The 54,993-nt window shown below is 53.0% G+C and overlaps 3 protein-coding genes and 1 long non-coding RNA gene across 4 annotated transcripts; 2 read left to right on the plus strand and 2 right to left on the minus strand.

Annotated features, from left to right (window-relative positions):
• Positions 1 to 376: 376 nt before the first annotated feature.
• Positions 377 to 1,303, minus strand: LOC117436523 (olfactory receptor 1440-like). The gene has a single exon (XM_034064887.1). It carries the CDS (start codon positions 1,301 to 1,303, stop codon positions 377 to 379), a length of 927 nt encoding a protein of 308 aa, XP_033920778.1.
• A 4,794-nt stretch (positions 1,304 to 6,097) lies between these two features.
• LOC117436431 (olfactory receptor 1020-like) lies at positions 6,098 to 7,057 on the minus strand. Its single transcript, XM_034064485.1, has one exon. It carries the CDS (start codon positions 7,055 to 7,057, stop codon positions 6,098 to 6,100), a length of 960 nt encoding a protein of 319 aa, XP_033920376.1.
• Positions 7,058 to 35,511: 28,454 nt separating this feature from the next.
• LOC117436524 (uncharacterized) lies at positions 35,512 to 39,772 on the plus strand. Its single transcript, XR_004549860.1, has 3 exons — positions 35,512 to 35,538; positions 38,530 to 38,629; positions 39,711 to 39,772. It is a non-coding gene; the product is annotated as an uncharacterized lncRNA (long non-coding RNA).
• A 9,579-nt stretch (positions 39,773 to 49,351) lies between these two features.
• LOC117436432 (hydrocephalus-inducing protein-like) lies at positions 49,352 to 54,336 on the plus strand. The gene is made up of 7 exons (XM_034064486.1): positions 49,352 to 49,458; positions 50,155 to 50,367; positions 51,704 to 51,867; positions 52,125 to 52,275; positions 52,522 to 52,752; positions 53,367 to 53,591; positions 54,052 to 54,336. Exons 2-7 carry the CDS (start codon positions 50,341 to 50,343, stop codon positions 54,334 to 54,336), a joined length of 1,083 nt encoding a protein of 360 aa, XP_033920377.1. The 5' UTR covers positions 49,352 to 49,458; positions 50,155 to 50,340.
• Positions 54,337 to 54,993: the final 657 nt, after the last annotated feature.

Below are 54,993 nucleotides of genomic sequence, written 5' to 3' on the forward strand. Positions count from 1 at the left end.
CACATTATTTGTTGTTCTCTCCATTTATTTTGCTATTAATGTTGGTGTATTTATATTATGGCCCAAATGACTTCACATCAAGTCTAAAAATGGAGTTTGGTTTATTGGAACAGTAGAATTCACTCTCTGTTTATTCTGATTTGCCAAGAAAAAGGAAAGGAACACACACCAAAGCCCATACCATGTTTCAAGGGAATTGTAAAAGCTTTTGAAATGTTCTTATTTGTATATTCAGTTGGTGATATCAAGTAAGCCATCACGTAAGTTCAGGTGCAGAACACTCTCAACATGTTGTCCATCTAAGGCACTTCACAAACAGCTGAGCAGCTCCCCCACATCTCCATTCTGTCTGGCCCTATTTTTGGAGAATTCAAGATCATTTCATTTTCAAGAGTCTCCTCAAAGCCTCCTTCACCTCCTTGTTCCTCAGGCTGTAGATCAAGGGGTTCAGCATGGGAGTCACCACGGTGTAGAGAACCACAGCCCATTTATCTGCTCCTCTTGAGCTGTGTGAGCTGGGGAATAAATACATAAAGAAGGATGCCCCATAGAAGATACTGACAGTGGTGAGGTGGGAGGTGCAGGTGGAGAAGGCTTTGCGCTTGCCCTCGGCTGAATTGATGCTCAGGATGGTGGGGATGATGGCCACATAGGAGAGCAGGACAACCAGGCTGCTGGACACACCAAGGAGAGATGCTGCAGTGGTCAGGATGATGTGGCTGAGGGTGGTGTTGGATGTGGAGAGGGAGATGAGAGGGGGAATGTCACAGAAGAAGAGGTCGATGGTGCTGGAGTTGCAGAAGGACAGGGTGGACATGCTGATGGTCTGTCCCACACCATTGGTCAGCCCCATGAGGTATGAGCCAGTCACCAGCTGGAAACAGCACTTTGGGGACATGACAAGGGGGTAGAGCAGGGGATGGCAAATGGCCACATAACGGTCATAGGCCATTGCAGCCAGCAGGAAGCATTCAGTAATCCCAGAAAGTTGAAAGAGGAAGACCTGAGCCACACACCCAGCATAAGCAATGCTCTTCTTCTCCAACATCAAGTCAACCAACATCTTGGGGGTGACAATGGTGGAGAAACAGAAGTCTACAAAGGCCAGGTTGCCCAGGAAATAATACATGGGGGAGTGGAGGTGCGGGCTGGCCCTGATCAAGATGATGATGCCCAGGTTGCCCACGATGGTGACAAGGTAGGTGAGCAGGAAGAGCAGGAACAAGTTGCCCTGAGTCACCAGCTCCTCTGTGAACCCCACCAGGCTGAACTGGGTCACTTGGGTGCAGTTGCTTTGTGCCATGGGCTGGATGGTGCTTTGTGTGTGAGCTGCTGGCTGGAGGTTTCTTGTCCAGCAGGCAGGGATGTGCCAGGTGCAAAAGCCTCTGTGTGCTGGGAGCTGCTCAGAGACAGTCCTGCAGGATGTAAAGGGAGAGTTGAGGCACAGATCAATGAGGAACAGGTTGGGGAAAGTCCTGTCCCAGCACAGGGAGAACAAAGGGGTGCTCAAGCACTTCAACACCATGGCACAAGGTGGTGCCTGCTCCTCTGGCTCACCTGCAGATGCTGAGCAATGAGCCCTGTGGAAAGCAGTGGGGAGGTTGCACACCCGAGCAGCTTTACCTTAGTGCTGCACTTCATTGCCTGCGTTAGTGCTGAGCCTGGGGCTTGCAGACCATGCGGCTGCACCTGGAACACAGAGAAACGTGTTGCTTTCACAGTGCACAGTTGATCCTTCATGCTTTTGAGGGCATTTCCCACCCACCTGCTCCTTCCTTCTCTGCTTGGGCTTCTTCGTTACTGGAATGGATTCCTGAGGTATAGAAAGTGCAGGTTAGCCACAGCCTGCTCTAGTGGATGGAGGGGGTGGGAACTGACTGAGCTTTAAGGTCCCTTCCAATCCAAGCTATGATCTTATGCAAGTTTACACAGAGGTTTGTATTGGTTTCCCCTCCCTCCTGTGTGTTCTCCATGAGGCTGATCTCCAAACCTGCCTTCTCAGCAGCTGCATGGGGAGGACACAGCACAAGCAGCTCCCTGGGAAGCCCAGAGCATCCTCAAGAAGCCCAGGAGCCTGCAGGAGGGCAGGAGATGAAGACAGGAGCTGCTGCTTGTTGCCAAGAGAGAAGCACCGGAGAATGATGGGCTGAAAGATGCTGCCCCTCACTTACACCTCAGCTCTGTCTCTGCTGCCCTCCTGATGCTCTCGCAGATGGATGTGAAGATGAAGGTGGCTGGAGCTGTGCAGGGAGCCTGGCAATGAACCAGCATCAGCAAAGCCCCTTCCTATTTGATGGGATGTGGGGATGTGGGGACTGTGAATGTCTTTGGGCCCCAGGAGGTGACAAAGCCCACAGCAGGTCATTATCTCTTCTCTGTGCTGATTAGTGTGGGGATGAAGTGTACCCAGAGGAGATGACCTCAGCTAGAGCAAGCAACAGGGCTTTGGGCTCCCTTAGAGCAAACCACAGAACAACCCCACCTTTCACATCCACTTTTGGAGCATTTCTGAGGCAGTTACAGCTGCACAAGGGCCATGGTTGGCATTATCATGGCAGGGAGGTGATGGGAACCTTGCTGATGGGAGGTGGTACCAGGGTCCATCAGCAATGTCAGGCACCACAGTCAGGAGTGAGTTTACAGGAAGATGGTAACAAGGGGCAATGGTGAGAATAGAAATGGTTGCAGGAACTCTTCTTTGCATGGCTGAAATCCTCTTTAAGTAGCATTGGAAAAGCCAGTTTAAAAAGTTATGGGAATAATCAGTGGTGAATTAGGTAGACAGTCACTTGCCAGCACTGCCTCCACTCAGTGTGGAAGAAGGGGAAAGACATGTCCCCAAATCCACATATTTACAGCAAATTGTTCCTGGGGTTTATTAGTGCACCTGGAGATGAAGAGAATGATGCTTCCTGTGGATTTTGGTTGTTGTCAGGCAAAGGGTGTGAAATCACCTCTGAAAGGCATTGGGGTGCTTGCGCATCTGAGAGACATGGCATGGATGAGCCATGCCTGAGCACAGCTGCACAGCTGCAATGATGAGAATCTCATAGGATGCTTCTGACATACTTGTGGACTATGCAAGGAATTTAGTCTGACCTTGGCAACAGAATGAGAATGGGTTTTAGGGACATTTCAGATCTTGTAGAGGGCCCCAAACGGGACATGAAGCACAAGTGACTCCATCTTTGGAGCTGCTGTTTTCCCTCTGTGCACACTTGACAGCCCAGTTTTCCATCCCCAGTGGGATTATCCACATGCAGTGCCTGGATGTCCAGCACCTGAGCTGGTGCCTCTGGGCTTCCACTGTACTCAAGGGTGAGAAATGGGCATTTCCAGGCAATGATGTTTTGTCCCAGGGTGAACTAATAGGCCTTTATCCCCCTGAGCAGCCTCAGCTGGGGCTCCGTCCCCACCCTCTGCCCAATTGCCCCCATCTCTATTTAAGCTCACTCCAGGGAGGTTGGGTTTTATTAGAGGCATTGTGGTTCCCAGTTTAGAACGAGTTGTGTCCACTTATGAAATCCTTTGATGGTGACCTTGGTTTGCTACTGGATTTCCCTAACTGCTGCTGGACCTGATGCTGACCAGGGGATTTACTTCATCTGGGTCTTGTTTTTACTCTTGGACCTGCCTCATCATCACCAGATTTCCTGATGCTCTGGAGTCTTGGCTGAACTTGGCCCATGTCTCTGTTCCTGCCATATTTCTGTAGTTCAGGTATTGTGGGATGGTCCCTGCTCACTGTGGTGTCCCCTTTGGCTCTGTTTAAAGAGATGAATGATGCAAACCCCTGTGGTGGCCCCCAGGCTCCTGCAGAGCAGAGCTATCATCCTTCATAGACAACAGTGCTCACTGCTCTGACTGTCCCTCTCTATTTGGAACATGTCCCTGCATGGGCAAAATAGGAGCTAGTGTTCTCAGTGAGGGCAATAGGGTAAAGAACTGAACATTATATACAAGTGTCATTCTCTGGTCCATAGTGCTTTCTTCTCTCCCAAGTATAATATTAGACTTTGATTGAGATGAAATCTGGTATATATTTGGTGTGTGCATTTTGTGTCTCCAGCAGGAGTTTCTGCATTGTGTAGACCCTTTCCTCTGCAATGCCTGAAGCAGAATCATGCAATGATGCTCTCAGTATAAAATGTACTCCAAAACCTCAGACCTCTTTCTTATATTGCTGGAATTGACAATTGTGCCTCCCTGCACATTAGACTGAGCTTCCTCTTGGACATTCACAGAGTTGAATCCACTCTGTACAAGACTATGGAAATCCAGAGCTCTCTTGGGAGCATAGCACCAAGTCTGGATAAATGTTTGAGTATTTCTGTATCTCTGCTTTGAGAACTTTATTAAAGCCAAGAGGAAATAAAGACACCAGAGTGGGGTAATGAACCCTACAGATGACACTTCTCTTCTAGGTCCCTTTTCCACAAAAGCTTGGGTCAGATGAATTTTGAGGCCAAACTTGGGCTTTTTGTGGCTCTAAGATTTTATATGTATGGTCTGAGCAGCAAGATCCAACAAAACAGAGGAAGAAAACAAGGTGTGGTGAAGTTTCTATAGGAAGTATTGTGTTATGATCTCTTAGCAGCCTTCCAGTATGTGAAGGGGAGGCTATAGGGATGCTGGGGATGGACTCTTCCTGAGGGACTGTAGGGACAGGACAAGGGGTAATGGGTTAAAATTGAAACAGGGGAAGTTTAGATTGGATCTAAGGAAGAAATTCTTTCCTGTGAGGGTGCTGAGGCACTGGAATGGGTTGCCCAGGGAGGTTGTGAATGCTCCATCCCTGGCGGTGTTTATGGCCAGGTTGGACCATGGGTGTCATGGCTTAGTGTGAAGTGTCCCTGCCCATGGCAGGGGGGCTGGAAATGGATGATTTTAAGGTCCTTTCTAACCATTCTATGATTCTAATGATATCAAAGGTCTCTGTCCTGCCAAGCTCTTTAGCATCTGATTACATCAGTTCTGCCTCCTTCACTGAGTACAGGCTGAAGCCACTTTCCCGCAGACAAAAGAGAACATCTCATCTCTTGCTGCTGTTTGCCAGAGCACACAAAAGAGACTGTTCACCATCCATATTCTGTTCAAAGCATCAGTTAATTCCCACTCACAGCAGGTAAAGATATTTTCCCCCATCAGTGTGTTTTGGCTTCTCTGAGACCCAGACAGCTCTCAGTTAGGATCGATTCTGTGTTCAGGATTGTCTTTCATCTATGGAAATGAGCCACTATCTTAACTCCTATATGAAACAAACCATTTGGTATTTCCTGGTGTGCATTAGCAAGAGTTCAGCATGGGCATGGACTGTGGGTTCTTGTGCTGGAATTCTATGGATTGCACCATTTAAGTGAATGGCACTTCAGATGAATGTAAAACATCCCTTAAAATGAGTGGGATGAAGCCTTAATATGCCCAAATTGTCCTTAACACTGGGTAGCCTCAGCACCATTCATCATCCTGTATTATGAATGATACTGTCTACAGTTTCTCACTTAAAGTGAAATCTACTTTGAAGTTGCAGCCTGGGGAGGGATACCTCTTGATATACTAAAGTGCAGCCTGAGACCTTGATTCCCACCAACTTCTGCTCTTTGAAAGGCACAAACAAATGCAATGAATCTTTTGAAGCCTTTTCTTTGACTCTTTCTCAGCCAGCAAATGTAAAACTGCACTTCCTGTTCCCTCCCACCCCAGCAGCTTTAATAAAGAGCTCACAGGTAAGAGTGAGGAATTTTATTGGAGCTGAGGGACAAGGTCAAGAATCCTGCAAGAAAAATAAGTATTTATCAGTGACAAAAGTTATAACTGAGTGAAGCTGATTGGTGCTTTCTGTGAGGAAAAGAGGCCTGGGATAATTGGGGGTAATTTCTTCCTACAGACAGGTGACTGTGATATAAATTGAAGATTGAGTCTCCTTCTCCTCTTGATCTCTTCCATGGAAGAAGTGATGGTCGGGTCCATTTCTCATGCAATACTGTCAGTGACTTTTTGTTCAGGAATTCTTTTAGAACCTACATAAAATCATGAGGGGTAGTGGGAAATCCCAGTGCTTTAGTGCCTCATAGGCTTTCCACTTGGCATGTAATCCTCATGTCCTGGATGACACAAGTCTTGCATGTTGCCAGTGCCTGAAAAGCATTCTCCCAGACTTCAGCAGAGCCCCCTTCACCTCCTTGTTCCTCAGGCTGTAGATGAATGGGTTGAGCATGGGAGTGACCATGGCATAGAAGATGGAGGCCACCTTATCCAGGCTCCTGTGGCTAGATGGGGGTTGTAGGTACATGAAGAATGCTGGCCCAAAGTACATGGAAACAGCCATTAAATGTGAGGCACAGGTGTGGAAGGCTCTGGCCCTGCTGTGTGCTGAGCACATCCTCAGCACAGTCCGGAGAATAGAGATGTAGGAGAGCAAAATGACCACGCTTGCACCCACCGCATTGATGGTCAGAAAGGCAAAGATGACCATCTCACTGCTGTGGGTGTCAGAGCACACGAGCTTTAGCACAGGGGATACGTCACAGAAGAAGTGGTCAATGTGGTTGGGACCACAGAAGGAACCTCCAAACACGCTCCATGTATAGATTATGGCACTGAGGAAGGCGAATAGGTAGGATGATGCTACCAGCTGCCAGCAGACACGGCTGGAGATGATGGTCACATAGAGCAGGGGCTGGCAGATGGCAACGTGCCAGTCGTAGGCCATCATGGCCAGCAGGTGACACTCACTAATACCAAAGAAAGCAAAGGTGAAGAACTGCATCATGCAGGCAGTGAAAGAAATGGTTTTGTCCTCTGATAAGAGGTCTGCCAGCATCCTGGGGGAGATGGCAGTGGAATAGCAGATGTCCATGAAGGCAAATTGGGTGAGGAAGAAGTACATGGGGGTGTGGAGGCTGGGAGACACCCGAACCAATGTGATAATGCCAACGTTCCCCACCAAAGAGACAATGTAAGTCAATAGAAACAACACGAACAGAGGGGTCTGCGCACGAGGGCTGTCTGTAATTCCCAACAGGATGAGTTTAATCTGGGTTTGATTTCCTCCCATCACCTGGCGTTACCTGCTGAGGCAAAAGGAAGAGAAACAGAACACGTTTTAAAAGTGGACATTCACTTTTGGACCATATATAACAACTATCAGTCACTATTTTAACTGCCACATTTTGGTTAAATTCACATATTCTGCTGTAGTTTTAACCCAAAATTATATGTTTTTTGGTTTTCAGTGAAGGTATTTCTAAAAGAACAGAAGCACACTGAAGCAACAAATGTCTTTTTTGGTTTTCTACGCTGGAACACTTTAAAACGATGGATTTATTTAGGCACTTTTGGACCATAGTTTAATCCAAACACTGGCCAGTTTAACTGTCAAATTACTGTATATTCTACTGTATTTTTAACCCAAATTACATATATTTTGTGTCATACAGTTGAGGTAACCTGAAAAGAACAAGGAGCACGTTGAAGGAACAAATGGCATTTTCAGTGCTAGGACTCTTAAAACTATCAGTTCATTCAAGCACATGTGTTTTCAGATTAAAGAAAAGAATCAGATCTTTCTTCACTTTCACTTTTCAGTTTTCAGAGCTAATTTGTTCAGAAGACACATGAAAACCTCATAGTAACACATGTAAACCAGGAGGATAGAAAGTCCCAGTCCCAGTGAAATCCAGCTTACACATGAATGAACTGCACCCATTTTCACTTGGCTTTTAGTTATCATTCCAATCAACAAACCACATTTATCAAACTGTTTGAGATCATTCCTAACAGATAACATTCACATGATTTATAGTTTTCTGAGCTCCAGCACATTGAAGCATCCTAAATCTATGAGCATTCAGCTGCTTGCATTAAAAACATGTTGATGTTACAATGTGCTGATTTGTTAGTGACTACATTCTGCTGACAATCTGGAATGTTGCATTTCTTTAGAACAAAATAAGATTCATCCTCATTAACTCTTGAGTAATTCAGTGCATCTTGCGTTAGCTGCCTATGGGAAAGAAAACAACCTGCAGAAACAATTGCTCCCTCTTCTTCTAAAGAAAACCCACACAGGTAAGGCTGATTTCTGATGCAGCTTTACTAAAGAGGAAAAGAGGACATGCAGAAGCCTCAGTGCAGGTGAGGCTCTGCTTTGTGTTGGTGTTACCTCCTGTACCTTCCTTCTGCCACAGAGTGATGGGAGCCCAGTGTTTATCCCCAGTGCAGCAGAGAACATCCAGGTGCCAGCATCAGCTCTGTTCAGCTCCTGATGTGAAGAGAGGTGAGCTCCTGCCAGACTGCAAGAGCCCAGCTTGTGGTGCTGGGGCTGTAAATACAGTTGCATGTGCTCTCCTGGGAGGAAGCCTCCAGGGCTGCTCATGCTTTAGCAGAGGAAAACAAAGAGAAGGAAAAGCAAAGGGTGTGAAATCACCTCTGAAAGGCATTGTGGTGCTTGGGCATCTGAGAGACATGGCATGGATGAGCCATGCCTGAGCACAGCTGCACAGCAGCAGTGATGAGGGCTCATAGGATGCTTCTGACATACTTGTGGACCATGCAAAGGTTTTGGTCTGAACAGACTGACACAATGAGAATGGGTTGAGAGACATTCCAGATCTTGCACACAGTCCTCAAAAGGGACATGAAGCACAAGTGGCTCCTTCTCTGGAGCTGCTCTTTTCCCTCTGTGCACACTTGACAGTCCAGTTTTCCATCCCCACTGGGGTTATCTACATGCAGTGCCTGGATGTCCAACAGCTGAGCTGGTGACTCTGGCCTTCCACTGTATTGAAGGGGAGAAATGGGCAGTTTGAGGCATTGATGAATTGTCCCAGGCCGTTATCCCCCTGAGCAGCCTCAGCTGGTGCTCCATCCTCACCCTCTGCCCATTTTCCCAACATCTCTATTTAAGCTCAGGCCAAGGTGGTTGGACTAGAATTGAGGATTTCTGGTTTAGCAGGAGGTGTGCACACCTATGAAATCCTTTGATGATCCTTAGACCTAGGTTTGCTCATGGACTTTCCTAGCAAATGCTGGACTTAAACCTGACCAGGGGATTGATTTGATCTGTTTTGGCTTGGTTGTGGACCTGTCTTGTAATCCCCAGCTTGCTTGTCTTGGCTGCACATGGCCCAGGTCTCTGTTCCTGCCCTACTTCTCTTGCTCAGGTACTGTGTTATGGTCCCTGCACACCGTGGTGCTCTCCTTCTGTTCAGTTTAGATAGGTTAGGGAGATAAACCCCTGTGGTACTCTCCAGCCTCCTGCAGGATAGAATCTATCAACCTCTGCACCCAACAGCCCAGCCAGTGCTCACTGTTCTGCCAGTCCCTCTCCATCCAGACCATATCCATGCATGGGCAGAATAGGAGATAGTCTATTCAGTGAGAGAATTAGAGTAATCACTTGAACTTTATGCTCAAGTGTTATTCTCTGGTCATTAGTATCACCTCCATTTCCTAAATGTAATTGTAGAATGTTTTTGAATAGGTGGGTGTCCTGGTTTGAGCAGTAGCAGTCATTGTTCTCCTCCTTGGTATCTGATGCAGTGCTGTGGTTTGACTTTCGGGCTGGGAACGGTTGCTGATAGCAAGTATGTTTTGAGTTACTGCTGACTGTTTGGTTTGTCCAAGGCCTTTTCTGAGCTCATGCTCTGCCAGGGAGGAAGCAGAGACAGGACACCTGACCCAGGCTAGCCAAAGAGGTATTCCATACCATAGCACGTCATACCCAGGATGTAACCGGGAGAGACCCGGAAGGGCTGGAGCTCTGAGGGGATGGAGGAGGTATCAGTCGGTGCTCGGTCAGGCAGGGTGGGGTGAGTTATGGGTCGGTGGCTGGTGAGGTGTTGTATTCTCTTCACTTGTAATTGGCTTTATCACTATTATTTGTAGTAGTAATGGCAGTAGTGATTTGTGTTGTGCCTTAGCTATTAAACTGTGCTTATCTCAACCCGTGGGGGACACATTCTTTGGATTCTCCTTCCTAATCTCCAGGAGATGGGGGAGCGATAAGGGGAGTGAGTGAACGAGCTGTGTGTGGACTTGGTTTAAACCATGACAGTTCTTTTTGGCACCCAGCGTGGGGCATGAGGGGTTGAGATAACAACACATCTGAGCAGATTTATAGTCACTCATCACAATGCTGATTTATTGGCTCTCAGAGTTTTTTCTCTGGATCTCACAGTTTCAGGATTTTGCCAGGTACTTTGTGTATGGATTAGATGTATTTGTGTTTAACAATCATGGGGCTTGGGCTAAAGTTTTTGTTTCACTGTACTTTATGGCAATGACTTGTAATATGGTGGGGCTCCGGCAGCAGGGGGGGATGGACATGGCCGTGGACTTGGACTTGTACCAGGCCGTCCCGCTGCTCTTCACCGTCCTTGCCCTTGTCCTCGCCTCCGTCTGCGTGAGGCTGCGTGAAGCCGGGAAGGAGCAGCCCCAGGAGCTGCCGGCAGCTGAGGCTGCCAGGGAGAGCTGCCCCGGGAACCAAACGGCTGTAGCAGAGCATCCGGGGGAGGCGGCAGAGGAGCAGAGAGGGGCAGTAGCCAAGCAGGGGGAGCAGGCGCCGGAAGAGCCAAGTCCCGCGGCCCTTCCGGACCCCCCGATGGCCGAGAGGGTCCCCCGGAAGTCACCCGTCGACCCCCAGCAGGAGGCAGGAGACCACACAGCACTTCCCAGCAAGGCAGTGGAGGATGATCCAGACCTGGGAGAAGAGAAGCTGGTGGTGGGAGAACTGGCAAGCAGGGCAGCTACATCAGCCCCAGTGACAAGTGCAGCAGCAGCAGCTGAGAGTTCTGATGGTTATGAATGGCTTTTGGGTGCTCTTGGGACCTGCCTGCTGATTGTGTTAGGGATCAGCATGGTGGCACACACACAGAGTGTGTTCTACACACAACCATTTTGTCTGATCCCAAAGTTAAGCAGAGTCAGGTTTGGGTCTTGTCTAGGGTTAGACAAGTACATAGGAGCAGCAGGAGACTGTTCCCAAGGCTGGACAGTCATGAGTGACGGGGCATGTAGGACAGTATGGACAGGTATCTGATCCACTGGGCCCCTCCTGTGCTTTGGAAGCATTGGAGGTGGAAGGCAGCTGTATGGAGTCCCCAGCAGCAGCTGTAGAACTGCTGAAGGGGATGGTGAATGATTTTGAGCCTGGTGGGCCCAGATACTTCAGGGCATCAGTCCAGAGATGCAACATAGAGATGTCTCATGATCGAGGGGTAGACTTAAGAGTGATGGTGTATTGGAAATGTGGGATCTGGGCATGATGTGAATGGTATGGAATAAGGGGTGGATAATGTCATGGTTTGAGCATGTTTTGAGGGTGTTTTTGTTCAAGGCTTTTTCCAGCCAGGTGGAGGAGGGGAGGCTGGGAGGAAGGAGAGACAGGACACCTGACCAAGGCTAGCCAATGAGGTATTCCATACCATAGCACGTGATGCCCAGGATGCAACTGGGAGAGAGAGAGCAGGAGGGATGGAGCTCTAGAGGAAAATGGAGGAAGGAGCACGCGGTGCTCGGCCGGGCAGGGTGGAGTGAGTTATGGGTTGGTGGCTGGTGAGGTGTTGTATTCTTTTAGCTTGTTATTGGCTGTATCATTATTATTGTGTTAGGCCTTAGCTATTAAACCGTTCTTATCTCAATCCATGGGGGCTACATTCCTTGGATTTTCCTTCCTAACTCTCCGGGAGTTGGGGGACTTGGTTTAAACCATGACAGGAGGTTAAAGGAATTCCTTTGCTTAAATAAAAGTATTGTCTTTCTTAAGTACCTAACATGCCAAGGCATCCACTACTGATGAGGGGGAGAAGCAGATGCTTAGTTCTACTGATGAGGGACAAAAGCAGATGCTCAGCTCTACTGGTAAGGGACAAAAGCAGATGCTCAGCTCTACTGGTAAGACACAAAAGCAGATGCTCAGCTCTACTGGTAAGACACAAAAGCAGATGCTCAGCTCTACCGGTAAGACACAAAAGCAGATGCTCAGCTCTGCTGGTAAGACACAAAAGCAGATGCTCAGCTCTACTGGTAAGGGACAAAAGCAGATGCTCAGCTCTACTGGTAAGGGACAAAAGCAGATGCTCAGCTCTACTGGTAAGGGACACAAGCAGATGCTCAGCTCTACTGGTAAGGGACAAAAGCAGATGCTCAGCTCTACTGGTCAGGGACACAAGCAGATGCTCAGCTCTACTGGTAAGACACAAAAGCAGATGCTCAGCTCTACTGGTAAGGGACAAAAGCAGATGCTCAGCTCTACTGGTAAGACACAAAAGCAGATGCTCAGCTCTACTGGTAAGACACAAAAGCAGATGCTCAGCTCTACTGGTAAGACACAAAAGCAGATGCTCAGCTCTACTGGTAAGGAACAAAAGCAGATGCTCAGCTCTACTGGTAAGACACAAAAGCAGATGCTCAGCTCTACTGGTCAGGGACACAAGCAGATGCTCAGCTCTACTGGTAAGACACAAAAGCAGATGCTCAGCTCTACTGGTAAGGGACAAAAGCAGATGCTCAGCTCTACTGGTAAGACACAAAAGCAGATGCTCAGCTCTACTGGTAAGACACAAAAGCAGATGCTCAGCTCTGCTGGTAAGACACAAAAGCAGATGCTCAGCTCTACTGGTAAGACACAAAAGCAGATGCTCAGCTCTACTGGTAAGACACAAAAGCAGATGCTCAGCTCTGCTGGTAAGACACAAAAGCAGATGCTCAGCTCTACTGGTAAGACACAAAAGCAGATGCTCAGCTCTACTGGTAAGACACAAAAGCAGATGCTCAGCTCTACTGGTAAGACACAAAAGCAGATGCTCAGCTCTGCTGGTAAGGGACACAAGCAGATGCTCAGCTCTGCTGGTCAGGGACAAAAGCAGATGCTCAGCTCTACTGGTAAGGGACACAAGCAGATGTTTGGTTGTGCTGACAAGTGGGGCAGAAGCAGACGGGACATGGACCAACCCCAGCACAGCCCCAGCCCACAGGTGAGCTCCTCACCTCTCCGGCTCCTGCCCTTCTCCTGCTCCCTCTGGCCTATGGCCAGGGGACGGTGGCCCAGCAGGGCCTGGCAGCAGGAGGAGCGCCCCGGGGCATGCTGGGAGCTGTAGTGCTGGGGCTGCCGGCGGCCATGTTGGTGCTGGGGCTTGCAGGTTGTGCTGAGGGGAGGGCCGGGGCCAGCGCTGAGGTGAGCGAGCCCCTGTGGAGATGGAGACAGCCCCGCTGTGGGCACAGGCACCGGGCACCCCGACTGCCAGAGCGCCGAGAGCTGCCCCAGCCCGGCCTGCGGCCTGCAGCTGGCCCTGGGCCTGCACAGGAGGAAAGGGGAGAGCACAGAGAGGCAGAGAAAGAAGGGCCTGGGCTGAAGAGGTTCCCTGGCAGGACGGAGAGCGGGAGCTGTGGTGAGTGCCCGGCCCTTGGGGCCGTGTCTGCCTCTCATCTCTCCAAGCTCCCGCTCCCTTTCCCCTTGCTGTCATTGTCTCCCTTCCCCAGACCTCTCTTCTATTCCTGTGCTGTCCTCCACGTCCCTCTCTTCTCCAAGTCCTTCTTTCTCTGTCTCTCTACCAGCCCCTTCTCCTGCTTGCAGCTCATTCTGTATCCCACCGTCTCTGTCTTTCTCCCTGCCTACTTCTCCTCTCTCTGGCTGTGTCTGCTGCTCCCAGACCCTTCCTCCATCACTCTGCAGGGCTTCTGATGCTTCTCTTTCTTTCTCCATCCCTTTGAGGTGCTCCTTGCTCCTGCACTTCTCTTTCTCTTAGTTGTTAGTCTTGTTTGTTGCTGTGGTTTTAGAATCCTAGAATAGTTAGGGTTGGAAAGGACGTTCAGATCATCCAGTTCCAACCCCCTGCCATGGGCAGGAACACCTCACATTAAACCATGTCACCCAAGGCTCTGTCCAGGCTGGCCTTGAACACTGCCAGGGATGGAGCATTCCCAAGTTCCTTTGGCAGCCTGTGCCAGCCCCTCACTGCCCTCACAGGGAAGAACTTCTTCCTTATATCTAACCTAAACTTCCCCTATTTCAGCTTGAACCCATCACCCCTTATCCTGTCACTCTGGTCCCTGATGAAGAGTTGCTCTCCCACAGCCTTATAGGCCCCCTTCAGACACTGGAAGCTGCTCTGAGGTCTCCATGCAGCCTTCTCTTCTCCAGGCTGAAGACCCCAGTGTTCTCAGCCTGTCTCCATACAGGAGCTGCTCCAGCCCCTGATCGTTCTCGTGGCCTGCTCTGGACTTGTTCCAACAGCTCCGTGTCCTTTTTGATATTGGGAACACCAGAACTGCACCCAGTGCTGCAAGTGGGGTCTCAGAAGAGCAGAGCAGAGGGGCAGGATCACATCCTTCGCCCTGCTGGTCACACTCCCTTTGGATGCAGCCCAGGACACGGTTGCTTTCTGGGCTGTGAGCACACACTCATGTTCATTTTCTCATCGACCGACACCCTCAAGTCCTTCTGGACAGGGCTGCTCTGAGTCTCCTCTCCTTCCAACCTGTAGCTGGGATTGCTGGGATTGCTCTGACGCAGGTGTAGGAGCTTGCATTTGGCTTGGTTGAACTTCATGAGGTTGGCATTGGCCACCTCTCAGGCGTGTCAGGGTCCCTCTGGATGGCATTCCTTCCCTCCAGCGTATCGACCGATCCACACAGCTTGGTGTTGCTAGCAAGCTCTCCCTGCCCCTATTTGTTTTTTACCCACTCACCTTTCCTCTACCCACCACATGTTTTGATGATCTCTGTCAATCCTGTAGTCCTTACTTCTCTCTGCCCTGCTCCCTCTCCCACTGTTTGCCTCTCTTCCTCTTTCCCTGCTGCTTCTTTCTCCATCTCTGTGCAGATCCCTACTCTTTTATTCTTATCATGTCCTTCCTTCCTTCCTTCCTTCCTTCCTTCCTTCCTTCCTTCCTTCCTTCCTTCCTTCCTTCCTTCCTTCCTTCCTTCCTTCCTTCCTTCCTTCCTTCCTTCCTTCCTTCCTTCCTTCCTTCCTTCCTTCCTTCCTTCCTTCCTTCCTTCCTTCCTTCCTTCCTTCCTTCCTTCCTTCCTTCCTTCCTTCCTCCCTCCCTCCCTCCCTCCCTCCCTCCCTCCCTCCCTCCCTCCCTCCCTCCCTCCCTCCCTCCCTCCCTCCCTCCCTCCCTCCCTCCCTCCCTCCCTCCCTCCCTCCCTCCCTCCCTCCCTCCCTCCCTCCCTCCCTCCCTCCCTCCCTCCCTCCCTCCCTCCCTCCCTCCCTCCCTCCCTCCCTCCCTCCCTCCCTCCCTCCCTCCCTCCCTCCCTCCCTCCCTCCCTCCCTCCCTCCCTCCCTCCCTCCCTCCCTCCCTCCCTCCCTCCCTCCCTCTCTCCCTCCCTCCCTCTCTCCCTTCCTCTCTCTCTCTCTTCCTCTCTCTCTTCTCGCTCTCTCTTTCTCTCTCTCTCTCTCTTTCTCTCTCTCTCTCTTTTTTCTTTCTCTCTTTCTCCCTTTCTCCCTTTCTCTTCCCTCCTTCCTTCCTTTTCCTTCCTTCCTTTTCCTTCCTTCCTTTTCCTTCCTTCCTTTTCCTTCCTTCCTTCCTTCCCTCCTTCCCCTTCCTGGAAAGCAGCAGCTGCATGTGATAAGGCTTGAAGTAGCTGAAGGTACTATTGGATTGTGTTTTCCCAGTGAGGTTCAGGCCCTGATGCAGCTGACAGAAATGTGGCAGGCCTGGCCATTGAGCAGCTAATGCAGTGCCTGCCCTCAGCTCCCCGGCAGCAGAGAGGGGCACGAACAATTGGCCCCTGCGCCCAGAGCCGAAGAGCCAGGAGGGGATACTTCCTGATGTGTAGGCCTTCCCTTTGCACATGAAGGCAGCACGGGCAAGTGGGGTGCCAGGAGGAGCTGTGCTCCAGTGCCCATCACTTCTGAAGCAGCTCGAAGCCCTTCAGAGGCTGCCAGGATCTCTTTTTCAGGGGATATAACCAGCCTTGGATCCTGGGGATCCCCGACTCCGAAAGCAGAGGGGTCGACCTGGAGTCTGCGCTGGAGCTTTCTGCCAGAGGCTCTAGGTAAGCCCATTCTCCCCAGTGTGGTGCAGAGCACATTTCACATCTTGCCCAGTGCGCACTGCCCAAGGGCATGAACTATCTCCTGGTTCATTTGTTCAGAGGCTGTTGTTGCTCAGGGCCCCATCTGCAATTGTTCTTCCTTGGGTCACTGATGCAGTTTACAATCAGACTGTCATGTGGGTTGTGCACGGGCCCTGTGGGGCTCCTGAAGGGTGAGTGGGTCCTGCTGAGCACTCCTGGACTCTCCAAACAATGCATCAGCTCATGGATGGCAATCGGGGAGTCTGGGTTGGTGCCATCTTGCCACCGGTGCACTGCTGTGGTAGTGATTGGCACTTGTTGTTCTTCTCCCTTCAGCAGCCCCAGCACAGAAGGATCCTGTGAGAGACCAGGCAAGGCAGAGCTGCTGCATTTCCTCTGTCTCCAAGACAGCTCTACCAACAGCTCCTCAGTCACCTTTGGGCAGTGCCTGTCACAGGGGTTGGAGTAGCCTCAGTGCCTGTTGCTGGCATTGAAATAGCTGTGCCACCTCTTGCTGAGGTAGCAGTTGCGGTGCCTGTTGTAGGGCTTGGAGTGGCTGCAGTGCCACATATCTTTTATTTGTATATGTGTGTCTGTATATTTCTGTGTGCCCTGTAATGTGATGAGGTGGTGGATTTTTGCTGGAAGCTTCAGCCCAGCCCTGGATCTAGGGCTTTTCTTTAGGGTATCTTAGAGCTGTCTGTGAAGGAGAAGGGGTATTGCAGCCCAGCAGAAATAATGGCAGAATCCCAGCCCCTCCAGCATGTCTTTGAAACCCTCCCACTGTCCCACACACCATTAGTCAGTGTCTCTTGCAGGACTGGTCCAGGCACATCTGCATCAATAGGCAGGAGCAGGACTGCAGCAGAAGTAGCATGAGCGCCTGGCAGAGTTGGACTAGGACTAGTAATTGGTAGTGAGGGTGCTAGTGTTTGGTCCAAGTGTGTGGTACGTGACTGTTTGTATGGTGTGAGAACCCTGTGTAAAACCACATTTGGGGTTCCCCAGTGTGTCTGGGATACTCTGCTATCAGGGCAGTAGAATCTCCATGAAGGTTTCATACAACTTTAGGATAATACTGCACAAGAATTGGGAAAAAAGAAACCAAAACAAAGAAACCCCAACAAAACCAAACCACAAAACCTAAGTCAATGAAGAAATAATCGAAGCTTTTGTGCATTCTTTATAAAACAATCTGAACTCATTTGAGGTTGTCTGTTAAGAAGGAGGAAAAGAACTGTTAGAGCTGAACCCAGTGCAGTGATTGGGAGAAAACTCCAGGCACAAACTTGCCAACACAGTTTTCAAGCTGACAAGCAGGTATTCTTCATTGCGGCGCCGGGAGACACGGGGGAGAGCTCCTCCTGCCGTTGTGTCCCCCTGTTGCTCCACAGGCCATCCTTATGTAGTCCCTGGGCATACATACATAGTCATGAGGCTACGTGTGGATTATGTTGTTTTCCAGAACGTTCCCTGCATGCGTACAAAAATGTGGTGGTCTCTGAGGGTATTTACTTCTTCCAACAATCTTCATCACTTCTGGCAGAAGTTCTAATCCAGGTCCTGGAAGGATACCTGTCGGTAATAGTAAAATTGGGTATTACAGCACCTAAGGTGCCTGCCCCCTTCCAGCTGGGGGGGTAGAGTCTTATAAGCATTTTCTCCACATAACCAATACCATCCTTTCCCTTTAGGAATGGGCCACCACTGAACCAGGTTACCATCTATATTAATAGTGTGGTTGCAATTTGAATGGTGACCCACATCTGTGGCATTTGAACAAGCATGATCTCCTGCCCTGGTTCCTGGTGTAATACATCTTTGTGCACAGGTGTGATATTTATTACCTGGATTAGGATTAACTATTCCAAATGTTAACCTTTCGTTGAATACAAATTGCTAGTGTTCACCCACAGATTTGTCCATGAAACAGTGTTAGGAATTGGAACTCCAGTTCATGGGAGTTCCAGCCTTTCTCCTGATTTAGGCAACTGTGCACACACCCAACAGCCACTACGATTAAAAACTTCAGTACCATTTTGCATTAATTTCAGGTATAAATTCTGGTCCCAAGCTTGTGCACCAGTTATCATACGAGTCCAAATTACGACCAACGCAAGTTCATACGCAAGGGTCCTGAAGGTTCCATCTGCCACATCTCTGGTTCTGGTGCTTTCTTTATTCTTGAATACTGTATCCGAGCAGGTTGTTCCTTTATCTTCCCTGCTGTAAAGGTGGTCAGTGATATCTGGTACGTTCCGCTCCACTTCTCCTGTAGAGGATCTCCTGAAAAATTCTTAACATAAACCCAGTCTCCAGATCTGAAAGGGTGAATGGGATAATCCAAACCTCTTGCTCTTGTCCCTGCTACTCTCTTATTTATCTCCTCCAATTGTTTTCCCAGATTGATCAAAAACTCACAGAGATAGCTCTCTCCGACTTCCTAAAGACTTTCTGCCTTAAACTGGGACTGTTATGGTCTTCCATATAAAATTTCAAATGGGCTAACCTCTTCTTTTGACCGAGGTTTAGTTTGAATTCTTAATAGAGCCAGTGGTAAACCTTGGTACCAATAGAATTTCATTTCCTGACATATTTTCCTAATCTGTTGTTTGATCAGATGGTTCATCTTTTCTACGTGCTCACTGGCCCGAGGCCTGTATGGAACATGTACTTGCCAATCAACTTCCCCCTGATCCCGGAGGGATGGGAAGGAGAATGGAAAGAGTTTAACTCCCAGGGGCTGAGGTAAGTCAAGTAACTAAGGTATAGCACAAACCACTGCTGCTACCACCAATAATAATAATAAGGGAAATAACAAGGGAAGAGAATACAGCTGCTCGTGAGGATCAATGTTTACAGATATGTAAAGGGTGGGTGTCAGAATGATGGTTTTTTTCAGTGATATCCAGGGATAGGACAAGGGGCAATGGGTGTAAACTGGAGCATAGAAGGTTCCATGTGAACGTCAGGAAGAACTCCTTTACTGTGAGAGTGACAGAGCACTGGAACAGGTTGCCCAGGGGGGTTGTGGAGTCTCCTCCACTGGAGATATTCAAGGCCCGCCTGGACAAGTTCCTGTGTGATGTACTCTAGGTTACCCTGCTCTTGCAGGGGGTTGGACTAGATGATCTTTTGAGGTCCCTTCCAACCCTTGGGATTCTGTGGAAAATGAAGATCTGCCCCTCTGCTCCCAGTGCCCAGAGGGGATGTGCTGGCAGTCAGCACGGAGGTCTCGATCCCATCAGAGCTGTAGAGTCTGACAGAACCTGCATGGCAGAGAGCAGAGGCTCTCGTAAGGGATGCACTGGCTGCCCTGTTTAAAAATCAAAGCCCTGGCTTGGGTTCCAGCCCAGGAGAGCCTCTGCACAGCTGTTGTTTGACAAAACTCCCAGTGTTTTTGGCCAAAGACTTTCAGGTACAAATGCAGTCAAATAGTTGACTAAGCAAAAGGCAATCCAGTGGTCCATTCTTGAGCAGGGCAGCGATTGCTTTGGGGTTTTGCTTGAGTTCAGACAGTTGTGGCTGTGACATGGTTGTAATGGGCCTGTGAAGGCACCTGCCCGGGGCAGGTAAAGCCACATTCATCTTTGCTTTTATTTCTTGGTGCCTGCTTCAGTTTGGAATCTCCTTGCTCAGCAGGGCTTGTGCCTGCAGCCTGCCCAGCACCTCTGAGCACAGCGTGCGTGCTGCAGGGAGCTGCCCCAGCTGCCTGTCAGCAGCAAGAGATGGGCCTGTCCCTCCAGTGCTTCCCAAGTGATAAATAACCCAAGCTGCTCCTTTCACAGCTTCTGAAGAGCCTGTGGGGCTTCGTAGGTGCTGGGGTTGTGGCCGGTGCTCCTGTGGGCTCAGGTTGAAAGGCAGGTCACGGGCTGGGGTTGTCCCCTCCCTTTGTCTCCTGGTCTGATCTTTCTCTCCCTTGCTTCAAATCACAGACCCACGTGCCGGTGTTTGAAGGTGCCCCACAGGAGAAGTAGTAGCCCTGCTGTGGATGACCAGCTTGCTGCAAAGGCAGGAGCCCAGGAGCCCAGTCCTGCTGCAAATGGAGCTGCCAGGGGATGTCTGAAGCTGCAGATGCCAACCAAGCTGTCGTGGAGCAGGTAAAGCACGTGAGGGCTGTTGTTTGTCTTGCTCAGGAGAAGGTGGAGGGAAGGAGCGCTTGTGGCAGCTGGTGTGGTCCTTGGAGCTGACCATGGGAGGATCCTGCTGTGCTGTGGGTGCTCGGGTGTAAGCATGGTTTGAAATGTGTGTGATGCCAGGAAGTAAAGAGCTGCCATGTGCTCAGGCTCTGAAGGAAGCTCTGTATCTTGGGGGAGGAGAGGAGGAGCCTGTACTCCCTAGGCTGTGGTGTGTCTTGGTGCTGGGTGGCATGGAGAAGGCCCCGGCAGGAGGGAGAGAAGAGCTGGGTGTGAGGGAAGAGAGACTGAGCCCTGCTCTGGCTGTGTGACTTTGACTAAGCCCTGGTCCTGCAGTGTGGGGGTACTGTAGGATGTTTCTGTCCTCAGTATCGTGGTGACTTTGATGGTTTTTAGCTGCCAGTGGAGACATGAGGCCAAGGCAGTTAGGATTAAGGCAGTGTCAGCCCCAGGAATGACTGTTGAACCATTCTGTAGCTGCTGCACAGTTATCAGTGCCCCTGACATCTGTCCCCTTTCCTGTTTAACCTGAGATGTGGTGCCAGTACCTTGCTGAATTGGGCCCGAACCTCCATCCAGAATGCGCCATCTTTCTGTGCCCTGTCTCATGGCAGTCACAGCCTCGGTTGCTGCCCTGCTCGTGTCAGAGATTGCCCCTGAGCTGTGAGTAACTTCTTGAATGTTCTGAAATTTGCAGCAAGGCAGCTGCTGGGTTAAATGGTTTCACAGTGTGAAGGGAGCAGAAGAGCAAGGAGGCATTACACTTGTTGGGCCCAAGTTACTTCTGTTTTGTTTTAAAAAGTGATGGAGGGAAAACAGTTCCTCAGTTCAGATTTGACTGCACAGCTGACATCAGGGTCTCCAAACTGGGGGTATTTGAAATGCTGTCTGGATTTAGGAAAGGAGGAGAGAAGCCTTTGCTTGAGCTCTCCAGTTTTCACCTGGATTTGTGGCTGGACATGATGCGGGACATGTTTTGGAGTGTTTCCACAGGCTGGCTGCCTGGAGAGCCAGTTAGCACTCGGGGCTCATCTCCTCCCTGGCTGGTTTGTAAACCCCCAGATGCTGAGTGTTGGTTTCAAAGTGAGGGCTCCACGTTCCTCACCAAGCAGACGTGAGGATTTGCTTTGCCTGTGGCCGAGAGTCTCATGGGAAGGTTTTGTTTCTGGCAAAGGCTGTGCTGAAAACGTGTGAGGCTCCTGGCAGCTGAGATGCCCCAGGAAGCTGGGTGGCCTTGGCTGTTGCGTGTGCCCGTGTGCGCAGGCTGAATGGGTACATAGTGATGGATGGGTGCTCAGCAGGGACAGCAAGAGGGGTCACCCCAAAGGCAGCCTGGCCATGGGCCTGGTGTGAGTGGGCTCCTCCTGGGCCAGCGAAGTAGGAATTAAATGGTTGCTTTGTAGTCAGTGTGGAAGCTTTTTTCTTTACTCCTGCAGCAGGGAAATGATTGGCTCATGTGCAGTGTATAAACCAATTTATCTGCCGCTCACGGAGCGTGAACAACTGGTGCTGTAAGGTGCACTTTAATGGTGCTGCAGCCCTTCAGTGCGGGGGAGACATTGAAGGCGTAGGGGGGCTGCAGGGATCTGCAAGGCTGTAACTTTAGCAAGGCCCTGCAGTGGCCGTGGAAGCCAGCAGAGGAGAGACAAGGCGGCCGACAGTGATAGCGAGAGAGCTCAAGGCAGGAAGCAGCAGGGTCTCCACTCCAGCCTGGAGCTGGAGAAATCCCAGAGCCACAAGTGGTGGTGGCCTTGGTGTGGAAGTGGTGCGGGAGGGTGAGCACGTTCTTTCCGGGGGGTGTGGACCTCTCCTATTGTGACATAGAGGGAGCTGCTGCTGCTCAATGCACTGAGGCAGGAGCAGGCTTGAGCTACTGTCAGGCTCTGAGCTCTGCTTCGTGGAGGCGCTGGTGAAACCCTGCCCTAGCTGGCAAAGCCAGAGCGTTGAGGAGAGGGGCTGGGCAGCCCAGGTGCCAGCCCTGTCCTTTGGTGCCCAGGTTCCCCTGGCTGTTGGCAGCCCAGCAGCAGTTCCCTGCTGTGCTGGTGGGCAGCATCCCCACCGAGGCGGCTCCTGTCCCTCCAGCTGCCCACAGGTGCCGAGCAGTGCGAGGGCATTGGGGAGCCAAGGCCCTGCGGGGAGGAATCCTCCAGGAGAAGCGTGAATCACCCGTGCTGAGGTAGCGTCTGGCCCTGGGCAGGGAGGAGGCAGCTCCGTTGGCAGCAGGGATGGGGCAGTTGTGTGATAGCCGCAGGATTTAAACACCCCTGGGCTAAGAGCAGGGCTGGGCAGGTAGAAGGGCTTGAAGGGGCTGTGGAACTGCCGTGCGGCTTGCAGCGATGGTAGAGACTTGGAGCTAGGCTGTAGGTCCTGCAGCAAAGGGAGCCTTGTCTGTGTGAGGTGGGGAGCAGGGAGCCCCGGGGTGGTGGGCTGGAGGGGTGCTGTGTCCTGGGTGCTGGTTTGTGCTGCCCCTGCAGGGAGATGTGCCCGATTGCTCCGCTGTGCTCCTTTCCTGCTGCTCTGGGAGGCTGGTCCCTGCGGGCTCTGGGGCTGGGGAAGAGCCTTGCTCCAGGGCTCAGGGGAAGCTGCTGGGCTGGCCGGGCTGTGCAGGTTGGAAGCCCTCTGGAAATAAGCGTTGTGGGGGTGACGACAGGATTCGTTTCAAGTGAAGTGAAATCACAGTTTGGAGAATTGGGACGAATGAGGCAGTTAAGAGCCGGTAATAAACCCTGAAATCAGATGAATGTTGGATCATCCCCATGAGGTTTCTCCCCTGACAAGCAGTTCTTTCCAGCTTTAAAGGCCAGCTCTTGCTGCAGCAGGTCCTCCTGAGCAGAGGCAGTGCAGAGCTCTGGTGTTTGTTGCAAGAACAAAAGGAACCGGTAGCCTTGTTTCCTGAAGCTGCCAAGGGCCCAGCACCACAAACACCGTTTGTGCCGTGCTGTAGCTGTCTTGGGCGTAAAGGCATGAAGTGATTGCCTTGCGTGCAGGGTGTGGGGGAGAGTCGAGGGGCAGGGAATGGCCATCTTTGCCTAGATGCTGTCTTGCTGTGTAGAGCAAGTGCACACAACAGATGTGCTGTGGAACACAGGGAAGCAGGAGGGAATATCCTCCTGGATTTTCCTTAGATTTGAGGTAATTGCTCCTGTGCCTTTGATGGTTTCCTGCTTCTTTCCTGCTGTGGCAGCCTGGAATGCCTGTAGGGAGCCTCGAGTTTGGGTGTTACCAAGTGACAATGAGGGCATCCTTCTGCATGGAGAAGTGCTCTTGGGCAGTGGGGTGGTTTCCTGCCTGGAAGGAGCCGTTTTTGCCAGCTAATCTTTGTAACTTCAAGCAGGCAAAGTAGCCTTGAGAAACTCTGGTTCTTAACCAGAGTCTTGAGCTCTGTGCTGAGTTAGTTAGAAACATCAGCAGAAGGCTCCTTGCAGAAAGGGTGAGAAGTGCCAGCAGCCCCTGGTGTGTCTCCGTGGCTGGTGGGACTGCACCCAGAGCAAAAGGCTGTTTTGGCTCAGGGGCTGTCTGTTGTGGGGTTTTACGTCTATGAATGGAGCCTAAATGTGGTCTAATGATGAGTGAGGGTGGGGAGGCCCTCCCTGCGTTCTACGCTTAGGAAGGATGCCAGAGGCTGGAGACACGGCTGTGTCCTTTGGGTGTGCCAGGAATGGCGAGGCCCTGGCACAGGTTGCCCAGAGAAGCTGTGGCTGCCCCATCCCTGACAGTGTTCAAGGCCAGGTCGGATGGGCCTTGGAGCAGCTGCTCTAGTGGAAGGTGTCTGTGGCCCTGGCAGGGGGTTGGGAGTGGGTGAGTTTTAAGGGCCCTTCCCTAAGGTTGTGGGTTCCAGGCTTCCATGGGTTCAGGGTTTTAAGGTTCTGGGGTTGTGGATTGTCCAATTGTTGCTTCTTCCAGGTGAGCTCTGCGACATGGCCAGTGGCAAGACCCCCCGGCCCATGAGGTCCTCCAGAAGGGCGGATGGATTCCAGAGCAGAGTGGTAGCATCTCGTAATCCCAAGCTGGTCAGAGAGGCAGAAGAGTCTCTCAGCAGCAAGCAAAGGCTGGCGAGGCCTCGGGAGATGAGGCGGCCCCGGACTGCCCAGCTTCGGGACATGGGTGAAGTCTGCCATCAAAAGGTATCCTTTCCCTGGCCTTTTCCTTGCTGTTTGATGTGCTATTTGAAGAGGGCACGTGCTTGTGGCTGACTTGCCTCCAGCTCACCCAAGCAGCTTGATGATTAGGTCCTGTTGTCATTTCCGACTGGTGGTGGTGGAGTTCTTTCTGCTGGGGGAAAGGCAAAACATGTGTTTGCAGTGAGCCATTGAAGTCCTGATCTGCAGGAAGCAATGGAACCTGTGCTGCAGTTGGTGGGTTTTGCTGGAGTTGAGCTACCATCGCTAAAGCTACTGGGGGTAGGGCTGGGGCAGGACACAAGGGCAGGAGCTGCTATTTCTCATCCTGCTGTTCAAAGACCCACCTCTGGCTTTGGTGTAGTCAACTGCCACGTGCTTGGGGTCACAGGACTCCCTCAGTGGTGGCAGTAGTGGCCTTTGAAGGCTGAGGGCCTGTGGCAATTACTTAAGCTGTAAGAAACCCAATTGCGTCAATGCATGAATGGGTTGGAAGAAGGCGTGGGAGCCTTCCAGGGTGTTTGAGTTTTCAGGCTGCTGGATAGCCGGGGAATCGCCCTGGGCAGAGGAGAGTGGATGCGCTTTCCCTGGATCAGTGCTCTCTTAGATGGATGTTTAAAGCTGCTTTTCTTGCAGGACTGCTCAGTGTAACAGCCAGTCCAGGTGGGTGGACGACTGAGGTAGGGCTGTTGAGCAGAAAGTTGCCAGCAAGTGAGCTGTAGCACATCAGTTCAGGGTTGCCCCAGACAGCACACGAGGTGGGAACACGTAAGACGGGCGCCCAAATAACTGGCAGTGCTACAGCTTCTGGCCTCAGCCTGACCGTGGCTTTTGTGGGGCAGCGGGAGACCTGCCTGTGTGTCTCGAGTGGCAGCAGTGCAGCTGGGAGAGGGGAGACCAAGCAGGGAGGAATTATCTCCAAGTAAAGCTTCTGCTGGGTCAGCATTTGTTCTTTGTGTGTACTTTTCAGAGCTGCTTCTGCAGTGCTGTTAAATAAACCAGCAGTAATAGAATCCAGTGAAGCAGCAACTTTAAAGCTCCTGGGGAAAGGGGATACGAATTGCAGCCTAGCTCAAGTTGCCCATTAATGCTGGGGAAAGAGCTGAACTTCATCCCCATCCAGCATTCACCTCATTTATCTGTTTCCCAACTGCCCTGTTACTTTCTTGTTGGCCTTTCCTCCCTGGTACTGGTGTCTTCCGCCTGGTTTCTCGGCTCTCCATCAAAAAAAGATATGTGGGATGTGTGGGACTCAGTGTCGCTGTCCCAGAGGGAAGTTCACCTGCAACTTGTTTCCTGTGGAGGCTCATGGAAACTGCTGGGTTTTGCTTGCTCCCTGAGTGCTGGTGGCTGTTCCAGCAAGTGTCTGGAGTTGAGCGAGCAGCTTAGCAGAGGGCTCTGCTGGAGGTGAATGCTGCTTTGCCTGTTGGAGAAGGCAACCTGAAGAAAGAGCCTCCAAAAGAGCTTCTTAGCTTGAGGCTGCTCAACATGGTCCAGAACCCTTTGCTGAGCTGAGAGCAGAGGTGGGTGAGCTGCCATCTCCTAGCGTGAGCTGGGCAGATGTAGTCACCAAGAGACTGTATTTACTGGAGATGAGTGTGGGCTCTTCCTTCGTTAATCTTTCTCCCAGCAGCTGAAGCTCTCTCTGCTCTGTCTTGCATCTGCAGTTCTCAGCCGTTGAGCGGGACCAGAGGTCGTTCCAGCCTTTCCCATCCGAGGTGGTGTTTGAGAACTACATTCCCCACCAGTTCTACATAGCGTCGCTAGCTCTGAGGAACAAAGACAGGGTAAGTGCTGGGCTGTGGAGGTTGAGCACTGGGCTGGAGGAGGAGAGCAGTGGAATTCACATGGTGTGCAGCAGAGCAAGTTCCCTGCTGCAGTGCAGCGCATGCAGAATAAAATGTCTCACCAGCATTATTCTGCAAGATGGGGAAATGTTCCCATGCTGGGGATTCTGGTTTTGGCCGTGCACTGGTGGTATCTACCCAAAGGAGCTCTTTGAGCCAGCATGCTTCCCCTTGAAAGCCCTGGACTGATGGGATTGTCGAGGGCTGTGCAGTTCTTGCCTGCTGTCATGCTTTACCTTGAGTGTGCACCGTGTCCCGGTGGCTCTTTGGTCAGTCTTGGTTTCTGGCAGGCCATGTTTTCCTCTCTCAGCCTGTTCAGCCACCTGTGTGCAAGTGCCTGTCAAAGCACAGGTCTTGAGTCTTCTCCACTTTGTGCTGGAGTAAGTTGTAACTGCTGGCATTAGCACTGCAGGCTGGGTGTTTTGGAAGAGCAGTGGAACAGGCTGGCTTAGCAGGAGCAGTTAAAGGGAAGGACTTGAGGTGCCACTTGAAGCTCCTGCTAAGCTCAGTTCAGTTCTGCTGAGGTGTTTCTAAGCCAGCGTGGCTGTGCTTTCCCTTTGGAGAATCCCAGCACAGGCAGGGTAATGTGCTCCTGAAGGTGTCCAGCTTGAACTGGAAAGGTTGTGATCCTTTTGAGATTTCCTGAGAAAATTGAGCAGGGAAAAGCTGAGCGATGTCAGCAATTTTGTTCTGCTCTGCTGTAAAGGGGGAAAAGGAGAACTTTGAATTTCAGTTGGGGAAACATTTGCTCCAGTGAGGCATGTGCCAAGTGCAAGCCGGTGGGAAAAGACAGGAGGCAGGGAAGGGGCTGAGTTCAGCATCCTGTCCCGGAGCACTTTCTTCTGCACAGGGATTCTCTTGCTGCGTAACTGGAAGTGTGCTGGAAGCAGAGAAAAGTCAGAAACAGGCATAATTCCGGATCCTGTTGTGTAAGAAAGAGCAAGATGTGTGCGTGAGAGGAGGGCACGGGGGGAGGTGGAAGTGTGCAGGTGAATTAATCCCCTCCTCAAATCTCCCTGTTGGGAGAATGAAAGGATGGGACAAAAGGAGTGACACTGTCAGGGCTTAATGTAGGGGGAGAAAGAGCAAGAGAAGGCAAAGTATCTCCTGAGATGACAGGTTTTACAGGGGCATGGTGGAGCATGGAAGACCCTTTGGCAAGGAAGGATGAAGGTGTGGTCCCTCTGGTACTGCCAGAGAGTTCTGTGTCATTCCTGGTGTAGCTTGGCAATACTGGGAAGTTGCAGTGTGGGTACCTATGGCCAAGGGAAACGACTGGTGTGGTTCACAGTGACTTTGGGCAATCTCTGCTGTAGGTGTGCCCTTTGCTTATTATAATGGGCCTCAGTTTCTCTTTTCCTGCTGCTCTGCTTCATTCCCGCTGTGTCTTTTGGCTTCAGCTGCTCCCTCAGCCATGCAGCACCTCAGATGTTTGCCTTTGCCAAGTACCAGCAAAGAGGCAAACAGTGAATTTGCTCTATTTGTTCTTCCCAAGTGGAAAATAAAGTCTGCATTGATGTTGGTGCCATTCCCAATAAAACATAATAGACTGGTACAGCTTCAGTTTGGGATTTCTATGCCCTGTGAAGGGGAGGCAGTGTGTGTGCTGTTGATTTTACCCAAAATGAATTAGTTGTGAAGCTAGTACGACCTCAGGCATTGGACAGCCCTGGTGTAAAAGGAAGATCAGCTCTAAGGAAAACCCTTGGCATATTGAAATGCACAAAAATAGAGCTGATAATCCCAAGAGAGTTTCTTATGTTGTAATTTTGCTGGGTTTTGGTCATGTCCTGGAGAAAAGGAACATTGTGCCAGGTCTGTCTCATGAGTTTCCCAGATCCCTCTGAATCCTACTGATGTCTCCTGCATGATAGCTGAGGTTGTCTGCTTCCTAAAACTGCAGCTAGCAGCAAAGTGTAAGAGAGGCAAAGTGTAATGGAGCCCAGTAGGTGCTCTGTAAGCAGTCCGATACGGAAGTGCTTCACTATGTGCTTGCTGCTCTTGCCTACTTGCTGTCGAATTGCTTTCCTGTCTTCAGGCTGCTCCTCAGCACCCTCAGAGGTGTCCTGGGTGGCTCTTGCTGAAGATCTTTGCCACCTGGGCTCACATCTCAAGGGACTTGGTGACCAGAACGTGTGGCTGCTGTTGGAAGAATGGGCTCCTGGAGCTTGCTGCCCCAGGGCATTGCTGGGAGCAAAGGGTGTTTAGAGCATTGAGGGCTGCCTTGGCCATGGGTTCTCAGGCTTGGGTAGGGGGTGCAGAAGGAGCCTCCATTTGTTCCAAGCCTGGTGTGTTCATCAGTGGAGCTGCCTGTCATTCAAACTCTCCTTGTTCTACTTTCTGAGCTGACACTGGGTGCTGGGGAGTTGCTGCCTGTGTGCTAGAGAATGCCTGTTTGCTGTCTCTGTGCCTGTGGTATCCAGAGGACAGACACTTGCAGCAGGATGCTTGCAGGAAGGGCTGGCTGTGAGGAGGGACAGCCAGAAATGGGGCTCTCCTGCAGCAGCCAGAGGCCTGGCTGCAGTCACCAGGCAGCAAGAGCCTCCAGAGAGCTCAGGGTGGCTTTCAGTAATGAAGTGACACTGTGAGGCAGTGCTGGTCACGTATCACAAAGCAGAAAGTGCCTTTGAGGACCATAATAGATAGGCACAGGCTGGGGGGGTTGTCTGGCTTTCCATCATACAGGCACATTGGGTATTCTCATCTCTGCAGCAGCCTTTCCTTGTCTTATGGATCTCCCTTGCTGCTTTGCAGCCCCCTGTAAATTCTCTTAGCCATCTGCTTCTTGCTGGGGTTGTTCTTTTGTCTTCCTGTGCTCGTCCTTTTGCTCTTGAGGTAAGCTTTTCTTCTCAGGAAGGCCAGAGTGTCTGTGATCTCCTTCTCTTGCCGGCCCACCCCCATGACTAGCACCGCAGCTTGAAAAGCCCACTCCAGCTTGGTGTGTGTGTCAGAAGTGACTTTCTTCCCCCCGTATAACCCACGCTGGTTTGCCTTCAGATAATACATTCCTCCTGCAGAGGCATGATCGCATGGATGTGTGCAGGCAGAAACAAGCGTGTTCTTTGGGCCTGTTGAATACGCAGATGACCTGAGGTTCTGCATCTCCTTCCTGCTTCCTTCACAGCAGGACATGTTGTTCCTTCTGCCTCTGTCCTGCAGCTCTGTAGCTGAGCAGAAGGGATTCAAGTCCAGCCTTGTGTGTTCCGTGCGTGTACCTTCAGAGCTAAAAGTGTTTTGGGAAGGTGGTAAGGAAGGCTGTCACGTGGCCTGTCCTGGTCCCTTCTCAAGTTTCCCCAAGTGACAAAATCATAGCTGTGTGTCTTTCGTGCAGGTTCCTCGTCTGCTGAATGTCATCCTGGGGAACTCTCCTTACTTTGAGTTGATCAGCCCGAGTGATGAGGACTATAAGGTAGCCCCGGGCACGTCTTCAACCTACCGCATCCTTTTCCGACCTGATGAGAACAAGGTGAGAGTGGAGGTCCTGAGAGATGATGCCTTGAGGGGAGGTGAACCTGCAGGGCTGGATTCCAAAGCAGGCATCTGGTGTGGGTTTTGAAGAAGTGTCCTGGGTTCAGTGGGGTTGCACTGGATCTAGACCTGGGGGAGACTCTTTGCTGGTGCTGAAGGTTGTGCTCCCATAGGCTGGAGGCTCTTGCCTGTTTCAGGCTCTTTTGTCCTTCAGTGGTGGAATATTTCATGTAATGTCTATTGGCTTGAGGGCTGAGAGTCTGCTGCCTGTGCATGGCCTTTTACTCATCTTGTGTTTGCTGCTTAAATGTAGTTGACTAGTCTGTCCTATCCTCAAGCAGCATGCCTCTAGAAAACTACAGAGGATCTGCCCCATGGTCCCTGGCTGCCCCTGCTTGTGAAATAATCTGAAATGAAAGGGCATGAAGGTAAAAAGTGCGAGTACATTATGGAATGCTACTGTGAGAGTCACAGAAACCAGCAGCAGTTCTTCTGGCATGGGCATGGTGCTAAAGGCACTGTGCTGAGCTTGTTTCTTTCCCTGCAGGATTATTTTGAGGAGCTTATCATCATCACAGAGAGGGAGAAGTTCTTTGTGCCTATCCGAGCCATAGGTGCCCGAGCCAGCCTGGACTTCCCTGAGCAGCTGAACTTCTCTGAGTGTCCAGTCAGGTTCAGCACCCAGAAGACTCTGCTGGTGCGCAACGTGGGGAAGCGGGAGGCTTGCTACAGCATCACCACTCTGAGGTAAAGGAGCTCATCTCTTGTGCAAAACGCTGTTGTGTGCTCATGGAGTTGTAAACAGTGAGAAAAAGGAGGCAGAGCATCTGAGGTGCTGGACATGGGCAGGACACGTGGGGTTTGCCATTGCTTACGGTGTTTTGAGAAAGCTCTGCAAGCAAGTTTTACAGTGCAGTGATGTCTGCAAGGCAGCATCTTGCAGATCTGATGCTGTTGGATTGGAAGAGCCAAGGTAGGAAGGCAGCTGGAGTGCTGCAGAAGGTGCTGTGTGGCAGAGGACAGCTCGAGGGGCTCAGGTCACGGAGCCCAAAGGCAGCATCAAGAAATGGGCAAGCAATGAGCTGGTGAGAGGCACTGAGGAGTTGATCAGCAGCTGTGTCTATATTAGCAAGCAGAGATCATAGATGAAAGCAATTGCTATGGAGGCCCTGGCAATAAGAGTGTGTGGTCCAGGGCCTTTGTTTTCCCGTGGGCTTGGTCTGGTGCCTGGGATCAAATATGCCTAAGCAGAATGAGCTCTGAAGTGGAGAGGAGCAGGTGGTGGCTTCAGAAGTGGACTACCGGAAAGCTAAGGAGGGCACAGGTGAAAGATGCTCCAAGTGCCTGGTGCATTTGGAAAGGGCTGGGGGCCTTTTCTCCTGGAGCTGTCTCTCTCCCACATTTCCTGGAGAGGGCTCAAGTAGCTGAGTAGCTGGTTTGCACCCTTGTGGTCACAAATAACCTTCTGAAATGGTTCCATACCACTAGGAACCAAGTACACCCGGTCTCTGGAGGCCACAAGTTCATGGTAGTCTGGTGGTCCCGTCATCCAATGCCTGAGGTGAACTGTGTTGCAGACAGCCTGTCCTGTTCCTGTTGGTCTCAGAAGCCAGTCACTGGTTTTCCAGTTTGCTGCACCGGAGAGGGGAATGTGTTTGTGACACTGCATCCGCAAGGCAGGCGGTTCAGTTGGCTGGGAGTTGAGAGTTGCTTGGTCCCAGAGGTCTCAGTGCAGGAGCTGAGGTTAAGAACGCACCAAAGACCTGCTGCGTCTCAGTTGGTGCACCTGAGCTGCTTCAGTTTCTTCTCCAGGAAACGGGATTCAGAAGACTTTCAACTTGTCTCCTGTGAAACACGAGGGTCTGAGAGGAGCTTCTGCCAAAGGCTGGCAAGGCTGTTTAAGCAGGCTTCTAGGGTGCTCTTTAAGCAGGCTGCTGCTTTTCCCTGTGGAGCTCCATGGGCAGGAACTTGTAAATCACTGTACAGTTTCCTTCCGGGATTTCCAGGCCTAGTTGTCACCAGCACAATAAGTACCCAGTGAAGTCTAGCATCTATTTGCAATGCACTTGCCAACTACTCTACTGGGTGACAGAGCATGTGTTGAGAGCTCCTTGGCAAGGGTTTTAAGAGTTCCCGAACTTCAGCAATGAACTATTTCAGTCCTGATTTGCAATAAAGAAATGGGAAGCATTACAAAAGTTTAAGTGAGCTACACAAAAACCGTAGAATTGTGAGTAACTGGATGGCAGAGGTGAAGAGCTGAGAACTGTGTGCAGAGGATGGGGGGCTGAGGTCATGTTATACCACGGGATCCTCTGCAGGGTTCTTCTGCATGGGATTCTTCAGCAGGGAGAGTCACCCGCTCTGTTTCTGATCCTGGATGCTCTGGTTTTCTTGTACCGCCTGTGGTTTGCTTGCTCCTTGCTTGCACAAGAGAGCTGAAGTGAACTAGACTGCAAAGTTAACGGAGGGCCCAGATCTCTCTCTTTGTGTTGCAGCCCTTTCTCTGTGGATCCCTCCATTGGGACTCTTGGCGTTGGAGAAGCGATGCAAGTCACGGTGGAATTTCACCCACCAAAGACCGGTGTTTATACAAGTCCCATGATTGTTCACTATGACACTGGTAAGTGCTTGGTGCACCCTCGGTGTGTCCTTCCAAAGAGAGCAGTGTCTGCCATCATCGTCTGATGGCTTCATTGTCCTGTTGAATCCCTTCTGCAAGACTCCTTCACGCTGGGTAGAGCAAAGCTTCCATGCTGGCTGCCAGATATTGCTGTGCTGGAATATTTCAGCCTGTAACAAGGCAGCAGATCTTCCTAAGCACAGTGCACAGGGGGTGATGGGGAATATTCTGGGTGCTCTGTTGGGGAAGAAGGCATAGCAAGGAGCCTGGTTGAAAAGGAGATGGCTTTTAACGTGTGAGAGAGCTGTCTGAAGAGCCTGCAACTTGTCCCATAGAGCTCTGCTGACTGGTCATTGCTTTTCATCCCAATGTGTTGTGTTACAGTTCCTGGCAAGGCCTTTGAGGTAGAGACCCTCTTCTTGTGATGTGATGCATGGGTACAGTGAGTGCTGTACCACGCTGAGGTCTTGTGACTGTGAGGAGCAGTAAGTGTGGCAGCAGTAGCCATTAGGGTGCTCTGAGCATTGCTGTAGCCTGGGAGTGATTCTGTAGAAACCCCCTTGTGAGCAGCAGTTATTTAATGGTGAGGTTTAGGAAGAAGCTGCTGCTAGGGCTGGAGTCAGTAATGTGAGGGTGTATTGATGTCTGAAGGTAGGTGGTGAACAGGACCTTGCAGAAACCCTTGGGAATGGCTGTGCTGCTGTGCGTGTTGCTCTGATGCTGGAAGTCTCCAGCTTTCCAGCGGACACTTACCCTAGTGAAGGGACTCACTTCTCCAGTGGTGAAGTGGTAACAGCAGCACATTTGACAAGGGAGAATGTGCTGGCAGTGGTGAGGCACTTGGGTGTGAGAGCAGCAAGGAGCAAAAGAAGGAGTTGTCAGATGGATCCGAGGGCCCCATAGCACCCTGTTGAGTGCAGAGCTCAGCACAGAAGCTGCTCTGTACTTGCCATTGTTCTTTCTGCCCTTGTCCATTTCATTTCAAATGCTCCCGCTTGGTTTCTGAGATGAGAGCTATGGCCAATATTTGAGGAGCAGGAGATGAGGATGACACAAGAGTGGGGGCATCTCCTGCCTGCAGGAGAGCCTGGGCAAGCCATGACTGAGTTGGGGCTCCTCAGCGTCACTGAGTGACTTGGGTGTAGAATTCCCTATGACCTGAGTGGCATGGCAGCCCAAAGGGCACCCGGGCACATCTGCAAAGTCTCACTGTAAATGCTGTCACCTTGGGGATAAATCTCCACAAACACCCCCCAAAATAAGGTGCCTAAGGTGGTGCCAGGACATCCTCATGCTATCTCATGTGCAGCTGTCAGGATACGATAAATGTCCTGATCTGGGGAACTGCTGATGCAGCTCAAAACTGCAGCTCTTTCTCCTGTTGCCTGCAGATTGCCCCGTTCCTTGTACTTCCATCAGCAAGTGAGATGAGCCAAGACTTTGCCTTTGCTTTGTTCCAGGTGAAGATGTTCACAAAAGCCTCTGTGGAACAGCTGTAAATGCCGACATCAGGCTTGACAAGAGCTCCTTGACAGTTGAGAAGACTTCCCTCACGCTGTCAAAGCAAAGTTCCCTGGTCATCCACAACCAGAGTGGCATCACGGCCCACTTCCAGTGGAAGCGTTTTGTTGATGAGGAAGAGGAGGAGCGGCAGAAGCTGAGGTTTGTTTGAGAGATTCCTCCCAGCAAGATAGATGCACCAGGGGAAAACTAACACACAGCCTCAGAGGGCTCTTGGGGCTTTTGAAGGGATTAGGGCAGACAGAGCCATGCACAGCGTGGAGCTTAACCCTTGCCATTCCAGTCCCACCCGTGCTACAGCTGAGGATGATGTTTTGGGGAGAGAAGGTTGATTGCAATCACTGGCTTGCCTCAGAGGGCAAATTCACGTTTGGGAGCCACAAACTATTGAGTTCAGAGCTGCGTGCACTGCGGAGGGTCCATGAGGCTGAGGCAGGTGTCAGCACTCGGTACCTGGGACTGCACTGAGCAGTAGCACTGAAGAGCTGCAGGTGGCACAACTCTTATGATACTCAAGCAGTTTGTTCTTTGCTAAGGTGTCAGGCTCCTTTTCCAGCCACACGCAGGATACAGTGCTCGGTTGGCCCAGAAGGTGGAGGCCGTCCTGCTGTAGGCTGGGGAATTGCCTTCCAGTGTCCTGGTTTCTGGCCCAAGGAGGTGTTTCTGGCCTTGCTCCTCAGCTGGGCAGATGTGGAGGGGGAGGGCTGTGCAGGGAAGGGAGGGCAGCCAGGACTTGGAAGTGCTTTTGGGCTTCAGCAACCTGTGTCCTGGTGGTGAGAGATGGGGCAGGTTCTTCCAAGGGTGCCTCTGGTGAAGCTTTGAAATTGCCATTTCAGGCAGCAGAGAAACACTGACAGCCTGGGGGGATGAACTGGAAATGAGACTTAAAAGCTTCTGTGACTTGGGGAATCCTTGTGCAACTTTTCAGGCTCCCAGTAAGGAGCAGCCACTGTGCAGCACTGCTCCCCTCTCATCTCCCGCTTGTGATCTCTAACCACTAGAATGATTTCTGCTGCAACCAGCAATAAAGGCAGAGGTTAACTGCATTGCAGCTCTGCAGAGGAGGCCAAAATGAGGGAAAAGATGAGGTGGTTCAAGTCTCAGCGTAGGGTTTGCATTCAGAGATGCTGACTTCTTTCCTGGGTGATGCTGGGCAAAGTCCCTTCCTCTCTTGGCACCTCTGTTTTCATGCACAGAACCCCCTTTGTGTCACTGAAGTGGTGGGATGCCAAACCCATTGGTTTGCTTTGGAAGTGCACCGGGATCCTCTGGCACAAGGCAGTGCAGATACTGTCTCCTCATCCCTGTTGGGTGCAAAAGGGAAGGGGAAAAGTGTGCTGCTGGTAACGTGCAGCTGAAACCTGGTTGCTTCTCCCCTCCCAGTGCAGGAGGCTTTTTCTTGAGGGCTGCCAGCTTTAAGAAACCTCTGATGAGCTTGTCAGTGAGGAGTAAAACTCGCTGCTGTGCTGGGAATAATGGGATCCATGGGGGAGCCTGTGTCTCAGGGTCAGCCCCATGCTGAGCTGCTGCTCTTCCTCGCCAAGTGCTTTGCTGCTCATGCACAGACACAACAGGCTCTGCAAATCTGCTGCTTCTTCAATGATCTCCTTGGTTTGTCTCTCCCATGGCACAGGCTGCAGAGGCAGGAAGAGGACAAGCTGGTTGATGTTCCTAAGGAGCAGGGGGTGGTCCCCCCTCTCAGAGAACACCCTTCCCTTCCCGTCTGCACCTCCCAGAGCCAGGGGACAGATGTGCAGGGAGACTCCACGCCTTTCTGCAGTGATATTTTCACCATTGTGCCCATGGTAAGTGATGGCTGAGAACCTCCCTTCCTGCTCCTCGCCCTTCTCCTCTCTGAATGAGGTCCCTTGGCAGATCTCACGTCAGCTGCTCAATGTGCCAAGAGAGGAGACATCAGGTTTCTGGTGAGGCTGGGGGCGCTTGTTGCAGAAAGCATTTCTGAGCAGCAGCAAGAGCCGACCCCAGGCTGGGCTCTGCTGCAAGGGCTGTGACTCAAGGGCACTTCATGAGTGTCCTCACAGTGTTCAGAGGTATGTTACTCTCTGTAAGGACACATTTCCATGTAGCGCATAGGGGTGAAGAAAGGCCACTGGTGCACTGTTAGTTCACATCCTGACCTGCAGAATGAAATGATCTCCTGTGGAAAGGAGTCCAAATTGAGCCCAAGTTTAATCGGGGGGACAGCAATCCATTCCTAAAACCTGGATGTATACCACATATGAGTGTCCCTTCCAGTGCCGTCTGTGAGCCTGGACACGAGGCTGGCAGGTTTAAACAAGCTTTTTGAGTTCTACTGCAGATAGGTAGAGAAAACTGCTCACTTTCCTGGTGATGCAAGCAAAACCCCCATGTCCTTCAATCAGCCAGAGCCGTTGCTGTGGGTATTCACATGGTCTGAGCTGAAGAATGGCTGCTGTCTGAGCAGTGCAACATCCCTTCTCATCTTGGAGTGAAGCCTGGAATAATCCCAACCTCTTCTTTCTTTTCCAGTGGGTGAAACTAGTTTATGTTTTGATTTTGTTTTTGAGGAAGGGGCTGCTGTTCTCTTCTTGCTTGCTCCTGCAGCGCATGTAAGGCTGAGAGCCACCAGTGCCAGCACAAGTGCGGTCTCACAGCACTGTAGCTGGCAGCAGCACGATGTGAGCAAGAGACTGTGTCAGAGCAGCAGGGATATTGGGGAGAGTGGGAGCTGCTGAGCTGAGCCTTCAGAGCATCCTGTGGTGTGTGAGCTGGTTCTGGAGTGTGCCCCAGGGCTCCTGCTTCATTCCAGTTGCTGTGTCTCCACAATGAGCTTAAGCTGCTCTTGAGCTCCTGAGATGCATTAAGGGGAGGTCTGGAATTGTGGCTGAGTCCTGTCCACATCAAGATGTGATGATGCAGAGACGTGAAGTGTAGCTTGGCCCCAAGCTGTGAGTGGAAACCTTTCCTAAATGGTCGTGTTCCTGTTACATGGTTTGCTCTAGGGCTGAATCAAAGCAGGCTCCTACAGGAGTCTCTCCCCTGCTGTCTTGTGCAGTGTTATCAGTCTCTTGATTTCCATGAATTCCATTCTTTATGGAACAATCCTTTTCCCATGGAGAGTCTTGCTCTTGAGCCTGTTAAGTGTTGGGTCAGTTCTCTTGGGATGGAGGATATGAATGCAAGGCTCCAGTGGGGGTGCTGTATCAGGATTGTTCCTGAGAGCTGTGCTGATCCCTAGAAAAGGAGAGGCTTTAGTGCTAGCCCATAAGCTTGTTCCTCAGGTGCCTTAGAGAAGTGTAATCTGGCTGTGCCCTGGGACCCAGCAGCACCTTGGATGTATGGAGATGTGTCCCTTGTGAGGATCGTGGTGCCTCACTGGATGGCTTTGTGGTGCTTGGTGGCCAGCAAGGCATCATCCCTGGCAAGGGGGTGTGTGTGCTGCACCCTCCTCTGATTAGCTTGTAAAGGAAGCAATGGCACGTGCCCAAAGCTCTAAGCTCCCTCCTGCACTAGTTAAAGAGTGTGTACAGAATGATGCCAGCAGTCAGTGTGGTGTCGGTATGGAGCAAATCATGCCCCCAGGGCCTTGGGCACTCGCAGTAACCCTGCTGGGCTCTCCTTTGCACTCCTCACTGTTTGAGATGCACCTTTGCAGTGTTCTCCAGGTTCTTGCTGAAGCTGTACTTTTTGGTGCAGTGGCAGCTCAGGGTTGTGATGTTGAGTTTGGGTTATCTGGGGCCGGGATCAACTGCAGAGTCAGACAGATGCCTTGAGGCCCTGAGCCAGCTCCAGCTGCCCTGGCTAAGGAATGGGGATGCAGGAATGGGAGGAGGCCGGGGCAGCAAGGGCTTTGTGTCATGGGCAGTGTCTCCTGTCCCACATGGGGACTTTGTGCAGGTTTTGAGAAGAATCCAAGTGACTTTACTCTTTCAGAGTTTGCAGTTACTGGCGGTTGGTGTTTGAAAGGGTTCTTCTCTGCCTGTCCTTGCCTGTGTTGTCCTGACTCAGAGCAGGTTGTGCATCAGGGAACTACTTGCAGCTGCAGGCCAATAACTTCCCATGTTGTAGCTCTTTAATTTTTGTGGGGCTGTCCTCTAAGCTGTCAGTGCTGTGTCAGTGGCAGAACCGTAGCTAGTAAATACTGATGCTGCAGGAGTGCTGGAGGCTCCAGTCAGTTCAAGGCTCTTCTGGACAGATTCCTGAGAATAGCCAAGAGCAGAGTGGAATCAGAGCCTGGCTGTGCTGATAGAAAAATGACTCTGTTGTTTTTATCTGCTTCCGTCAACTCAATATTGAATTCCTGTAGAGCGTTATTACGGTTGCCAGAGGTGTAGCTACTTACGTCAAGTGTATTTGTAATGCTAGGGGCTGAAGGGCTGTACGAGGTGCCTTTGCTTAAGGCAGTTGGAGGAAGTGAGAGCCTATAGAAACCAGGGGTGCCTGCTGAAATGTGTGACAAGGCTTCCTGGGCCTGAGCACCAGTGCCAGGATCCTGTGGGAGAGCAGCAGAGAGAGAAGACCCTGAGGAAGCAGCAGACAGTTGCAGAAACTGGTAGTGTGGCCCAGACTTAAATCCCTGAGCCAGAGCTCAGTCTCTTCTGAGGGTAACAAAAGCCCCTTCCGGGCGCCAGTAAAGGCGAGGGACTTTGGAAGGTGTTTCTGCAGCTGCTTCCAAGCTCTCCTCTAAATTCTGTTGACAAGTGTTGCTTGCTCCTTGCTCTTTGCTGATGCTCTAAATAAAGGCTTACAGGGCTGTAGTGGCAACAAGAATGTGCTGTTTGAAGATAAATGGTTTGCTGTCACTTCTGTTTCAGGAGGGAGATATCTTGCCAAATTCTTCACTTGAAATCAAGGTGATCTTTAAGCCCAAAGAAGCCAGAGTCTACCAAGAGGCAGCCTACTGTGACATCTCAGGTACAGCTCCTTCCTCCTGCTCCTGTTCCCACAGAGGAGGTACAAACACTCTTCCAGCCCACTGGGATCTCGTGTAGCTCTGGAGGGCTCAAGAGGACAGTGCTGGCACATGCTGCTGTCCCTGCGGTTCCCGGTGGTCTCCTGTCTGAGGCCAGGGCTCAGGATGCCTGGCTCTGGCTTCCTGACCCCAGAAGAGACAAAGCAGTGAAGGAATAAGCTTTCCTGGCATGGGTTTGCCAGCATTTGCAACACACACAGCTTTAATGAAGGAGCACCAGGAGCCTGTAGACCATTTACCTCCAAGATGAGTCTTGGTTGCGTGGCTCTCTCCTCCTCCTGGTGCTGTTCGCCTTGTGTGCAGAGTAGAATGGGATGGCAGTGAGATCTCGTCCAAAATTTGAGCCAGGATTCAGGCTTCAGTGGCTGAGAGCAGCTTTCAGACTGAAGATCTTGTGCTCTGTCATCTCTAGCAAATCTGAGGGAAAGAAGCCACCCTGGAGTTTGGCTGTAAGCCTTGAGGTCTCGGTTGCCTTTGCACCAAGGGCTGTGCACGTTAGCAGTACATGTCTGGCTTATGTGATCTGCTCAGTGAGAGGGCTGGTTTTCCAGGGCTGGAGGGATGAGACAAGGGGTGATGGGTTTGAGCTTAAACAGGGGAGATTTAGTTTAGATATCCAGAAGGAATTGTTTGCTGTGAGAGTGGTGAGGCACTGGAACAGGCTGCCCAAGGAAGTTGCTCCGTCCCTGGCAATGTTCAAGTTCAGGCTGGATGGGACTTGGAGCAGCCTGGTCTAGTGGAAGGTGTCGCTGTCCATGGCAAGGGGCTGGAAGTGGATGATCTTGAGGTCCTTTCCAACGCAAAGCATTCTGTGGTTCTCTGAGACACCATCCCAGGGGGTTGGTTAGAAATGAGAAACCAGCCCCAAGGCTGATCTCCTGAGGGACGAGATGGGTCCCGTATCTTCTCCTGGAGCATCTGGAGGTGGTTCCATGCAGGCCAGGGACCGGCAGCAGCACTGAGACAACCTGGAAAGTGCTGGGTAGCAGAAGGAATTGCACTCACAGAGATTTCCCTCCACAGGCTGTGAGACCAGGCTGCCCCTGTGCATCAGCGGGGAAGGCGTCGGGCCCCAGGTGGAACTCAGCTGCGACCAGCTGAGCGTCGGGAAGGTGTTTGTTGGCTCAAGCCACAGCTGTGGGGTGAGCAGGACGGGTGGCAGGGCATGGGGTGGATCCGGATGGCTCGTGGGCAGCAGTGAGCCTGGTGGAGGTGTGGGATGGGTCTGAATCAAGTTGGTGGTGCTGAGCAGGTCCTTGCCACTGCAGGTCAAGTGGAGTGCTCTGTGTCAGGGGAATAAGGCCAGAGTGGCTCTGTTTGTGTGAAGTTATCCCTGCTTTGCATGAAAAAGCCCTGAGGCAGAACTTGTCCTGTTGTATTTGGCAGCAGCGCTCAGCATCTTCTGCCTTTTACAGATGTTAATTGCTAAAGTAGAAAAGAAGTGAGCCTTCAGTAAGTAAAGAGGATTCTTCATGTATTTCCATGTTGCTTTCTTGCTGCTGCTGCAGGTTCTCCTGCTCAACAGAGGAGTTCCTGAGGCTCCCTTCAGCATGGTGTATCCGGAGAGAGCTCTGGACTCCTGCTACGAGGTGGCTCTGTGTGGGGAGGCCTCAGGCATCAGCTACCTCCTGGACACCACCGAGATCGACTGCGGGCTGCAGGTACCGCACGCTGCTCTTGTCAGAGCTCCTTGTCTCCAGCCATGACCGGTGGGCTGCTGCCCCCCCGGGTCGAGGGCTCTCCCCCCTTCCCAGCTGCTCTGCTGGCTCTGTGGCTCGGAAGTCCAGCGTTTGGGTGATAGCTCCAAGCTGGTGTTTAATGGCCATCTCCAGCCCAGCCCAAAGCTGGGAATCCCTCCTCTTGGAGGGAACTAATGCTGCCTCCTGGGACAGGCAGGATCCCAGTATTGCTCTCCAGAGGGATGTGTCCCTCAGATGTCCATCCGCTGATGGGCTCCTAAAGCCAGAGGTGCAAGGAGATGCTCTCTTTTAATGCTCCTGATTCATCGGCCAAGGAGGCAGCTGACTTGGGCTTGCAGTCACTGTAGCTGGATAGAGTGTCCCAGAATAACCCTCACTGTACTTCTTTCCAGTTACAACCCCACAGCTGTTTCCAGCTGTTGGCCGTGTGTGCGTTGCCCTGTCCATCTCCATTTTGGCTTGTATTTTGCCCACAAATACTAGTGTGCAGGAGCCTTTTCTCCTTAAATGCCTCAGTGTCTCCTCCTGTGTTTCAGCTCGCTGTTGGGTGACACCTTCAAGTGCAGAGGGCTTGTGTCCCCTACTTGGTTTCTTCCTGATCTTTCTGTGGTTGTAATTGCACCTCTGCCACAAATACCTGTCCCTGTGTAGGGCTCAGAGGTACCCTGCAGTCACGGGTTGCCCGGGTTAACCCAGAGAGCCCAGTGCCCATCTCTCCTGTGCGCTCCCTGCTTCTGGGCTGTGTTCCTTTGCTTTCGACCCAATGGAAGAGGAATGAAATTGTGAGCAGCAGACGTGTGCCTGTAACTTCCTGCTCTTCTGTCCTCTCCTCAGGTGTTTAACAAAGTCTCGGAAGCAGCAGTGACCCTGCAGAACAGTGGGAAGCTGGGATTTGCCTTTGTGGTGCTGAGCCCCGGCACAGGCACTGCAGCCAGCCCTCTGCCTGGCGTGCCCCTGGTCGTGCCCAGCATGGTGAGTAGCACAAGGGCTTCACCCGGCCTGTGTCAGGCTGCCCAGGAGAGAGTTTTGGGGGAAAATAGGGGGAATGAGCACACAACCCCCGTCCAAAACCAGGCAGGAGAGACAGGGCTGTGAGCGATTGCTGCAGAGGCAGAGGAGGTGCATTGAGCACAATCCTAATGGAGCCCCTGACTGGCCTTGGCCGCCACTGGCTCTGCTGTCCTACAGCAACCACCAGTGGGAGGCACGATGGTTGCGGGAGCTCTTTGGAGCTGAGTGCTGAGCTCTCTGGTTGTGCCATCACTGGAGCATCACTCCATCCCAGTTGTCATTCAGCCTGGGTGTCTTAGAGCTGGAGCAGTGTTCCTGCCTTGGTGCCCTTTTGCAATGGGAAGAGGAAGCAAAGGGCCAAGTGGCTTCCACCTTCCTCAGTGCTTGTCCGCCTGAGGGATGACACGCTGATGTCCTCTCCTGCAAGCTGCTGCCAGGAGCTGCTGGCCCTGCTGGAAGCGCAGGCCCTTCGGTGCTCTTCCAGAGCAGCTGGTGAAAGAGCTTTGGTTTGTTGTGCCTGGCTCTGGCTAGCAGAGGGTAAACCCTGTCAGCAGAAGAGCTGTGCTCATGCTGAGCAGAGGGTAGCCTTGCGAGGCCTCTGAAGGACATACTGCATCTTGGTGTAGGGGACTCGGGCATTTGGGTACAAGAAAGCTGGAGGTGGTGATGTCTGATGTTTCCTTATGTATGAGAAGCTGTCTTGTGTCCTGAACGTGTCTGTCGTGTGAGCCATCCCTCCACTGAGTCCTCTTTGGTACACTACCTCCCTCTGTATTCTGTGCCCCGCAGGGTTACATTGAACCTGGCAAGCAGCAAGGGCTGAAAGTCTATTACCTGCCAGGAGTGCCTGGAGTCTTCTGCAGGGCTTTCCAGATCCAAGTGGGTCACCTGGAGCCAGAAAAAGTCTGCCTGAAAGGAGAAGGGACCTTTCCCAGGATCCACTTGGACCTGCCCAGGAACATCAAAGGTGAGCACTGCCTGTCTGCTCGCCAGGAAGGTCACCTGGCTTTCCCCCATGCCATATGCCCATAGGGCAGCTCACAGGCACCTCTGCCAGGCCTGGAGGTTTCAGGGCTGTCAGGCAAACTCAGCCCTCTGGTTGCTTCCTTGGTCTCTGGCAGACGAGCCCGTGTGGCTTTGCCGCAGGAACCATCCTGCACAGCTTGCCAGCGTATGGCAGAGGTCTGGGAAGACGAGGGCTGGGCAGAAAAGCACAGGGAAGCTGCAAGAGAGGCTGGCAGGGACTTTGACAGGGTTGGGTTTGCATCACGTTGTGGGGCTGAGATGCTCCTGTGTGGCAAGAAAGACGGCTGGGGGTGAGAAGCAGCAGGATCGCCTTTCTCTCCATTGCTGGAGCAGTTTGTGTCTGCGTGTTGGGGGAATGGGGCTTCCCGTCTTCCATGGGATTTGTGCTGCCCCACTGCTATTGGTGGTGTTCTGTGCTTTCAGGCAACGCCAAATATGAGAAGATCCTCCAAAAGGCCCAAGAAAAGCTGGACAAAGGCAGCCAGAGAGATGAGGCCATTGCTCTGGGGGAGGCTGTGGCAGCCGAGCCCCGCATGGACGACTCGGGCACCATGGTGAGTAGAGCTGCTGCCCTGTCCCACACGTGCCACCCTCCTGCGTGTCACTGGAGCCCCTGCGCCCCACGGCCCTGTGCCCAGGGCTCTGCTGGCACTGGGTGCCTCCCTGCACAGCCCTGGCCACGGACTGCGTCAGCTCAGCGTGCCCCATGGGCTGCCCACCTCTGGGAGTTGTCCCTCCTGGACATGCACCAGCTCCTGACTACCCCAGGAGATGCTAAGGGCTGTGCTCAAGCAGTTGGGTTTATGGTGCTCTGAAGGACATTCAGGTCGGTGCTGGGGGTTTTGTTGCTCACCGGCCAAGCCCTGCCAGCTTTACAGAGTGTAAAGCAGCAGCCTGAATGCACCCTGAGGCTGTGCTGTGTTCTGGATCTCTGAGAGGCTCCAGCTCTCTCATGGTTCCCTTTCCAGGAGAGCTTTTGTCCAAGCTGCTTTGGCACTAACTGGGGGCAGGGACATACTTGGAGCTTTGGAAGGTTTCTGGCTTGTCTGTCCATGTGTCCAGATCAGCTTTGATAACTGGGCAGGTAGAGACACTGGAGTTCATTTCTTTGGAGCTATGATCCTGCCTGAGAGAGCAGGAAGTGTCCCAGACACTGAGCAGTGAGACAGAATGACTCCATCGCCTCTCTCAACAAGAGCAGGGTGGGATCCTCCACCTGAGACAAGCTTGTGCCTTGGGAAGGAGCTTTGCTAAGCAGCCCCTGTCTTTACTTTCCTCAGTGGGATGCTCAGCTGCAGATGCAGATGGAGGAGATGCTGATGGAGGAACATGCCGTGGAGCAGCAGAAAGCTCTCAGCTCCCGTCCCCCAGAGGACACTGCCTTTCACCAGCGTGTACATCGGAGGCTTCTCAAGTTAGTAGGGAGTCCTGTAGCCTGTGTGCAGGGGCCCCGAGGGTAACAGCCAGCAGTGCAGGCCTGCTCCTGAGAGCTCCTTGTGTCTCAGAGCTGGGAACAGCTGTGGACTTCAGAAGGGGCCTGATGCTGAGAGCTATGATGTGCTCCCTGTGGGCAGCTCGGTGTCCTCGCTTGCACAGTGCTCCCCTGAGCTCTGGAGGTGCTCCCCTCCCCACAGTTGATAGGTTCTGTTCTCGGAGCTGAGGGGTGCAGACGAGCAAGCCCTTGCAGACAGCACAGGCACCACCCCTGCTGACCAGCTCTGAAAGGGGCATCTCAAAGCTGGCATCTTTGTGCCAAGAAACAGACCCCACTATGCAGGAAGAGCAGGGAATGGTCCAGATCCCTTATGCACTTTTCCAAATGGGATTGCCTGCCAAAAGACCTCTGCAAGGAAATGCTATGACAAGGTCCTGAAGCAGTTTCAGGCTTGGGCTGGACACCAGCTTAGCAGTTTGATTGAGACCAGTGGAGATGCAGTGGACTTCTCTGCAATGGCTTTTTGCAGCATAGGAACTGTGTCCAGTACCCACTTTAAAGTCACTTGAAGATCCCATTGGTGGCTGATAAATCCTAGGCCCTGCACTCCCCATGACTTAGCCAAGTGTTATTACTGGGTGCTCAGGTCTTGGGTTTCCTGGGCTTGGCTTGAGCTTTCAGAGCAGTGAATACAGAATTATCCACTCCATTTGCTTCTCCAGCCCACGCCATGCTGGGGTTTACAGAGTGTCCTTACTCCTCCTTTCAGAGCTGAGCTGCCCGAATACATCCTGGACCTTGGCTATGTTGTTCCCGGTGACATCCACACACACATGGTGAAGATCACCAACACTGGGCACTTCCCCGCATCTTTCCGTGTCGATGGATATGTCCTGTATAACACAGGTAACCCATGGTGGAGAGGCTTCACAGGGGCTTGAAGGAGCTACCTCTGACACATCAGCTGAAGCCATTGGACACGGGGAGATTTGAGTACTTCCTTGGACAGCATTTTCCTCCTTAGTACCCCCGTGCTGGGTGCCCTGTTCAAGAGCCTGACTTCTGGCGAGCAGTGCCCAGAGACCTGCTCTGCCTGTGGCTGCCCTACAATCTGATTGCAGGGGCCAGAAGGGCTGATCACCTTGATCGCCTCTCAGCATCTTCTGCTCTTGGCTCCCGTGAGCATCATCCGAGTTTCTTTGTGCACTCTGAGGGTTTATGTTGCAAACAGATGGACCCTCTGTGGTTCGGAAGTGCTTTGTTTAGAGTTCATAGTGCCAGAGCACTTCTGCTCAGCCTTTATTGACCGGCCTGTGGGATCCTCTGCTCTATGGAAACAGGCTTCCCAAAGAGGCCTTGAGGTAAGGCTGCAGCTCCAGCACATGGTGACTGCTGTCTTTGCGGGGTGGCCAGTCGTCTCTTCTAAGCCACTGTCAGGGAACACCCCAGCATTTGGTATCTTAGGTGGCAATTCTCCTTTGGAGAGGTCTATGCATCCTTCCCTGAGATGCCTGATGAAGGAATTGCTGGAGTTCCTCAAGCAATGTGATTCCTTTTTACTATGTAACCCCTGGATTCTGGCTGTGAAAGTCCTTTTGCTTTGGGCAGTGCCAAAGGGAGAAGAGCAGCTTCTCTGGAGATGCAAAGGGGTCTTTCAGAGAGCTGCCAGCCAGGACACCCCTGTGGCCTTACCGTGCTTCTGAGCCATTTCCTGTTGCTTGCGTATCTCAGCTGCTTTATTTTGCTGTGTTCAGGCTTCAGCGTGTGCCTGGAGCGTGTGAAGCGCCTGCCCTCCTGTGAGAGCAAGACATTTGAAGTGTGCTTCGACCCACAAAGTGCCAACGTGCCCCTGGGAAAAGTGGATGTGCTCCTGCCCATCAAGGTACTCCAGCTTCTGGGGCAGGCAGCAGGTTGGGCACAGCAGCGAGTATCGGGTGGGCTCTCAACCGGATGCTCTGTCCTTCTGTAGGTCAGAGGAGGCCCCACATTCCAGGTCCGCCTCCGTGCCATGGTGGCTGAGCCGTCCCTCTGCGTGTCCAGGGACAGGCTGGAGTTCTCTGCTGTCCAGTGTGGACAGTGCCAGGAAGAAACCATCCAGCTCCACAACACGTTCCAGGTCCCCTGTAAATGGTCCATCAGCATGACTGATCCTGTTGAGGAGGTAAAGCACAGACAACGTGTAACACACAACTTCTCAGTTGGGTTCTCTTTGCCTTTCCTGCCTTTTGTGCCCCTCTGGCTGCCTGAGCACTTGGGCTGCAGCTCGCTTGAGGAAGCTTTTGAGGGTACAGAGCAAGGCTGGTTCACCTGGGCCTGTTCACTAGCTGATGCTTCACTTCTCTGCCATCTTCACCCATTCCTCCTCCTCTGAGGACACTGCCTCCCCATCTGCCTGCCCTGCCAGCATGTTTGCCCTCCAGTTCTAGGCAGTGGTGGCCACGTCTGGGTGGGATGAAGGTGCTTCCTGCACCGTGCCAGCATCTCGGAGCACTGCAGGAACCGAGGGTCTGTCCTCACAGACCAAGGAGACCTCACGCCACTGGTTTGTGTGCGCAGGTGGACAAACATCTGCCAGGGAGCGAGCACCAGAAGCTGCTGGAGGAGATGAAGTCTGTGCCCTGTGGCTTTGAGGTGCTGCCCTCAGCTGGAAGCCTCGCTTCAGGACAGCAGTGCCACGTCCAAGTCCGTTTTTCACCCACGGAAGAGGTGAGATTGGTGGGTGTCACGCCAGGAGGTCTGGCAGGGCAGTGTGGTAAGGGGAGGCCAGCCCAGGGAGCGGGGGATGAGCTCTGCCTCCACGTGGAGCTTCCTGTGCCTCAGTTTCCCCTGCACGTTCCCACGCAGTTCGGGAGTCAGCTTAAATGATGGAGCATTCCCAAAGGCAGTTTGCATGTGGCCACCGTGACTTGGAAACTGGTAGCGTGTGACAGGATGGACACAAGTGCTTCCACGCCTGGGGACAGTCCCAGGGATCTCAACTGCTTGTGGAGATTTCAGCGTCTCGTGTCTGGCTTTGACCAGAGGCAAGCACTGAGCAGAGAAGATGATCCTTATTTGTGTCCAGTGAGAGCTCAGCTGCCTCTTGCACACAGCTGATGTTTGCCTGGTGCTGCAGTGCCAGGACTGTGTCTGAGGAAGCAGACCTTTCTCATGAGCGTTGCACTCCCCCATGCCCAGGTGAAAACCTCTGATAGCCCATTTTAGATCCACCTGGGAGCCAACTGTCCAGTTATGCTCCACAGCAGGACTCGCTGCAGTTCCTGAGAGCCATGCAGATGCTGTAGCCCCTGCTCTAAGTAAATACCTGTTTTGGGTTCAGCTTGGAGGTGCTGACAAGACCCCTGACCCTGGGCGATTGTTGACTTGGAGGTGCTGTCAGCTGGGGCTTCACGGAGGAGCTTTCTGTGCTGCTTCTTTGCAGAAGTGCTACCGGGGCGAGCTGCAGATCCAGATTTGCCAGAGCAGCCAACGCCTGCAGGTGCCGGTCTTGGGACGTGGTCTGGAGCCACGGCTGGAGTCCATCCCCGCAGAGCTGGAGCTGGGACCGCTGCTGCCCCAGAGCCATGGGGAAGAGGGGACAGTGGTGGTGAAGAAGCCCTGTGAGGTTTACTCAGTGCAGTTTGAGCAGCAGCACCTTGCTGAGGAGCAGGTGAGGGGGAAGGTCTGTGCACACTCTGTAGATTCCCAGCGCTCCAGCATGGCCAGGCTTGTGCAGGGAGACGGGGGCAGTGCGCAGGGCAAATCCTGGTGGCCTTCCAGGGTTAGCCAGCTCTGCTGGCAGGCTGCAGAGGGACTTGGATAATCCCTGCCCCTGGGGGGAAGGAATGTGGGAGGGGATGGCTTGGCTGGGCAGCCTGCTCACATGGTGAAGGTCAAGAAACTCATCCTGCCTATGGTTTCTCTTCCTTCTGTGCACAGCCCCTACAGACACCGAAAAATGACAACAGCCCCAACAGCTTGTTGCTGCCTCCGTGTGCCCCGGGAGAGAAGCTGAATGCTGAGGCCCAAGGAAGGGGCATAAAAATGAAGGTGAGATGAAATCTAAAGGCTAAAACTCCAGGTGGCAACCGGCATGGTTTTCTCATTTCCTCCTCTCTTCCCCAGCCTCCCATGGTTTGGGTTTCTGCCACTAGAGTGGCAGAAAGCCTTTTCTCCTTCTTTCCTTTGGCTTGATATCAATCCCTACCGCCTCAGGTTGACGTTGTGGATCCACCAGGAAAGGTGGTGAAGCTGGGAAACGTCTGCATTGGACAGACGGTGAAGAAGATGGTCACCGTAGCCAACAAGAGTGCAGCCCCTCTCACCTTTAAGCTGAGGGTCACGTCCACTGTGCCAGAGTTGCAGGAAGCTGGGGTAAGGCCCGTTCCTTCTCTGCAGAGCACTTTGGTGTGCCTGCAGGGAGCGCTGAGCTGCTGTGGGTGGGAGCTAGTAGGTAATGACTCAGGTGTGGGCTGCCCTGGCTGCCTGTGCCTGCCCTGTCCTCCCTGCTGGCACTGCTCTGGCAGCAGATGCCTGCAGTGCGAATGCTTCAGCTGAGCTGGGTGCCAGGACTCCCCGAGAGCCAGAAGTGAGAAGGCGACACAATTCCTCTAGCCTGTTTTAGACACATCCATCAGGATGCAGCCATGTGTTTTAGATCTGGAAAGGTGAGGGAGGTGAATCTTGAAAGAGGGAGAGTTGCAGCTCTGTTGGAACGTATGTGAAAGCTTTAGAAGACAGAGTTGACCTCGCCGTGACCAGGTGGACACATGGTAGAAAACACCTTTGGTATTCCCTAGGAATGCCTAGGAGGGAATGAGTGGGACTGGGTCAGTGCTGGTGGGGACAGAAGAGGAATTGGAAGCCTCTTCCCTGAGTGTGGTGAGGGAGGCTCCACAGCTCGCTTGCCAGATGAAATAGTCTCCACTCGTTTCTTCGGGTAGGTTCTGTGCTTGAAGCCCAGCAAGGATCTAAAGCTGAAGGGCAGAGGAGACACCTGCAAAGTGGAGGTGACCTTCTCCCCGAAGCGCCGCATGCAGCCGTTCAGCGGGGAAGTGCTGCTGGAGTGCCGCGGGCTGGTGCGCTCCCTCTGTGTGGTGCGGGGCTCCTGCCAGGGCAGCCTCGTGAGCCTGGACCAGGACCAGCTCAGCTTTGGAGCCGTGGTGCAGCAGAGCTACACGTGCCAGCGCGTCATCATGCGGAACGCGGGCGACACGAGAGTCAGGTAAAGCAGTAGGTCCTGCCCAGCCTGAAGCCTTATTGCCAGGTGGCTCAGCGTCAGGCCTGAGATGTGGTGGGAAAGCCCACAAGAGACTTGGAGCCTCACACTGAGGCTTACACTGCCTTCACAGCTCCCCGTGGCTAATCCTTCTTTCCTGTCCTTGTGCTTTCCTCGGCAAGGTTTATGTGGGACGTGGAGAGCTTCAAGCCAGACTTTTCCATCAGCCCCACAAAGGGTTACATCAGCCCAGGGATGGATGTGCCCTTGGTTGTGACCTTCCGCCCCTCGAAGCTGAGTCAGGCTGTCCAGTACGAGGGGCTGCGGTGCTTCATCCAGGGCAGTGAGGCGCTGCGGCTTACACTGGCAGGATCCTGCGTGGAGGCCCCTGGCCCCAAAGAGGTAACGCAGCAGGGACAGGATGGGCCCCTGGACCCCAGCATCTGCACCACATCTCTCCCAGGGCAGGAACTGAAGGACACTTGTGAGCACAGACTCCTTGTGCTGGGGTATCCCAGAGAGAAACTGCTGGGCAGGATTGCCAGAATTCCTGAGCCCTGTCATTGCCTTTCTCCCCTGTTCAAGGTGCTGCTCCTCCAGTGAGCAGCTCAGCTGTCCTGGCTCTGCACTGCAGCACCCATGCCATGTATCCCAGCACTGCACCTGCAGCCACACTTCTCCCCCCTGCTGGGCCAGGGGAGGGCATTCAGCAGTAGGAAGGGGCAAGGCATCTGCATCCGGTCCCTGGGATGGGGCAGCCTGGGAGCTGTTGGCTCTTGCTCCCAAAGAGAGCGTGGAGCTCCTCTTCCTCCTGCCCATGAAGGAAGGGGCTGTGTGGCTGCAGATCTTGTCCTTGCACAGGAGTTTCCTTTCAGGACTCCCCGTTTCCTTTCACCCAGCATGCGAAAGGCTTGTTCTGCTCCCTTCTTCAAGAGCAACCAGCTTGATTTACTCCAAAAGCTATGGCCAAAGCGTAATTTTTGCATGTGACAAGGAAAAGCTGCTCCCTGTGCTCCAGGTCCTGGTGCAGAGCCAGCGTGAGAAGAGTGGGAAGGGTTGTGGGTACGACCCAGCAGCCTCTGTGCTCCTCTGTTACAGACGCTGACTTTCAGCTGCCATGTGCGTGAGAGGCAGAGCCAGACCATCCTCCTGTCCAACCCGAGCAGCGAGGCCTGGACCCTGCAGCCCATCATTGAGGGGAAATACTGGAAAGGGCCTGAATTTATCCATCTGGAGGCCAGGCAAAAAGAAAAGGTCTACCAGGTCACCTACAGACCCCTAACCATGAGCTCTGAGAACAAGAAGCACCAGGTACGTGAGCTGTGCCAGCGTGTGCTGACCCTCGTGGCATGACCCTTGTAGCTCACCCTGCTTTGGGCAGGAGGTTGGCCGAGATGACCTTCAGAGGTCCTGTCCAAGCTGAAGGTGTCCTGTGCCCTCTGTTGGAAGCTGGGTTTTGTGGTGGCTGGGGGCCAGGCAGGGGCAAAGGGCAGATGGGAACTCGGGCCTGACACCAAACGTGTTGGAGCAGCTGACCTAAAGAGCCAGGCTTTCTGAAGGCCAAGAAATGAAGTTTGTTCTGCGCAGCTCCTGGTGGCTGCTTGTGGCAGCCCAAGGGGCTCAGAGACCCCCACGCTCAGCGCACGGCTGCACAGGCTCTCCGAGCCCTGGGCACAAACCACTTGTGCCTGTCCTTGTGCAGCTTGCAGGGAGCAAGAAGGGCAAAGCTGCCCTGCAGTTTCTCAGTGCCCTCCTGGCCGTGAACAGGCAAGTGGGAAACGAGAGAGATCTCTTGACAGTCATGCAGGAGCTGTGGGAGGAGCCCTTCCTGCAGGTCTCAGGCTGGGCACATGGGGGTAACTGGCCCCTCTGTAATGTTTTCTGTGCCATAAGGGGTCAGTTCAGAAGGGCTCTGGGGTGCTGGAGCTGCTGGGTCCTTGTCCCGCTCCAGCTGACCTTACAGTAGGCCAGAAATGAGGTCAGAGATTTCTGGTCTCCGTCTCCAGGGTGCTCAGCAGATCTGTGCCCTTAGGGTTGCACGTGCTCAGCATGTCTTTAACGTAGAGCCTGCGTGAGGAGTCTTGCAGCTTTCAGCTGCTGTGGAGGCAGAGGAGATGGCAGAGGCAGGTGTATGGGATCCACGGGCACCCAGAATGATCATGGATATGAGCTTTCCATGGCCCACGGCTGGTGGGCCCCTGTTGTGCCAGCTTAGAGGCTGCTGTCTGGGCAGTGCTGTTGGGCTAAGGCCAGCAGGACTGAGGCAATGGAGCTCATGAGGGACGGGCACCCCCTGCCCAGGGCTGTCCCTGCATGAGCACAGGCTGGCAGGGACGTGCCCAGGTGAGTGTGGCCAGTAAGGGAGTGTTGGGATGTGCAGAGCAGCTCTGCTGCAGGGCCCGTGTCTCCTTGCTTTGCCCAGAGATGCTGCCTCTGTGTCCTGTAGCTGTGCCATGTCCTGTGGGCCATGCACCCACTCACAACCAGCTCTGAGCAGGTGCGATGCTGGTGCCTCCTCCTGCACGGGACAGGGCTGCAGGCAGAGCTCTGCCAGCTGGGCGTGCTGGAAGGTGCTGCAGTGAGAGCCTGAGGCATGGGGCTGGCCAGGGGTGCTCCAGAGCCGACTTGTCCTATTCGTTGTCTGTAGGGCTCCATCTTCTTCCCCCTACCGGACGGGACAGGCTTACGCTACCACCTGGAAGGAACTGCTGAAGCCCCCAGGTGTTCAGGGGCCATTTCCCGGCAGGTTCCATGCAGGAAGTGCCACACGGAGCTCATCCCTGTGTCCAACTGGCTGCACAGACCACAGAGGTGAGTCCAGCCCAGGAAGTCTGGAAGTGCCTGGAAGCTCCTTCCTGAAAGCTTGTCCCTCTCCTTGGCCGTGTCTGGCCATACCCACGTTCTGCCTGTGCAGAGGCACCCTGGAGGGCTTTCCTCCAAGGGGGATGAGAGCTGGTGCCCTGTGCCTGAGGCACTGAGGGTGAGAGGGGCTGTATTGTACCCCCACACGATGGGTATCCTATGGGAGTCCTTCGTGTTGACCTTCACTGCGTCCTTCTCACCCACAGGTTCCTGGTGGTTATTGACATGCTCAAACCAGAGAACCTGGAAAGCAGTTCTGTGCTGCAGGGGTGTTCCTACATGGACGTGCCAAGCTCTGCGAAGAAGGACTACCAGCTCACCTTCCTCTCCTACAAAGAAGGAGTCTTCAGGGCAAAGGTAAGTGAGGACACTGGTCTGCAGGGCCCTTCAAGGAGCTGTTGGCTCACCGAGAAGCTACATGCCTCTTCATACCTCCATGTGCACAGGTCCTATGAAATACCGCACGTGCTTTCTGTGGTCTTGTGCTCTTCCTCGGTGGGTGCTCACAGCCATTCCTGGAAGCAGGGTGCTGAGCTCAGTGGGCTCTTTTGGGTCTGTTTTCATGTGTGGAATGAGCAGCCCTTCCCTTTCTGTCTGATTTAGGTGACCTTCCTCAATGAGACAACCGGAGAGTACTTGTTCCACATGGTGACTTTCAAGGTGGTGGCTTCAGGACCCATGGGCACTGTTCAAATGAGCACCGCTGTTCGGCAGAGAGTGTCCTCCAGCGTCAAGGTGGACAACCCTCTGCCTGTCCCGGTGACGTTTGACATCAACTGCAAAGTGCCCGACGTCAGCGTTCCCCAGCACTTTACTGTCCCTGCACAGTCGAAGGTAGGGGCAAAGCTCCTCCGGCTCCCTCTGCTCTCCCTGCTCCTGGCTGGAGGGGATGCTCTTGAAGGGGTGATGCCTGAAAGGAGCCATGTGGGGCTTCCTTCCGTGGTGGCAGCTCCCTGCTGATGATCTAGAGAGGGAGCAGTGTGTGAGAATATCCCCAGTGGGCATCATCCTGCGCTGGTGGAGCCTGCCCTGCTGCCCCTGGAACACGCTGCAAGTGGGGCCTCACGTGGCAAGGTCCTTGTGCCACGTGCCCCTCATTTAGTGTGGTGCTTCCAGCTGTGAGTGGCTGCAGGACAAGCCTCAGCCCATGGCCAGGTTGTCTGCAGCCTGGATTGACAGAAGTGGTGTGTGCCCTGGGGGAGCACAGGGGCTTTTTATGGTGGGAAGCTTCTGGCATCGTGCTGGAGGGCTGTGAGCTGTTGGGATCTGTCCCTAAGTGAACCGTCCCCCAGAAGGAGCAAGGCTGTGCCGAGAGAGGGGAGTCAGAGCGGGAAGGCAGCCCAGCCTTCTGGCACTGCCTGAGCACAGCAGGGACCAGCTGCCCTTGTCAGGCACACGTGTTCCCTGCCTCTGCCTGACAAAGTGGCTTTTTCCTTCCTTCCTCCCAGGCGGATCTTGTCTTGGAGTATCAGCCCCTGCAAACGGGTGAGAGCAGCGGGGCAGCTGGTGCTCCAGAGCAGCGACTTGGGCTCTCTGTTTACACCCTGCAGCTGAAAGCCACCTGGAGCAGGCCAGAGAAGCCCGTGTATTTCCGCACCAGGCTGGGCTCCCGTCAGACCATCACCACCAAAATACGGCATTTTGCCCAGCAGAAGACCGAGTACCTCGTACAGGTGAGCGCGGCTGCCGGGGCTCTGGCTGGGAGGCAGCTCCTCTGGCCAGCACCAGCCCTCTCCACCAAGGGCTCCAAGTGCCTCTGGCTTGGCGTGGCAGAGCCAGGGTGGCCATGTGAGCCCAGGGGTCTTCCCACTGGTGTGGGCTTGTCACCAGCTGCACTGTCCTCCCTTGCGGGCCCTGTCTCTCCCTGGTTGGAGCTGCTTTTGCAGGCGCCACGGTGCCTGGGCTTGCTTCCCCCTTGCAGCCCAGGTCTGGCAGTCAGGCGTCTTGGGGCTTGGGTGCAGGGTTGTCCCTGCTGGGCACGTTTGCACAGTTCTCGTGCCCATTCCCGCAGGCACTCACCAGGGTGTGGTGTGGGTGGGCCAGGCCAGGGCCAGGGGACCATCGTGTTCTTCCCGAGGTGCTGGCTCTGCTGTTGTGACCCACCCCCCATGGTCTCTTGTCTCCCCTGCACAGACCGACTGTGCCGACTTCCAGACAGCAAAATCCATCAGTGCGGCACCCGCCAGTGCTGGGGGCTCGGACCTGAGCGTGGAAGTGACCTTTGAGCCCTGCCACCTGGGCGAAGCCAAGGCCACGCTGCAGCTCAGCTCTGCATTGGGCGGGCAGTACTGCATCCCACTCATCGGCCTTGCGCTCCCCCTGAAGCCCAGGGCCCCTTCCTCATCCCAGCCGGCGGCACCACCTCCATCTCCTCAGGAACGTCTTCCGGAAGGCCACGGCGTTTCCAATACGCAGTGAAGCACCCGGGCTTCACCGTCAGGGCCCCCGAGGTGCTGCGCGCCAGAGCAGCACCACCATCACCGTCTCCTTCGCGGGCGGCCCGGCTCCTGTCACCAGCAGGCTGGTGGTCTCCTGCCCTGGGGGCTCCTGGATCTACCACCTCCGGGGCCTGCCCTCCCCCCGCAAGTGAGCAGCTGCCCCCAGCCCTTCCTGCCACGTTCGTGCTCTCTGGAGCAAATAAATGTCATTTAACATCCTCCACACGACGTCCTTGTCTCTAATGGGAGAGACATGAATTTGCTGGATGGACACCCGGTGGACAAGGAATTGGCTGGATGACTGCACGCAGAGAGCTGCGGTCAGTGGCTCTATGTCCAACTGGAGACCAGTGAGGAATGGGTGTCTCTCAGGGGTCGTTGGGGGGCAACCCTGTTCAACATCTTTGTCGGTGACACAGACAGTGGGATCGAGCACCCCTCAGCAAGTTTGCTGAGGACACCGAGCTGTGTGGGTGCAGTCAGCGTGCTGGGAGGAAGGGATGGCATCCAGAGGGACCTGGACATGCTGGAGAGGTGACCAACCTCCTGAAGTTCAGCAAAGCCGAGTGCAGCTCTGCCCCTGGGTCAGGGCAATCCCAAGCACAGCTACAGGCTGCAGGGAGATGATTCAGAGCAG

This window comes from Melopsittacus undulatus, chromosome 7 (assembly GCF_012275295.1).
Source record: "Melopsittacus undulatus isolate bMelUnd1 chromosome 7, bMelUnd1.mat.Z, whole genome shotgun sequence".
Lineage (NCBI taxonomy): Eukaryota > Metazoa > Chordata > Aves > Psittaciformes > Psittaculidae > Melopsittacus > Melopsittacus undulatus.

Coding starts and splice junctions, on each gene's coding strand:
- LOC117436431 (XM_034064485.1), bottom strand. CDS start 7,057: ATGGGAGGAAATCAAACCCAGATTAAACTCATCCTGTTGGGAATTACA.
- LOC117436432 (XM_034064486.1), top strand. CDS start 50,341: ATGAGCTCTGAGAACAAGAAGCACCAG. Junction 52,276..52,521: donor AAGGAGTCTTCAGGGCAAAG/GTAAGTGAGGAC, acceptor TGTCTGATTTAG/GTGACCTTCCTCAATGAGAC. Junction 53,592..54,051: donor AGACCGAGTACCTCGTACAG/GTGAGCGCGGCT, acceptor TCCCCTGCACAG/ACCGACTGTGCCGACTTCCA.
- LOC117436523 (XM_034064887.1), bottom strand. CDS start 1,303: ATGGCACAAAGCAACTGCACCCAAGTGACCCAGTTCAGCCTGGTGGGG.